Genomic DNA, 72,089 nt, shown 5'->3' on the forward strand with positions numbered 1-72,089 from the left:
AATAAAAACGTTACTCTTATCTACATTGCAGCGCCGATCTGCTGGTTGCAAAATCTGGTGACAGAGCCTCTTTAAGCAAGCAAAGGTTGAACTCAACACCAGCAATAAGGTGCCATTGGATGGTATTTTTCGGGCAGAGAAAGGGCATTTAGGGGGTCAGTGTCAGAGTGTGGTACATTGTGCCCACCAAACTAAATTATTCTGAGGGCTCACTCGTCAGCTATACAGAAAGTTATGTTCACTATTTGTTGCATAGTAAGCGACATGTCTCCCAACATCCCAAGTTTTGTGGGATTGTCCCTAAAAGGGATAGGCTTAAGCAAATGTGTCCCCCAAATCGCAGTTTTGTGGGTTTTCTTGGACAGATCAAGTTGGGGCTAGAAATATACTTATTATCCATCCTGGCGAATACGTATGGACTAGGCTTAGACAGACTTATGCTGTCTAGGTCTACCTCCTGATTGAGTTTTAGGAACTCGTGATGACAAATAACAAAAAGAATATATGCTACGGTAATGCAACAACCAGCCCAAAATTTTTTCCTGTGCTTATCTATCAACAGCCATTGTCTACAGTTTTTCTCTTGTAAGCCATTTTGTGATTCAGACTTCTGCTTTGAGATTCTGGGACAGGAAGTAGCTGTCTGGCAGCTACTTCCTGTCATCCATATTAATTTCTCTTCTACACGGTCACCCTGACAGACTGCGCTCACTATACAGAGATGTGTGATTATATTATCTACGTATGTAAAGTGTGCAACATGATCTGGTATCAGTGATCAAATCTATAACGGATGTGTCAGGGAGACTAGAGTCATCAAAACTATATCCTTCATGGTTACTAGGCTTTTTTAACAAGATGAAATGCTAAGAAGTGTAGTTCATTAATGTGGTGGAGGACATTTCTAGCACCTCCTTTTGCTCTTGGTTCACTATAATATAGTTATAACTTGGAAATATCTGCATGAATAGAAAGGTAGGACATGGAATAAAAAAATAAAAAAAAGAATATGTAGTAGTTTTATTGAACACCCTAAAATAAATACCCACAATAGTGTTTATTCAAATCTATAGAAAAAGAATGTGAAGAGATTGTCCAGAATAAAAACAAAAGATCTGATTTATTATTATTTCCATAGGCTGTGTCTGGCATTGCAGCTCTATTCAAGTTAGAACTAAGCTGCAATATCAGACACAAACCATGAAGAAGACAGTTTATGCAAATGAAATATTCTTTATCCTAATCTCATACCCCTTTAACCTTTTGCAATTTTTTTAATTTTCAATAATATATTTCTATTTATGTAGATTTAAGACATATAAATACAGACTCTATAATGTTGGTAGCCTTGACTGAATTAATAAAAGTGACATGTAGCCCCAGGCAGGCATTGTATTATTCTCACTGTTAGGTTCAGATAAGGATAATTCTAGGAGAAGCCATAAGCCGTCAAATGTAAATACAATTATAATTTTATTAATGACCTATTAAAACAATGAGAAAAATACTTATAGATTTGTAATCATAGTAGACAACTTTACTCCATGACCTAGTTTAAGCAGAGATTACGAATCTATCATGGGAGAACGATTCCTCATTATTTAGATGTCTGCTCTCCTGTGATGCACTCGCTCTCGGTGCTGGTATCTGTGACATTTGAGGACAGTTTCTTGCATATCAGGTAACAAAAAGGCATTATACCAATATTGGTAGCAGGTGCTCCGTTTTGATGACAGAACAGATTACCATATAAAGGGGCATGGGCAGGAGCGTAACTAGGAAAGACTGGGCCCCATAGCAAACTCTTGACTTGTCCCCCCCCAGGTGCCACAAGCAGCCCCCTTATAGATAGTGCCCCCTGTAGAGTGTGCCATACAGCCCCCCTGTAGACAGTTCTGTACAGCCCCGCCTATAGACAGTGTCACACCCCACTTGTACATAGCGCCCCACACCTACTCCTTGTAGATAGTGCCATACAGCCCCCCTGTAGATATCGCCATAAAGCCCCCCTGTATATAGCGCTATACAGCTCCCACTGTATATAGTGCCACACTGTCCCCCTCCGTTGTATATAGTGCACACAGCCCCCTTAGTAGATAGTGCCACACACAAACCCCTGTAGATTGTGCCACACACAGACCCCTGTAGATAGAGCCACAGCCCTCCCCCTTGTAAATATTGCCATACAGCCCACCTAGTAGAAAGTGACACACATCCACCCTTAGTAGTGCCACACAGCTCACCCATGTGTATAGTGCCACACAGCTCCCCCTTGTGTATAATGCCACACAGCTCCCCTTTGTGTATAGTGCCACACAGCTCCCCCTTGTGTATAGTGCTACACAGCTTCCCCTTGTGTATAGTGCCACACAGCTCCCCCTTGTGTATAGTGCCACAAGGCAATGGCACATCCGAGAAAGTTGTATCAGCCAGGGGGATGTCAATCAAACATGGAAAGGTGGCAGGACTATGTGACTCTTCAGGAAAGCGGCACCGCCCCAATACCCTTTAATGAGTAATTAGCATATAGTGTGCGCCGTTTTAAAAGTAGATTTGAAAGATTTTGCTGCATCTGAAAAAAACATACATTTTGAAATATTGTCATGTATTACCGCATGTTGGCGGTTCAAGGGGTTAAAACTACCAGACACGTTCCCATTAAATACACAATGAATTGAGATAAATTCCATCTGCCCTACAATTTTGTTATTATAAATATACTCTATATATTTACAGCTCCAGAACCAAGCTCATACATATATACAGTACCACAACCAAGCTCAGTACATAAATACAGCACTAGAACCAAGCTCTGACATATACGACTCCAGAACCAAGCCCAGTACATATATACATCCCCAGAACGGAGCTCAGTACATATATACAGCAACAGAACCGAGCTCAGTATATAAATACAGCACCAGAACCAAGCTCAGTACATAAATACAGCACTAGAACAAAACTCATTACATATATATAGTTCCAGAATCAAGCTCAATGCATATATACACCATCATAACCAAGCTCAGCACATATGTACAATACCAGAAGAAAGCTCAGTACATAAATACAGTGCCAGAACAAAGCTCAGTACAAATATACAACACCAGAAGAAATACAGCTCAATTTAGTGCAACCCCTGCCTTATAGGTTTGTACGGTGTAAATATACAGTTACCAGCATGGCCAGAACAATACTAAGGATATGCTGGGAGATGGTGTTTCACAAAAAAAATCATACCACCCATCATCTCACTGCAGATCATACAGAGACTACAGTGCTGACTAGAAGCAGAATAAACATTTACATTAAGTGACTCACCGGTGATGTCTCAGATTCTAGTTCTTTTCTTCCTCCTCCGGTCCAGACCTCTATGATGGATTTCTTCCGGCCACAACCCATTTCTGCTGTTTTCCGCTCAGATGTCTTCACTTCTCACTTTTAAAACATTTCTGCACTTATAAACGAAGTAAAAATTCTCAACACCTCTAAATATAATAAAGCGCCATACACTGCACCACTAACTCTAATAGCGCCATACACTGTGTCCCACACACACACACACACACACTGTGCCCCCTGTAGATAGTGCCCCCATAGCCCCCTGTAGATAGTGACCCCCATAGAGCCCCTGTAGATAGTGCCCTACATAGAAGCCCCTGTAGATAGTGCCCCACATACAGCCCTCTGTAGATAGTGCCCACATATGGACTCCAGAGCTGCAAGTCAATAATGCTAACCACTGAGCCACCTTGCTGCCCTACATATAGCTTCCCCTATAGATAGTGCTCCACATATAGCCAACCTCTGTAGATAGTGCTCTACATATAGCCCCCCTGTAGCTAGTGCCCCACAGATAACCCACCCCTGTAGTGTCCCACATATAGCCCACCCCTATAGATAGTGCCCTACAAATAGCTCCCCTATAGATAGTGCTCTACATGTAGCCAACCCCTGTATAGTGTCCCACATATAGCTCCCCCTGTATATAGTGCCCCACATCCCCACATATAGACCCCCCTGTAGAAAGTGCCCCACATATAGATCCTCCTGTATATAGTCCCTCACATATAGACCCCCTGTATATAGTGGCCCACATCCCCACATATAGACCCCCCCTGTATATAGTGCCCGACATCCCCACATATAGAGCCCCCTGTATATAGTGCCCCAAATCCACACATATATCCCCCCTGTAGATAGCGCCCCACATCCCCACATATAGACCCCCCTGTATATAGTGCCCCACATCCCCATATATAGACCCCCCTGTATATAGTGCCCCACATCCCCACACATAGAGCCCCCTGTATATAGTGCCCCACATCCCCACATATAGATCCCAGCTGTAGATAGTGCCCCACATATAAACCCCCTGTATATAGTGGCCCACATCCCCACATATAGACCCCCCTGTATATAGTTCCCCGCATCCCCACATATATACCACCCTGTAGATAGTGCCCCACATCCCCACATATAGACCCCCCTATTTATAGTGCCCCACATCCCCACATATAGAGCCCCCTGTATATAGTGCCCCACATCCCCACATATAGATCCCCGCTGTAGATAGTGCCCCACATATAGACCCCCCTGTATATAGTGGCCCACATTCCCACTTATAGACCCCCCTGTATATAGTGTCCCGCATCCCCACATATATACCCCCCCTGTAGATAGTGCCCCACATCCCCATATATAGAACCCCCTGTATACAGTGGCCCAAATCCCCACATGTAGACCCCCCTGTAGATAAAGCCACTCACAGTTTTATTAGAAAAAAACTAAAAACTTTACATACTCATATGATCCCGTTCCCGCGCCGTCCGGTGGCAATGCAGATCTGCTTTCTTCTGAGCAGGTCTGCTGGAGCTGAATGACGCGTCGTTCAACTGCACTGATTGGCAGGGCAGAATGACTTGCCCCGTCAATCAGCGCCTTTCAAGCACGGAACTGGCGGAATAACGTAATCGCGCCGCTAGCGTCGTTGAAAGGCGCTGATTGGCGGGGCAGGTTATTTAATAACCTGCCCCACCAATCAGCGTCATTGTAAGGTGCTGAATGGTCGGGCAAACATCATGCCCTGCCATTCGGCGCTAATGCATGTATTTGTACCTGCGTGCTATAGACACAGGTACAATTACTGCGAGAGGGGGTGGCTGTCGCTAACACTGGGGCCCCCTCCAATGCTAACACTGGGGCCCCCTCCATGTCACCCGGCCCCCTCATGCCTGGGGGCATCGCTAGCATTGGAGGGGGCCAGGCGACAGGGTTATTGATAACTGTTGATCATTGCTTCTCAAACTCTTAAGGTGGGCCTCACCAGTGAGGTGCCCCCAGTTGCGGATGAGCCACAGCTGGGGAGGCAGTTTTCACATTACTGATCATATTTGACGCAGGCCTGTCTCTGGCTGCAGCAATCTCTGGTTTAGCAACAATCCTGATATCTTATTTCCACAGCACTGTCCTGCAAACCAGACCAGAAAAGGGACAGATGTATGCCAAACTGCATTAGAAGGGGTATGTCTCTGCAATTTTTGGGGCATTTTGGGTAGAACAGGGCTAGGGCTTTAAATTTTGGGATTTAATTGTTGGTAAGTATGCCATAGTTACATAGTACATAGTTAGTACGGTTGAAAAAAGACACATGTCCATCAAGTTCAACCAAGGTGTCACGATGCGGGTGTGGACCCACTGGGCCGTACCGCGTAGTGGGATGGCAGCTGGCCAAACAGGTAAGTACAGAGTTCAAATAGTTCAGCGAGGGTACCTGAGGCAATCGTAGGCAGTAACGAGGCAGGCACGTCCAGGACGAGGCGGCAGGAAGACGTCAGGAGAGGCGTAGCAAATCAAGCGAGACTGTAGCACAGCACGGCAACAGCACGGCACTAGAACTGGGTAGCACGAAAACAGAATACGGGATACAGGAACAAGGTACACTGGGAAACTGGAAGACATTGGGAGACCATTAGCACGACAAACTATGGGTAACAAACAACGCTCTGGCGCGCCCGCCGGAGACACTAGAAGTCCGGAAGTGAGTGCCGGCGCCTCACAGGAGAACGACGCTGCAGAGAGGTAAGATGTCAATGGCCACGGCCGTCGAGGCTTACGGCAGAACGACGGACCGTGGCCATAGACGTTACACAAGGTATATTTTTCCATTACCTGAACTTATTTACTTCTCATAGTGCTCTCGACAGAATAGAGAACAAATATAAGTTATGAGCCTGTTGTGTTACTTGTTTTTCCCCTGTAAGAAGAAAGTGGTACTCCAACTCTAGCTCTATTCTGTGACGTTGTAGAGACGCATCAGAAGATAACGTCTGTGTGGGCAGGGCACAGGCCATGGACTATCAAAGAGAGAGTTGCAACTAAGTTGCAAATAAGTTGTGACCAAGTCCTTTCGGTGCTGGTTGGGTAGAACCTTAAAGTGGAATTTTTGCAGTTCACCTTTGGAATTGCTATTCATTTTATTGGTGCTGTACCACAAAGTTGCAGAAAGGTGTCATTGAAATGAATGATTCCAAACCAAAGTGCTGTGAGAGAGAATCAGTTGCTTTAATGTGCGCCTTAGTATAGGGAATGTTTACTTCTCACATGCCTTTATAAAAAGCTAGAAGAAATTGAAATTCCGCAGTAAAGGGGGTTTTACACTGACCGATTATCGTGCAGACGAGCGTCCGTATAACGCTCGCTGCCGGTAATTTCCCTGTGTAAACAGGGTAGCGATCAGCAGATGAATGAGCTCTATCATCTTCTGATCGTATCATTTTAAAAAAGTGAAATATCATCGTTGTCAGCAGCACATCTCCCTGTGTAAACAGGGAGACGCACTGCCGACATGGTGATAATGTATGGGGACGATCGATCAGAGTAACGACCGCTCGTCCCCATCCATAGCTCCGTGTGACAGGAGAAAACGAGCGCCGATCAACGATGTCTCGTTGATCGGCGTTCACTGCACCGGCCAATTGTTGGTCGATGTAAAAGGCCCTTAACATCACAGATAAAAAATACAAAAGAAAACCGAAAAACAGCAGCAGCAAAATCAGAATAAGTAATAGCATTACTATTGTAGTGATGAGGGCTGCTATACTACAAACATAAAAGAATAGTAAAATAGATGATCTAACATTTACCATGTGGTACATGGGGAGTGCAAGAAGCAGTTAGAAGCACTAGCTGAGTGTCTGCCATTGTGATTCAGCAAATCCGCTAAATTCTCAAGGATTTTGCCTCTTCTAATGCAACCCACATACTGAGCACATACATATCAGAGGTTGGCATTCATTGTATGGAGTCGGCTATTTTGGTACTGCTGAAATTTATTTTTGGTCATTAATAATTGTGATCCACCACCACAGGACCCCATGTGATGTTTTGTGTGACTTACTAGCTCTATTCACTGATTGTGAGTAATGAGTACATTTTTATTAAATAACTCAAATTAAAATCATGGGTACAATCACCACCATGACAAAAGCCCAACATGCTCAATTATTGAAAATATATATATAATAATCCATTTACTGATTCAATTGCGATATGGGTCAGATATTAGAGCGGATATATAGCGTAGGTGACAGCGTCATTGACATTTTACCCTGACACTGGGGTTCTCATGAGTGGTAACTGGAGACTCTGGTGTTGTTGTGGGTGCTATCCGCTGTAACACCAATGTTTAAACGTCTTTGATCCCATATATCATATAAGTATATTCATTCAGTAGGGTTCGCAATTGAATCAGTAAATGGATTATTATATATATATATATTTTCAATAATTTAGCACGGTGGACTTTTGTCACGGTGGTGATTGTACCCCTGATTTTAGAGAGTTATTTAATAAAAATTTACAAATTTTACTCAGTCACAATCAGTGAATTGTCTATTTATAAAAATTGTGGGAGCACAAGTGATATCATATACAACAGTGAAAGACTTACTAGCTCTATAATCTTTAAATTAGTCCTCGTGCAGGAAGTAACCACCCGCGACGACGTCTAGTTACTGAGTGTTGCGGCTAGGGGTTAATTGAAGAGTCTACTATCAGGGCTAGATTTAATTTGAGGTGCTGTGGATATTGACAGCGGAGATGGATGGGCAGCTCTTTTCTTGCACGGTACACATGCCAAACCTAGTTCATTTAATTCGCAAAAAGTCAGGATAAAATATGTAGGGCTATTATAAGTTCAATGGTTTTCAACGTCTGATGACCATATGAAAAGTGATCCTCCAGGATGTCCTGCCTTTTCTAAGAATAGACAGGCTTCCCAATGACGTGACCTTGATTCTGTGACTGTCTCCATCAATCTAGTTGGAGATCATCTTCCATTATTTCACTTTATCCTTTTTGTGTAACTTGGTCTTCTCATAATACTGTATAAAAAGAATAAGATAAAACTCAATTCTTGACACTTGTGCTTCAAGTGCAAGGTTAAAGAGAATGTGTCATTAGAAAATGACCTATTGTTTAAATCTATCAGAAATTTTATGTGAAACATATTTTTATGAATTTTTGGTGACTTTATTTTTTAATATTCTTATGTCATTATCTATATTAAAAGAAAATCCTGAAATCTTGCAGTTTTTACTCTGGCCACTGAGCCTCACAATAGAGTGACCCTTCCTGCTCTGTAGAGATCACTTCTCAAGATCATCTCATTAATCACAGGCAGGATTACCCTGACCGGTAACATCTCCTTATAGATAACACAGGATCCAACATTAACAATAGGTGATGGACACAGTTCCACTCCTATCCCTTCCTGCATGATGACCTCTACACAGGTCACAGAGCAGATCATATGGTACATGGGGCTGATGTAAAGCATTTCTCTAAATTCTGCTAACAGAAGCCCAGGCATGTACAGAAAATAAAACCAGAAAAAAAGATTATAGTTCAGTATCTGGTTAATAAGTAATAAAAAAATTAATAAATAAATAGGGGACACATTCTCTTTTAAAGTGGTATTCCCATCTCGGACATTTATGGCATATCCACCAGGATATGCTATAAATGTCCAATATATGCGGGTTCCACCTCTGGTATCCACACCGATATATAGTACAGGGCCTGCTGACCCACATTCTACCTTATGCCGCTGTAGCTGGACTCCGGCCACTGAGTTACGAGGTCGTCGAGTTTTCCAGAAACCACTGAGCGTGTTTTGCTACGCTACGCAGCACAGCGAGCTACACTGTTTCCATAGCTCCAGAGGTCAGGAATACTCCTTTAAGTTCTACTTTGTCAAGAATATGTTATGACTCACAGTCCAATAAGTTCTCCAGGAAAAAAGCCAAAAGGATTGAGCATTTCACCTGTAGCATCCATTTTCCTGAAGAACATGGTTTAAAAGGAATAGTAGGAGTAGTAGAATAGCCAAGTAATAAACAATGCAATACTTAAACAACATATAGCATAGTTATGTCCAGAAGGTACAGGAAGTTGCAATGCTAGGAGAGGGTGTCAGCAACGCAATATCAAGAGTCAGAAGTGAAGTCAGATATAGCCGAGTCACAGAATCGGTCACAAGGTCAGACCAGAAGGTCATAAACTGAACATCTAAAACAAGAACTGATTCATAAAGGTATTTCTACATTTTGATTGGTCACAACACATATGGCACTCTATGTCTTGGACCAGCTTACCCTAAAGTCCAGGACATAGGGCAAAGAGTTGTGGAGGTGCCAGGCCTTAGAAGCACTTACAAGTCCATATAATGGTAAGTGTTATAGGATCTGCTTGTTTTCCTTCCCATTATTTTCAAGATTTGCTAACACTGAAGCTCCAAGGCATCAATACTCGTACCGCCCCACCTATTGACTTCTAGATTCTCTGTTATATATAAATGACACAATTAGACAGCGCTATTGTGAACCAAATGTTTATACATAGCCTCATGTCTACAGTGACAGCCTGACTATCCTCCAACATCTCCCATCTACAGGGATCGGACAAGTTGAATGCACATTCGGATGGCACCAATGTTATTTCTATGGCCAGCTTTGTGTCATGTACCACCCCCTCTGGTACTAGGCATTACACAGTGTATTAGCTTTGCCTAGAGCAGGAGTCTCAAACTCGGCCAGGTAAGTGGGCCACATATAGAAAAAATGTGAAGTTGACGGGCCGCATTACTTTCAAATTTGATACGTTACAAAATTATTGTTAATGAATTAGTTATTTGAACTACTATAACACTATATTACTATATTACTACATTACTATAACAATACTACATTACTATAATAATACTACGTTACTATAACACTACATTATTGTAATAATAGTGCTAGGTTTAAACTTACCGGAAATTTGCGAGATTTCTCCACGTGCTTATTTCAACAATCCAGTTTTACAGTTTAAGTGTCGCTAAATGCAGTCCGGCGGGTCAGTTGGCAGCGTTTGGCAGACACACAAATGTCACAATTAGGCAGACACTTTTTAGATCGTGCCACAGAGCCCTCTATAGATACTGCCACAGTGCCTTCTGTAGATACTGGCACAGTGCCCTCTGTAGATACTGCCACAGTTCCCTCTGTAGATGCTGCCACAGTGCCCTCTGTAGATGCTGTCACAGTGCCCTGTGTAGATGATTCCAGTGCCCTCTGTAGATAATGCCCCAGTGCCCTCTGTAGATAATGCCACAGTGCCCTCTGTAGATAATGCCACAGTACTCTCTGTAGATAATGCCACAGTGCCCTCTGTAGATCATGCTACACACCCCTAGATAATGCCACAGTGCCCTCTGTAGATTATGCCACAGTGCACTCTATGAATGCTGCCACAGTGCCCTCTGTAGATGCTGCCACAGAGTCCTCTGTAGATAATGCCACAGTGCCCTTTGTAGATGCTGCCACAGTGCCCTCTGTAGATGCTGCCACAGTGCCCTCTGTAGATACTGCCAAACTGCCCTCTGTAGATACTGATACAGTACCTTCTGTAGATAATGCCCCAGTGTCCTCTGTAGATAATGCCACCGTGCGCTCTGTAGAAAATGCCACCGTGCCCTCTGTAGATGCTGCCACATTTCCCTCTGTAGATGCTGCCACAGTGCCTTCTGTAGATAATGCCACACACTCCCCTTGTAGATAGTGCCACACACACCCCCAGTAAATAGCTCCATGGGGCTTCCTCTAGTAGTGGAATCCCCAGCCAGAGCGTCGCCGACGCTTTGGCCAGGGATTCCTCTGCTGGAGGAGCCCCTGATGTCACTGTTCATACACAATATAGGCTCTGCTCCGGAACTCTGGGGAAGCAACTGACATCAGTGTCCATATATGGACAGTGATATCAGGGGCTTGCCCAGAGCTGGAGTCCCGGAGCAGAGCTGCTTCTAGCACCATGCCTGGGATTCCAGCTCTGCTCCTGACATCACTGTTTATATATGGACAGCGATGTCAGGGGATTCCACAGAGTCCCGGAGCAGAACCTACACTAGCGCTCTGCCCGGGACTCAGGCTCTGGGGAAGCCCCAGAGATCGCGTGTCCATTCATGGACAGCGATGTCAGGGAATTCCACAGAGTCCCGGAGCAGAGCAGATACTAGCACTCTGCTTGGGATTCTGCTCTGGGGAAGACCCTGACATCGCGTGTCCATTCATGGACAGCGATGTCTGGGATTTCACAGCGTACTGGAGCAGAGCCGATACTAGCAGCTCTGTGTCCCACGGGCCACAGATGACAGCCTCAGGGGCCGCATGCGACCCGTGGGCTGCGTGCTTGAGACCCCTGGCCTAGAGTATACCTTTAACTCTCCAATGTGCATTGTCATAATAGTTTTTCCTAAGCCTAGTATATCAAAATACATAGACATAATGCTGATATAAAATCATTAAACTTTAGCATTTTAACCCTTTCCCGCCGCAGCCATTTTTTGGATTTTCACTTTCGCTTTTTCCTTCCCACATTCTAAAAGCTATAACTTTTTGATTTTTTCATCAATATTGCCATATGAGGGCTTGTTTTTTGCAGGACGAGTTGTATATTTTCACGGCACCATTTATTGTACTATATAATGTAGTGGGAAACAGGAAAAAAATATTTGTGGGATGGAATAGGAAAAAAACAACAATTTCTAAATTTTTTGGGGAGTTTTGTTTTTACGGTGTTCACCGTGCGGTAAAAATGGCATGTTAACTTTATTCTGCGGGTCAATACAATTACAGTGTTAACAAATTTATATTATTTTTTTTAATGTTTTACTACTTTTAGAATGAAAAAACTGATTGTTAAAAATAAAATTTGAGCTTTAGCGCCATATTCTGAGAGCCATAACTTTTTTTTATTTCTCTGTCAATTGAGCGGTTATGAGGGCTTATTTTTTGCGGGGCAAGCTATAGTTGCTATTGGTACCATTTTGGGTACTTGAGTCTCTTTGGTCAATTTTTATTACATTTTTTGTGGGAGATGATGTGACCAAAAAACAGCGATTCTGGCGTTTATCATTTTTAATTTTTTACGGTGTTCACCGTGCGGACTACATAATGATATATTTTAATAGTTCAGACTTTTACGGACGCGTTGATACCAGTTATGTTCATTTTTTTACATTGTGCTTGAGGGAAAATGTTTTTTTTTTAACTTTTTTTCACTTGTCCCCCTAGGGGACTTGAACCGATCGTTGGATCGCTTGCACGATACATTACAATACTAATGTATTGCAGTTTATTGTGACATTGACAGTCTTTTATGAAACCCTGCCGGAGGGCTTCATAGGAGTACAAAGATGGAAGACCTGGGGGCCTTCAGCAGGCTGCCATTCCAAGCAACGGCACCCCCCAATCGTGTCGCTGGGGGGCCGTTGGAACATTATAGGGAGCCTCCCCCCTGTTTCTAGTCATTTAAATGCTGCAGTCACTATTGACCACAACATTTAACGGGTTAAATGAGCGCTACATATTCCCCCACCCGACGAGCGCCGTATATACTGTGGTAGTCATCCTTGTCTTTTAACATGTGAGCAATCATATTTATTGTTGTCTTGTGATGTATCAATAAAAATTTAAAATTACAATGTTTCATAATAGTTCGGTTTTTACTCAAATTTTTAGTTGTTCTAATATATTGTATGAGTCACCGCTAGTGTTACTAGTAGTCATGGACATCCACTTTTTTTCATGCCCTCCCACCATATATAATATACTATTTCGAAGCAATTTATTTTGTATGACTTTAAAGGGGTATCTAGGTTGTCCTCCGTATTGGTTGTGTGCCGTATATATATGGCGGATGCGGGAAGGGGTTAAACATGGCATTAACAATATACTGTAATAATAGCCTAGAGGTAAACACCCCGTTCAGTAGGTCCCCCTCGGCCACCAAAACAGCTCTGACCTGAAGATCTATGAACAACCTACAGATGATTGATCAGATTGAGATCTGAGGAATTTGGAGGACAAGTCAATGTCTTGAACTCTTTGTCATGTCCCGCAAACCATTCCTGAAAATTTTTGCAGTGGTCTAGAACAATGCTTAGGTAGGTGGTACGTGTCAATGTAACATCCACATAAATACCAGGATACCAGGTTGGCCAGAGCATGGCACTACCTCTGCAGGCTTACCTTCTTCTCATAGTGAATCCTGGTGCCATCTCTTCCCCAGGTAAGCGACGCACACGCACATGTGTTGTCCACTTGATGTGCAATAAAAACCGTCATTCATCAGACCAGGCCACCTTCTTACATTTGTTCCATGGTTCATTTATCACTTGCCCATTGTAGGCGCTTTCAGCAGTGGACAGGGGTCAGCATGGGCACTAGGGTTGGTTTGCGGTTACGCCGCGCATACATAGCAAGCTACGATGCAATGTGTGTACTGACATCTTTCAATCTTAGCCAGGAGTAACACAGGCTAGTCTTCACTCCCCATGCGCATCAATGATCCTTGAGCGCCCATGACTCAGTCGCCGGGTTTCAGGTTGTCCTTCCTTGGACCACTTTTGGTAGCACCACAGGCACCACCGTAACCAGATAATCAATATTATTCACTTCACCTGTCAGTGGTTTTAAGCTAGGTTCTGACATCATAGTTTAAAATGTGTTTTTTGCCGTGAGTTGGGACAAGACCATGCAATTTTGCCTTGATTTTTTATAAAATCTACAACTTGTGAACCCAGCCTTAATGTTCTGGTTAAACCGTGTATATTGACAAGTGTAAATGTTCTAGTAAATTCCCAAATTCTACACGCAAAAACACACACCATGAGCGGCAGTGGAATCAGTGAATGGAATAATTAATTACCATAGTTACCAGCGACTGCAAACACCAAATAATATGTGATAATTGTGAATTGTTGATCCCAATGAATACAAGTATTGTGAGAGGAGAGAAAACACGTTCATAATAGATCAGTATGGAGTCATTCTGTATTATGCAGAGGATGAGAATCCAAGGCTTTCCCAATCCTTAAAGGGGTATTCCAGTAATAGCAAGTGAAGGAATATTGCTAGTACATGCCGACACTTGCTGATCAGGGGGTGTCTGACTCCTGGGCAACCCATAGAATTAAGGGGTCACGATGCTATGTAGAGAACTGTGGTTCCTTCTTTATTTTCCCCCGCACAGTACCACTACTGGAAATAAATTGTACTTCTCTGCAAAGTGGCTGGACAATAGCAGTTCCCTGCGATTGGACCACCAACGGTCACCAAGTGATGGCATATGTTAGTAAAATCTATTACTTGCATACCCCTTTAATGCATAAACTATGATTGTTATATTTAAATGAAAGCTTCATCCATACTACAGAGTTTCATAAATAACAATCCCCTATTGTAATGTTATTACTGAAAATATTCCCTTTAGTTGCAGCAGCATTGCCATAATACCATTCAGGCCTGCAGAGAATATTACATGCCCCATGGTTTCCTGGAAGATCGGTCAACAGAATTCAAAGGTCTACAGACAGAGGGTAACTTATCTCCGATCCCAACAGTTGTGTCAGGAGCCTGGCTGTGTATAACAGCCGTGGTCTTGCTGCTGATTCCGTGGGCACAGTGACAATGGCCACACAATAAGAGCGATGTTAGGGTATGTTCACCACACGCAGTGTTTTCAGGCGTATTTTGGGGCATTTACACCTCGAAAAACGCCTGAAAAAACGGAAGCTAAACGCCTGAAAAAACATCTGCCCATTGAAATCAATGGGAAAAACAGCATTTAGTTCATATGGGGCGTCTTTTTACGCCGTTGTTTTAAAATACGTAAACAGGCGCTCCGTAAAAAGTAGTGGTATGTCACTTCTCGAGGCGTTTTTTGGAGCTGATTTTCCATTGAACTCTATGAAAAGCGTCTCAAAAAATGCCTCAAAAGAAGCTCCAAATTAAAAGAAGCTTCATTTTCAGCTTCAAAAACACCTGAAAATCAAGAGCTGTTCTCCCTTGAAACCAGCTCTGTATTTTCAGACGTTTTTTGCCAAGCGTGTGAACATACCCTAAGGGTATGTTCACACGCACTAATTACGGACGTAATTCGGCCGTTTTTGCCCCGAATTACGTCCGAAAATAGCGCCTCAATAGCGCTGACAAACATCTGCCCATTGAAAGCAATGGGCAGACGTTTGTCTGTTCACACGAGGCGTAATTTACGCGCCGCTGTCAAATGACGGCGCGTAAATAGACGCCCGCGTTAAAGAAGTGACCTGTCACTTCTTTGGCCGTAATTGGAGCCGTTATTCATTGACTCCAATGAATAGCAGCGCCAATTACGTCCGTAATGGACGCGGCATTCAAGCGCCTGCACATGCCGTTACGGCTGAAAGTACGGGGATGTTTTCAGGCTGAAACATCCCCGTAATTTCAGCCGTTACGGATGCTCTCGTGTGAACATACCCCAATAGTACAGCACTAGTCCTCTGACTCCTTTCTGCACAGTACTATTATGGTGCTGGTCATTAAGGAAGCGTTTGCACAGCCAGGTATTAAAATGAGGGGGCAATTACTTTTTCACACAGGGCTAGTTAGTGTTGAATAACTTTTTTCCCTTTAGTAAATTAATTGATCATTTTAAAACTGTATTTGGTGTTTACTCAGGTTGTCTTTGTCTTTTATTAAATTTTATGCAATTAACTGTCCACCGGACAATCACAGTTGCCGGAAAAGGCACAGGAGAGGCTGCAGACTGTGCCATGTGCAGTAGCATGCATGTCACAGGCAGTGTACAAACTTCAGCTCACTGCAGTGTTTGGCAGAGATGACTGGTTGTCAAATCTTATATCATCCAAAGGAAACAGCTGGAAGGAGATTCAGTGACAACAACATAACAAGTTAAAGCGACACTAAACCTTCAGTCTATCTTAGAATATGTTCACATCACAATTGAAGTCTACGTTTGACAAACACGCTGGTAAAATCGTTGGCATATACGGTAAACTTATCCATAATGCTCCATTCACCCTGCAGATGACAAAAGACAGTCCTTTTGGTCTCCGTCGGGCCAGTATACGTTGGTATACCTTTTTGTTACGGTATGAAATATACAACGGTATAGAGTAAAAAAACGTATTCCACGTAATGTAAATTATATTTACAATGGAAGCCCATTAGCGACAGGTCCCACTGTAGTTTTATGTATGCCGAAAAATTTCTGCTCATGTGATAATGTTTTTATATCCAGTTCTGGAAACCACAAGAAACATTTCCATGCATATGTGAATTATATTAGCCACTCTTTCTATAATCTGCAGTTTTATTAGCTGCTGACTTTACATTTAGTGTTCCTTTAACAGAATAAAGTAGTAAGCATGAGCAGCTCTGGAGGTGATCGATGGAAGAGCGGCAAGCATCAGAAATTATACCGTTGCTGCCCTAATGATTATATAGATTCATTCATGAAAAGGAACATTCCACAGAAATGCCAGTATCGCAGGTTGTCCAGATGTTGGAGGAGTCACAAATTCAGAATTAGCCCCATGTCAGAGAAAGTATCTGGGTCACTTTAAGACATGATCAAGAATCCACAGGGAAATGGCTGCAGTGTGTATGTTGAAGTGATCCTTTAGTACCTGTGTTAACATACTATAAGTATTGCACATGTTTAAAGGGATTATCTGAAAAACCCATGCTCACAGTGAGCGACACAGATCCACTGTATAAGTCTTTCCTGTAGCACCAATTGAAATCAATGCTTCCATTATTTTTTATGAAACCCTTCAGAGCGGAGTGTCATGTTGTTGGAAAAATTATTCTCACATGGTATATACCACAATCCTGGAGGTAGGCATAGGGATGTATGTCGCTGTGACTTTTCGACTAGCGCTTGGCTCCAGTGGTAAAATGAGGGGCAGCGGTAGTTTAAGAACCTGCTGCTGCTTGTAGTAGACATTAGTACAGTCCAAGTGAATGGAACAGGTGGGCACAGCTGGTGACATCACTCCCCAGCCTTTGCTCCATTCTGAAGCCGGGAGCCGGAAAAAAGGGAGAGGTTTATTTTTTACTTTTTTGGGCCCCTATCAATGCTTAGTATACCCCAAGGGGGAGCATAATGACTGGACAATCGAATTAAAGGTCTAAATTTCTCTTGGACACTAAGTTTTTGCCAGTAAAAACAAAAATGCAAAACTAGAAGACTAGAAACACGTTGCCATGCCATTACCCGGAATTTTCTCCCTTTTCTTGGTGTCAGTCCTACAGTCCTTGATTAGCAGGACATCTTGCTACTCTCTGTTATATATCTTAGATGATTCCACCAAGACAGGAAGTCAGTCAAAGGTGGAACATTATTTTCTTGCTATTAGATGATAGATAAATTGTTTTGCAAGTGGAACTACTCTGTTGCAAATATTTTCTCTAAATCACAATTGCCCGCTTCGTTCTTCATTCACCCGAGTACCTTCTTTGCATCATTATTTGTCTTTAAAACAATACTTACACTATTAACCAGAGCAGACACCTGGTAACAAAGAGCGTTCTGGCAGATCCAACACTAGCATGTATTACATGGTCGCCCATTCATTTGAACGTCCAGCAGGCAATCCCACATTTGTATGACCAGGCGCCTCTACCCCCGTCAATAGCAACTGATCACTGCAGCTTTCTGAAGCCAGTACCGCGGCAATCAGCTGGTCAATCTCATAACGGCTACAACCTAAAAGGTGGTCCTGATGAGACAACCCCTTTAATAGAAAGTACTAAGTTCACACATACCGGATTTGTGGATGGAAAATCTGCAGCGGAATACAGTAGCAGCAAAATGGTTGAGATTTTAACAAATCTCTACTACATACTGAACAGATTTTCCATGCGGAAATTGACCTGATGTGCAGCATGTCCATTCATGTTGCAGAATGAGCGCGCATTTGTTGCAAATTTGCAATCAATTGCTACGACTAAGGCTGGGTTCACACGACCTATTTTCAGACGTAAACGAGGCGTATTATGCCTCGTTTTACGTCTGAAAATAAGGCTACAATACGTCGGCAAACATCTGCCCATTCATTTGAATGGGTTTGCCGACGTACTGTGCAGGCGACCAGTAATTTACGCATCGTCGTTTGACAGCTGTGAAACGACGACGCGTAAAAATACAGCCTCGTCAAAAGAAGTGCAGGACACTTATATACATTATATGCAGGACACTTATATACATTATATGCAGGACACTTATATACATTATATGCAGGACACTTCTTTCAGACGTAATTTGAGCCGTTCTTCATTGAACTCAATGAAGCACAGCTCAAAATTTACGGCTGTCAGAGAAGCCTCGCAAAAAGCGAGGAGGAGCATTTACGTCTGAAACGAGGCAGCTGTTTTCTCCTGAAAACAGTCTGTCATTTCAGACGTAAAAGCCTGCTACCGTGTGCACATACCCTTAGGGTATGTGCACACGATAGCAGGCATTTACGTATGAAAAGACAGACTGTTTCAGGAGAAAACAGCTGCCTCGTTTCAGACGTAAAATCTGCTCCTCGTATTATGCGAGGCGTCTTTGACGCTCGTAAATCTTGAGCTGCTCTTCATTGAGTTCAATGAAGAACGGCTCAAATTACGCTGCAAAGAAGTGTCCTGCATATAATGTATATAAGTGTCCTGCACTTCTTTGCCGAGGCAGTCAATTTACGCGTCGTCGTTTGACAGCTGTCAAACGACGACGCGTAAATGACAGGTCGTCTGCACAGTACGTCGGCAAACCCATTCAAATGAATGGGCAGATGTTTGCCGACGTATTGTAGCCCTATTTTCAGACGTAAAACGAGGCATAATACGCCTCGTTTACGTCTGAAAATAGGTCGTGTGAACCCAGCCTTACCTGCGGATCTACAGGAAAATTCACAAGTATTGATTTTATATGATTACATTTTCAGGAAATCTGCAGGAAAATTCGCATCAGTGTGTTTTGTGCAAATTTCTAAATACTTTTTATTAAAAATTATTTTTACTTTTTCAGATACAGCTGCTTTGTATCCTGTATAAAAAGCAGCTGTATCTTGCACTGAATTCTAAATCCATCAGATTAGCGGTACTGACGGGTCCTGTGTCTGACACGCAGGATCCACCTGTTATCGATCACATCTAAGTTATGAACTTAGATGTGATCGGTAACAGATTGATCCTGCAGAGACACGCAGAAGCCGCTGTCACTGAACCCGTCAGTGCGGATTACCTGACAGATTCAGGTTTCAGTGCAAGATACAGCTGCTCTGTATACAGGATACAAAGCAGCTGTATCTGAGAACGTAAAAATTATTTTTAATAAAAAGTATTTAGAAAGTTGCAGAAAACACACTGATTGACAACAAATCAGAGATCACCTATTTTTTTGTCAATTTCATTGGAAAATTGAAGCATGGACTTTGGACAAGTTTAATACATGAGGTCATATAACTTATGTTTATTACTATACGTCCCATTCGGTCCAGTGTATGGGGGGGGGGTGACATCGCCTATTGTCTCACAATGCATTGACGTTTTGACCCCATTATCATTAAATCCAGAATTGTAGAATCAACACTTTGAGACCTATTTATTTTTTTTGTCATTATAACGTGCACAGACTGATCTTTCATTAAACGCTGATAAGTCTGTTAATGTGCGGATAACCGCGTTAATCCATTGACAGACAGAGGATTAAAACAACAGAGACAATGTTTTCAATCACAAAATGCTTGATCCAAGGGAACAATGAAAGGGACTGTCTATCGTAATGCGGGCATATCTCCCACCCCCCTCCCACACAAGGTCGGACAGACCCATAGCATGGACACACATACAAACATATATACAAATACAGCAGAACAGAGGTTGTCAATGTAGCAGATTGGAGTTTGTTATTTGATAAACACATGATAAAATGTATCTGGTATTAGAAATGAAGAAGAATTATGTTGAACATTACTAGTGTTGTAGTTGGAAAACGGGTACAGGAATGCCAGATGTAGCAGAGCTTGTAATATTATGATGCGTTATCCGCACAGAAGCCAATTTTAAACCCCAGCCAGGGCTGGTTTAATGTAAGGCGGTGAAAGACACATGGATAATCTGATACGATCTGGTTGTGCCAACATTTTTTGGGGACATATGGCGATATCAGACGATAAAAGAGAATAGTAGAGTGTTCACATTTCTGAAAGGTCAATAGGAAAACGGAATTTTCCTATGATATGGAGGTATGCTGGATTGTGATCACTATCACCTGTTATCCTGGTAATTCCCTTAATGGCCTCTAGAGGGCATTAAGTAAGATTTGTAAATCACGCTTCTTTTGTTAGGCAGGGGGATAACCATGAAACGCAATGCATTGTGGGCAGGATTCTCTCCAGTGAATTAACCCCCCTGTCTCCTTATGGTTTGCTATTGTTAATGCCGTCACAAAACAAATTTAATCAGTGATTACAGAGATCATGCTGTTTTTAACAAAAAGTAATCTTTAATGAAACACCTGTCTATTATATACGGTGCCTGTACAGGTTATATTATACAACAGCCTCAGTCCATCACAGTCATCTGTTATTGATATGCAATGACATTAGTCCACGACTTGCAAATTAGACACAAATAGAAAATAGAAAAATAGCAACATATATTAAATTGTGTTTATTTCTCAGGCCCTTTTTGGAAGCCTGTTCTCTTAATGCTTTGCGATGCCTCCGAGGAAAGTCACCTTTGTGCATATATACACAGAAACAAACTCACACCCGTAGATATACACATATGTACAGAATACAGACAAAAGAAGGGATTTGGTCCATACATGTGCTGTACAGGTAGAAAGGATTTGCAGCTCTATATTTCAGAGTATAAAAAACAATAGATCTGTTTTATATTTTGTACAGTGCTGGTCTGCGTCTCCCCCACATAGGGAACGAGCATCCAATAGAACTCTCTTTACTCAGTGCTGTGTATCTACAGTGAATGGCTATCTATGACAATGGGCATTGGACTTGGCATAGTCTAAAATGAAGCAAACCAAGCAACATGGCTCAATGAGAGGTCTTATTAACCATTTCAACCATAGACCTATTGTACCCGCGTTTAACTGTCCGTATTCCGGATGTAACACCTGGCTCTACTATACTGACCCCGGACTAAACTTACCGCACCATAGATCTTAATGTTGCTGGAAATACAGTTAAATAGACCCACCCGGGGGTTTGCATAAAGATCCAGAATACGGGCAGTTAAACACGGGTCCAATATGCCTATCTGAATGAGGCCTTAGTCTTGGATTGAATAGTCACATTTTCTATGTAGCTCCTTATTCTATGGGGCCGCTGATGGTACTATGGAAAATGTATTAAGACTGGCCTTTCATATTTCCGTCATAATAAAAAACGCTGGAGTAAAATGCGCCTAATTTATTAAGAGGCGGGCACCTTTTATTAAATTAGGTGCATCTCTTGCCATCTGTGCGTCTGAAGGGAAAATCTATGCCCGGTGTACATTTCCGCTATAATTTCAGCCAGTTTCCTGGTGTAGATAATAGGAAATTTGTCGAAAGGTGACAGTCCCCACCCCTTTTACTAAGTCCCACCCACTGTCCAGAAAAAACTTGATGTAAAAATGCAAAAGTCGCAATTTTTTTGTGGAAAAACTCAGTAATTTACAACTTTTCTATTTCTGGCGTAGCGTGCTTTAATAAATCCCCCCCCCCCCCACAGTGTTTATGATGTGTTAGGCAGGAAGCATTTTACGGACTATAATGAGGGTAGCCTTTTGTGCTGATCTCCTCCTCATCAGAAAGCTGCCACCCGTGGAGAGCTTGTAGACGCAGGATAGACCGCTCCTTGGAAAGCTACGTTGGCAACATTCCCAAGAATCTATTTGGAAAAGCTTCATAACAAACACTTAAAGGGGTTGTCTACTCTGGGCACCCGTCTACTAAGCACCCACACACACTAGAACAGCACCAAAAGATGGAGCCACACATTTTTCATAGGGTTTAGTGGTAGATTGTTTACTGAATGTTACTCCAGATAGGACAAGCCCTTCACCCATTCTACCAGGCACCTTCAATGCACTAGGGAATAACACCTCTAGTGCCTCAAATCTACCCCCTTTAATAAGCATTGTGTGAACTCAAACACCACTACAATACAATACAAGGGGTGGGGACATCTTAACAAAGAGATGACCGTCTTAAGAGGGCCAATCCATCTAAGTATTAAAGATAACTGGTATGTTATTTGTTGGATCAAATTCTATCTCGATTCCAGCTTTCATTAATATTTCAAGCATTTTACCACCCTAGGATACAAAAACAGTTTTGTCAATGGTTAGAACTTACCTAGGACATAGCTTAGCTTGTAGGAACATAAGAATGATGTCTCTAAGAATACATACACACAATAAACTGTACTGACCATTGGAATTGGTGATTCCCTATATCATAGAAGCGTATGAGCCTGAGGGCAAGCGTCCTACTGCCGTCAGAGCCTAAAGGCCTCTTTGTATACATTCTTCGAAACTTACAAAAACCTTCATCATTTATGATCATCATTTTTTGGCAAAACGATTCAGCTCTTGCCATTAAGCTGAACTTTGCATCCCTGACTGTTCAAAAGAACCTAGTAATGAAATGAAATCCATGAGGGTTAAGCAGAATGAATAAAGACGTATTAGCGATTCATCATCTTCCAAGGTCTATTATGTTTTGAAATGTCTCTGACACATCAATAGCATTACAAACCTTCTGGATGCCAAGAGGTTTACCACAAATATACACATGTAAAAAGAAAAAAGTGAGAATTTTTTTTCTTGTATAGTGGGTAAAATTTGACCTGGATTGTATGGCAAGTTGTTGTATTGTCTTTTAGATGCCCGCTTGCCTGTAAGACAGTAGCGGCTCACAGCAAATTGAGTTATCCGCAAGAGGTCAAGTTATTTCCTAGCTGGTTCATGTAATGCTGTTTTACCTGAAGGTCCAGTTATGACCTTATTACTGGCCCGTCTTACTAGTACTTTTGAGACTGGGATTTTTGTTCTTGGAAGTTCACTTTTTACTGGTGCAGCTGATGGTGTGCTACTACCAGTGTCCGCTGGCTGGCTGGGGGAATGAACTGGCAGGTGTTTAATGCTGATGGGTATTTTTGAGTCCTTTGTAAAATTTGCCTTGACAGGGCATGTGATGGTTACAGGAGAGAGGGGCTTGGTGTGTGCCTGGCATGGTCTTTTCTCTTCCGCATGCGCTCTGGCTGTGTTTTCCTCCGGTTCTGTATATAGGTCATACAGTGCATCTCCACTGCAGCTGTCTCTGGATAGCGCTTTCTTTCCCGTACTCTTAGCGGGCTCTTCCTCTGGGCCTGGTGTTGGTGAATCCCAATAACCTTCATCACTATTACGTACAGAGTCTCTCTGCTCCTTCCCTCGACTTTTCACATCCCCTTTGTCATTACAATTAGTAGCAAGTTGTTTTAGCTTAGATGGCTTTGCTACAGTCGTATCACACGTGCTCTCTGTATGTTTTTCCTCCCTTGAGGACTGTCTCATAGTACTCACTTTTCCCACCTCTTTGTTTACGTCCTCCGTTGGCGGTATCATCCCCAAAAATTCTTGGATGTCATTGTCGTCTACCTGATCTGGACTTGCCATCTCCTCTCCACCTCCCTGATACACAATAATATTTGGGGTCTTTTTGAAAATGGCTTTCTTGCCATTTCCATGGATAAGCCTTGCACCGGTACCGCTGCCTCCGTTATCGTCGTGGTCGGCAATAATATCACCACATCCTGTAAGAGAGTCAAAGCTTTTCAGTGATGTAACATCAGCCAACATCAAACATATACGATCAAAAGATTGTTCAGAGGGTGGATCAACAGTAGCAGGGTCGGGGACTGCAATTTCTTGCCCACTATCACACTCAGGTTCAACAAAGGAAATATTGTTTAGTGTAAGTTCACCTGTTATGTTCTCATCCTTCTTTTCCTGTAGGGTCTCCACTGCTGGTTCTGGAAGCTGGTCCGTGGACTCTGTGTGCGGGCTACCTGCAGCATCCCCATCTTGGGGCTTGATAGGTTGTTGTGATGAGCACGGAGATTCTTCTGTTGCTGTAAATTGATTGTCCTCAAGTGAGATGGTGACTTCCCCACTCGGCTCCTCACAGGGCCAGTCAACTGTGAGAGTCTCTGCAGGTACTTCTGGTTCACACAAAGGTTTTTGTATTTCCTCCTTGATGCATTCTAAGCTTGCTGTCAAGGAACCGGACAAAATAAGGCCAGGTTGATTTTCTATAGCCCCTTCTTTATCGTCCTTGAAATTCTTGTCTTTTCTATTCCACCGTATACTGTTAAACAAGCCCTTTAGTCCCTTCTTTTGTCTGCCGCCAGCTCTCTGTTCTGCATTCTCCCCTTTCACGTTCTCTAATTTCCCATTCTTCTTAAGCAAAGAAAAGAAACTGTGTGATTTAGATACGGGGCTGCTGGGCGAAACATCTGTCTTTATTGTGACTGCCTGTCTGTTGGCGTCAGTGCTTGTTGTATCAGCAGCAGCAGCTTCCGATGGACACTGCTCGTCTTTCTTGCTGTTCTCCAGCACGGCGTCAGCTAATCCATCCAGGGTCTTGCTCCGTACCATGCCCATCTTGCCTGTGGTCTTTCCATCTCCCTTGTTTTTCACACCAAATATCGTTGGCATAGCACTGCCCGATTTCCTTTTCCCGAATAATTTAAAAGCGGTTTTATTAATCTTTCCTGATGGCTGCTCAGCTGCTGGGGATTCAGCACAATCACAATGCAAGTCCATGTTTGCCGTCTCCCTGATCCTGCCTCCTTCCTCCTGCAGACCCCCACAGATGCCTGATGCTGAATTTCTCACTGGCAGCTTCTCCGCTGCTCCTGTTCATCTCTATGGCAACCAAGGGGGGGATAAGCAGCTTTCGTCAGTAATGGGCCAGTGCCAGTTCGCTGTCATCCATTCTAAATCAATCTGCAAACTGCAACCAAATACAAGACTCCCCCTTTATCTAAAAGGTTTATGTAACTTGTCCATGGTGCAAATTACATGCCAGGTATACCCTCGTGAGGTGAAGCCTCAGATTGTTGATACTACTTAGTCTGCAGCCGCCATTTTATATACAAAAATAAATGTATCCTACAAGACGATGTGGTTATGCAGATCCAGATTTAACCCTCCTTGTGCCAGAACAGTGAAACATACTATTTATGTTCTCTGCGTCACGGATAGAAGGAGTAAAATTCAATTTCTTACTGGATATTAAGTCCGACAGCGAAATAAAAAAAATGTATGGCTTGCAATCTATGAGCAATGTAGATGTTGATTCCCTGGATGTTTTGACAGGGAAATGATATGGACATGCGCAGTAAGGAGATAAACAAAACACTTAAAGCCATCAGAAGACAATGCTCCAGTGCACTTTACACAAGAGAATTGGATTTAAAACAAATAAATCTTTATCCTTGTGGTAGCGAATTAAAGTGCAAAAATAAAATGCAAAAACATTTTGTAATACATTTTAAATAACTGAAAATGTGACATTGAAAATTAGAATAAAATCGTCACACTGATTAGCAAATTAATAAAAATGAGAGCAAATTTACAAGAGATCACTAAAATATGCCATATTTACTGATACAAGGGCAGGTTAAAAACACCAGCTCCCAGGACCACGCAGACAAGGCACAATGCTTATCCTAGGGATGGGCCATCAATGTCTTTACAGAGGATGATTATCGGGCAGATGAGAGTTCATAGAACGCTCGTTGCCGATAATTTCCCTGTGTAAACAGGGGAATGATCAGCAGATGAACAAGCAAACGCTCAATCATCTGCTGGTCATATCGTTTAAAAAAAAGTGATATATTATCGTTGTTGGCAGCTCTTTTCATGTGTAAACAAGGAGACACGCTGCCGACATGATGATAATGTATGGGGACGAGCGATCAGAGTAACGACCACTCATCCCCCATCCATAGCTCTGTGTGACAGGAGCAAACGAGCGTCGATCAACGATGTCTCAATAATCAGCGCTTGCTGCACTGGCCAAGTGTCGGCCGGTGTAAAAGGGCCTTTAGTCACGGAAAACTCCTTTAACCTGTTCGCGTCACAGTTATTTTTCTTTTTTTCCTTTGGAATATTTTCTATGGAGTAGAGTAAAAAAACTATATATGTTTCCTCCATTGTTTTTGGGTTTAATTTTTACAGCGTTCACCGTGCGGTAAAAACTATATATTAACTTTATTCTGCGGTCAATATGATTACAGCGATATCATATTTTCGGTAAGTGAATACAGGGTGGATATGCTGTGTAAAAGTATACAATGTATCCATCCTGGAAGCCACAGGGAACTCCCCGCCCGAAAAACTGCACCAAGTTGTGGTGCGTTTTTTCGGGCGAAATTTTCGCTGCGGAAATATTGCTAGAAAAAACCCAGTTAACAATTACCCCATTCTCCGTTGTCATGGCGACGCGTCCCTCTGTTTTGAGTACAGACCGGCCTCCTGGGATGACACTGCAGTCCATGTGACTGCTACAGCCTTTGATTGGCTGCAGCAGTCACATGGGATGAAACATCATCCCAAAAGGGCCACGCTGCACTCAGAACAGAGGATCACATTGCTATGGCAACGCCCAGGGGTAGGTATGAACTCTTTTATATATTTTTTCCTGATTTGCAATTTTTGCAGCAAAATGGCAGCTTTCCACCACAAAAGTCGCAACATTTGCCTATTTGTTGTGGGTTTTACCTCCCCATTGGATTCAATGTGGAAAACCTGCAACAAAAGAGCAGTGATTCAAAAAACACAGGTCAATTTATGAACGATTTCTCGGCAGATGTTTTCCGCTGTGTCTTTGGCAGTGTCTGGCTTGTTTTTTTGCGGTGCGAGCTGAAGTTTTTTGTTGGCTAATTGGATCTTTTATGCTGCCAAGAAATGGTCGCTTGTTGACAGCTGCTGACAAGATGCAAAATGTATGGGGAGAAATGATCGTACTAACATTTTTTCATTCCCATACATTCCGATCATTGCTCTATTGAAATGGAGCAAACAAGCACTGATCCACATGTTGCTATTGGCGTTCGTCGCTCGTTGCCGGGCAAAAATCTGCCTGTGTAAAATCACCTTTTGGTTTCAAAAGAGTGCAATATTGGCATCTGTGTTATGGCCCCAAATCCCGGTTCAACCACGAGTCGAATGACCAGAACTAACAGCATCATAAATCCCAAGAAATCAAGAATTAGTTGGTCCGGATTTGTGTTTGTAATAATATCTCATCTTAAAATGGCCCAAGTTGCGCCAAATGACACATCTGTATAAGTGTGACATCATCTGTGTGACATGCATAGACATAAATATCCAGCACATGAATCTGTCACCGGCTCTAAAAGCCGATTACTCCTCTAATGTACGCCACGGACCGCATGCATGCATTTGATTCAATGCAATTTAATACGTATCATGTGTGCACATTATCAACATGCACTGAACATAGGACTTGACCATAACTGGATGAGAAACCCTCACTGGGCTGTTCATATTATTTTATAAAACTATTATTTTATATAACCTAAGGGTTAATGACTATTAGGGCCGTATGTATAAAATAATTTCGTAAAAACAGTGATGTTATCAGCAGAAAACTAAAACTAAAATCTGCAGACGTTTAGGAAATTAATGAAGTTAATGAATTAAAAAAAGCTTCTGATTGGCTTCCATGGACACAAGACTCAATGATCCGTTATGTATGGGGACGAGCATTTCCTTCATGTCGGCCGTTTACACAAGGAGATGTGCTGCCGATAACAATAATATTTCTTGCTGCATAGACGATACGATCAGCCGATGAACGAGTGTTTGCTCGTGCATTGGCTGATCGTTGCCCTGTTTAAACAAGCGGGAACAAGCGTTCATTTGACCGCTCATTTGCCTGATCATTGGTCCGTGTAGAGCAGAGCCATATACACAGTGGTTGTTTAACTCCCTAGTACGGGGCCTCCATGTGCGGCTGTACAGGCTCCGCCGGGCACCATATCTACGAAGATATTATTCCCTAGAAGCATCGAAAAATACTACTCTATGCACAGAGTCTGACAGTAAAAAAATATCTATACGGAGATAAAGTAAAAGCTTTATAGACTGCTATGGCAATCTTATTACAGCGCCACAAAAAAAATTAAAAAATAACGGAGCCGTAATATGGCTGTGTGCGTAAGCCCTTGAGGGTCTCCCAGGAGCATTTAAACCCTTTTGAGGGCATAGCAAATCTTCCTACAGCCATAACTTTTTCTTTTTTTTATATGAACGTAACTGTATGAGGCCTAGTTTTTTATTGGATAATTTGTAGTGTTTTGTGGCACATATGTAGAGGCATTTAATTTATAGAAAAATTATTTTTGGTGGATAATACAGAAAAAAAAGTTCTGGTTATTATGGTTGTGTGGCTACCAACAACCCTAACAACAGGCTATCTGGAAATTTGCCCTAACCCAGTATCGCTATAGACCAGAAAGGATTTTCAGCCTCTGAAGATAAGCAATAAATGTTTCCATTTACTGACAACAAGCAGAGGTCTTAAAATAAAACTACTACTAATTCCTGACAAAGTGTACGAGGCAGTTACACAAAGATGGCTACATCAGTGTATTAAAGAGCAGGTGTGATGTGACATGATGTAGGCTCATGAGGAGATGACTGTCTCAGGAGTAGCCTGTTCCAGTCACAATGTCCACCTTCTAACATAGACATCAGAATTCTTACACAACATCCTGCTGATCACCCAGAATGAAGCTGCCATCATATGACAGCTGCTCTCTCCGATAACAAGGAAAGAATAATAATAATAATAATAATAATAATCTTTATTTATATAGCGCCAACATATTACGCAGCACTTTACAATGTAGAGGGAACATGAAAACAATATCGGACATTACATAGTGACAAAGTTAATTTACAATTCAAACCTGGGGAGTGAGGACCCTGCTCGCAAGAGCTTACAATCTATGAGGACATAAGGGAGACACAAAGTGTAATAGTGTTTGTTCTGTACAATGGTCCGGCCATTTTTATACACATGCGGTGGTAACATAAAGCTGCATGAGCCGGTCACCAGCCAGTATCCGTGTATGACGGACATGAAGAGAAGGAGTGTGAGGGAATCTTATTCTGATGACTAATCTAAATGGAGGGCCATGAAAAGGAGTCAGATTAGGGAATTTTATAGGCCTGTCTAAATAGATGTGTTTTCAGGGCACGTTTAAAACTGTGGATATTGGGAATTAATCTGATTGTCTGGGGTAGCACATTCCAGAGGACGGGTGCAGCACGAGAGAAATCCTGGAGACGGTAGTGGGAGGTTCGGATTATGGAGGATTTTAATCTAAGGTCGTTGGCAGAACGTAGAGCCCGAGTAGGGTGGTAGACAGAGATGAGGGAGGAGATGTAAGGAGGTGCAGCACTGTGGAGAGCTTTGTGGGTGAGAGTAATAAGTTTGAATTTTATTCGGAAGGGGATGGGCAACCAGTGCAGTGACTGGCACAGATTAGAGGCGTTGGTGTAGCGGTTGGTCATAAAGATGAGCCTGGCTGCTGCATTGAGGATAGATTGGAGAGGGGAGAGTTTAGTGAGGGGAAGACCGACTAGTATTGAGTTACAGTAGTCAAGACGAGAGTGAATCAGAGCAACAATGAGAGTTTTGGCAGTTTCCTCCGTAAGAAAAGAGCGGATTCTGGAGATGTTTTTTAGGTGAAAATGACAGGAGCGTGAAAGTGATTGTATGTGAGGAGTAAAGGAAAGATCTGAGTCAAAAATAACCCCGAGACAGCGGGCGTGCTGCTTAGGAGTTATGATAGTGCCACACACAGAGATAGAGACATCAGGTTTAGGGAGGTTAGTAGATGGTTGGAACACAAGGAGCTCAGTTTTAGAAAGATTCAGTTTCAGATAGAGAGAGGACATGATGTTAGAGACAGCGGACAGACAATCACTGGTGTTCTGTATTAGAGCAGGGGTGATGTCACGGGAAGAGGTATATAATTGGGTGTCATCAGCGTAGAGATGGTACTGGAAGCCAAATCTGCTGATGGTTTGTCCAATAGGAGCTGTGTAGAGAGAAAAGAGGAGTGGACCTAGGACTGATCCCTGAGGAACCCCGATATCAAGGGGAAGAGGAGAAGAAGTGGAACCAGCAAATGACACACTGAATGAGCGGTCAGAGAGATAGGAGGAAAACCAAGAGAGAGCCGCGTCCTTGAGGCCAATAGAGTGGAGCATGTTAAGTAGGAGTTTGTGGTCTACAGTGTCAAAGGCTGCAGAGAGATCCAAAAGAATCAGGAGAGAGGATTTACCGTCCGATTTAGCCGCCAAGAGATCATTTGAGACTTTAGTAAGGGCAGTTTCTGTGGAGTGTAGAGTGCGGAAACCAGATTGTAAGGGGTCAAGAATGGAGTTAGCAGAGAGATAGCGGATAAGGCGAGAGTAGACCAAGCGTTCCAGGAGTTTGGAGATGAAGGGCAGATTAGAGACTGGTCGGTAGTTGGCAGCGCTGGATGGGTCAAGTGTTGGTTTTTTCAATAATGGGTTTATAATGGCATGTTTAAAAGCGGAGGGAAAGATACCAGAGGAAAGAGAGAGGTTAAATATTTTAGTGAGGTGACTAGTGACAGCTGGGGAGAGGGACTGGAGGAGGTGTGAGGGGACAGGATCACTAGGGCAGGTAGTAGGACGAGAAGAAGAGAGGAGCCTCGAGACTTCTTCTTCAGTTATTGGGTCAAATGCTGAGAGTGAAGAAGAGGGAGTGTGGGGGGGAAGGGGATCTTCAGTTATTGGGTCAAATGCTGAGAGTGAAGAAGAGGGAGTGTGGGGGGGAAGGGGATCTTCAGTTATTGGGTCAAATGCTGAGAGTGAAGAAGAGGGAGTGTGGGGGGGAAGGGGATCTTCAGTTATTGGGTCAAATGCTGAGAGTGAAGAAGAGGGAGTGTGGGGGGGAAGGGGATCGATGTTACTAGGGGACTGGGAGAGAATATCATGCCGGATGTTGTCAATTTTAACTTTAAAATAATTGGCCAGGTCTTCAGCACTGAGATCTGTGATTGGTGTCTGCACTTTAGGACTAAGGAGGGAGTGAAAAGTATCAAAGAGGCGTTTTGGATTATTAGATAGTGTGGAGATGAGAGAAGTGAAGTAGACTTGTTTGGCGCGGTGAAGGGCAGAGTTGTAAGTTTTGAGCATAAATTTGTAATGGAGGAAATCTGCATCCAAATGCGATTTTCTCCACAGTCGTTCGGCACATCTCAAGCACCGCTGAAGAAAGCGGGATTGAGGCGTGTGCCAGGGTTGTCGTCGTCTTTGTCGGGTGGTTCGGAGTGTAGTGGGGGCTGCTTCATCCAATGCATTTTTGAGAGTGTTGTTATAAAGTTTGGCAGCCAGATTGGGACAGGAGAGGGAAGAGATAGGGGACAATGAGGACTGTAGACTGTCTATGAATTTCACAGTGTTAATGGCATGTAGATTTCTGTATGTCTGATACGTAGGGATGACCTGAGGAGGCAGAGAATATTTGATAGTAAAGCAGAGAAGATTGTGGTCAGAAAGCGAGAGAGGAGAGTTAATAGTCAGAAACTGAGCAGAGCCGGAAGAAGACCAGGTCAAGTGAATGCCCGTCTTCATGTGTAGGAGAGTTAGTAAGTTGTGACAGACCGAGGGACGAGGTTAAAGATAGAAACTGGGAGGCAGATGAGGAGATTGGGTTATCAATGGGGATGTTGAAGTCACCCATGATGAGAGTGGGTGTTTCAGAGGATAGAAATTGTGGAAGCCAGGCAGCAAAATGGTCCAGGAATTGGCGGGGGGAGCCCGGTGGGCGGTAGACAACTGCCACTCGGAGGGGAAAAGGGTGAAAGAGTCTGAGGGTGTGGACTTCAAAAGAGGGAAATGTGAGTGAGGGGACCGGGGGAATGACCTGGAAAGTGCAGTGTGGGGAAAGAAGTATACCTACTCCTCCACCCTGCCTGTTCTCAGGTCTGGGGGCATGAGAGAACTGGAGACCACCATAAGATAGAGCAGCAGGGGAAGCAGTGTCAGACAGGTGTAGCCATGTTTCTGTAAGAGCCAGAAGGTTGAGAGAGTTAGAAAGGAATAAGTCATGAATAAAGGTGAGTTTGTTGCACACGGACCGAGAGTTCCAGAGAGCACAGTTAAAAGAGACAGGAGAAGACCTACAAGGAATGGCAAGAAGATTTGCAGGGTTTCTATGTGTGGCAGGTAAGTGGTTGAGCTTGGCAGAAGAAAAGGGGGGCCCAGGGTTGGGAGAGATGTCCCCTGCAGCTAATAGCAGGAGAATGGAGAGTGACAGCAGATGGTTCTGTGATTTATGAGAGCGTTTTTTATGTTGGGCAGTGGGATGAGATGGGTTAAGTTGACTGAGGAAAGTGAATAGTGAATGGGAGCTGTACATGGGTGAGGCCAGGATAGAAGGACTGATGCGGACTGTGTTTGGGCAAGTCTTAAATGGGCGATAGGATTGAAAACCAAGAGCAGCTATAATGATGAGAGCGGTGGCAAACATGTTTGTTTACAGATAGTTAGAAATCTAATATTGAGAGCGTGGGCTAGTTTGTCTGGTTTGGTAATGCAGCTTACCTGTCACTGACCCTGTCCAACTGCCATGTATAACTGCCAGGACACTTTGACAGTATGACACTTAGACAGAGATGACTTCTGCCGTCCTGCCCCCCTGCACGAGTGCCTTCCCCATATGCTACATCTAAATTTATAGGGGAGTAGGTGCTCAGATCTAGGCCTAATTAAGCTCGTTCAGCTATTAATCAAATCAACTAGACACATGAGGTGAAAAAGCTATGCAGAGATAAACAAACAAACTAGCAGGTCTGGATGCTCATAAAACTTAACGACGATCAAACACTTTGACAAAACTTTGAGATAACATTAGACTATATAGCAAGACAGGAAAGCAGAGTACCATAAAATAAAAGTTTCAGCTTTTTGAAATGCAGCTACAGCAGGGATGAGGTTCATGCAGGAATTAAATGGATTATATACCTGTATGAAGAGAAGAGAGGAGAGATGGATGTTAGATCTGTGCCATGTATAACTGCCAGGACACTTTGACAGTATGACACTTAGACAGAGATGACTTCTGCCGTCGTGCCCCCCCTATGTCACATGACAACCGCTCCTGATCACAAGAGATGGATCAGAAGTTATATATTCCCTCTTTTATTTTCCGCTACTAATCACCTTCTGCTAACAGGGGAGGCGAGCAACTAAGTGACCACTAAACAAGTCCAAGTGACGACCAATGCACCCCTGGCTACCAAGGATTAGGGCACTAAATCAGTGGGCACCAGGAGACTGGACACTATAGATTAATGTTTACAATACTAATATCCACTACAACCATAGTTTTCGCATAACGCTGGCTATAAAAAAAAACAGTAGTTCTATGTTATCACTCAAAAACAGAATTTAATAAATACCAGCGTTAGAAGATACCCATGGAGGTACCAAAGTTTATTCAAAGTAGAGCAAGATGGAAGTGCTAAAATATCCAGGAAGCTGTTCTATTAGAGAGGAGGTCAGATCAGGCAAGCTCAATAGGTTATTCTTGTGTTTGCTAAATCCACATCTCAATTAGGCTTAGTAGCCTTATTACTCATTGCAATTAGTCATTTATATATCCCATTACAAGACATCCGACGATTATTCCAATACTCACCATTGATACATTGCATCTTTTTTAATTAGGACTACAGAATCTGTCATTTGTGGTTATTATCTGGGGTTTTATAACTAAGGGATGATATTTTCCCTTATTGAATTGTGTCACAAAATAATATTAATAGCCAATTAAGTGAAAAGACAGCTCCACCTTTGGAGTCAATATGGAAGCTAAGTGAATGGCTGTTGTAACAGCCCCCCTGCTCCTTCCATTACTATCCCCCATAAATGGTACCAATATTCTGTTGATTGTACCTGGAGAGTAATTGTGGGGATCTGAATCTACAGTTCTCCTCTACCGTACATAATGCATTTCCCTGAAAAGTCGTAATAAACCATGTCCCATCAATGTGCATAGGATGTGGGTATTTACCCCTAAAAATAATTACATTAATATGGATGTTTTCTTTGTCTTATATGTTCCTGGTGGAATCACCATTTTCTATGAACTGAACCTAAAACAAAGTCTGATGTGCACTTTGTGGTTACAGACAGGATTCTAGACGTGAGTGAACCCACAGTGTCACTATTAGATTTGGTTTTGGGCTAAACAGGGGGGTAGAGTCTAAGACATTTTGTGATTTTCATCTTAAAAACGCCCCTCACAATGGTATGGACTGAACAAGGTATAACAAGGTTCCGGGTGGGCGTAGCTAAAGCCTCATTGTCCCCGGTGCATAAGTTCTTCTTGGCCCCCAAACTTCTCTTCATGGCCGACGGCCCACAGCTTTCAGCTACATCGCTGGGTCTCCTAAGTGACCCAACAATACAGCACTAGCAGCCGGGGGCGTCACTAAGTTCTTGAAACTTCAGGGGCAACAGCCCTAATATATATGTGTCCGCCCCAAAAAAATGTATGTGTGTGTGTGTATATATATATATATATATATATATATATATATATATATATATGAGACAGCATATCTATTAGGGTATGTTCACACGGCCTATTTTCTGCAGTTTTGCGGGCTGTAAACGCCCGAAAAACGGCCGAAATATCGGAAGCAGAACGCCTCCAAACATCTGCCCATTGATTTCGATGGTTAAAACGGCGTTCTCTTCTGACAGGCTGTTTTTTTACATGGCTGTTATGAAAAACGGCCGTGAAAAAGAAGTGCATGTCACTTCTTGGGACGTTTTTGGAGCTGTTTTTCATAAACTCTATTGAAAACAGATCCAAAAACGGCCGTAAAAACACGCAGAAAATAGCGAGGGACTTAAAAAACGTCTGAAAATCATGAGCTGTTTTCCCTTGAAAACTGCTCCGTTTTTTCAGACGTTTTTGAGTTTGTATGTGAACATATCCTAACACTACGACCCTATAGCTATGGATAGGATTAGAAACAGTGGCTCAGCAGACAGTATCACATCAGATAGGCTTAGATATAGGGTTCAGATCGCCGACATTGCGGCACCAGCTCTGGACCCGGGAAAGGTATAATAGTTTTGCTTTTTTATGCGTTACTAATTTTTTTTTGTGCGTTTGTTTTTTTTTACAGGTTGGGACTACATCAGATTCGAGGACTACTTCGATGCGTTTTTTATTCTCAATAAAATGGTTAACACAGGTTGTGTGAGGGTTTTAATTTCAATAAAATATTTTTTCTATGTCTCTGTATTTTTTTATACTTTGCTACTACTGCCTTAGTAATGGCCGCTGACTGATTAACAGCGTCCATTAATAAGACGAGGCTTAATGTTAGCCGGTGAAGAGGCTAGCACTAACCCCCATTATTACCCCAGTACCCACTGCCACCAGGGGTAGCAGAACAACGAAAATGGCGGAAGTGCAGGAGACAATGACGCCTGACGGAAACCCATTGACTTTAATGGGTTCCGTTGGCGTGTCCATGACTTTACCTGAAACAATAGCGCAGCATGCTGCGCTATTGTTTCCGGCAGAATCTGTGATGGAGGCCCCTAACGGAGCCTCCAACGCAGATGTAAATTAGGCTCAGGAGCCTATGGGTGACGGATGCAACTGTATGTCATCCATCACATGTATACGTTAAACATATGCTACAGGGAGCTCCCGACATCTCTGTCTATATATTGGCAGTATACTTGTAGGAAAAAATAGTGGGATTTTCGGAGGCGCTGCTAGTAACACAACTCTACTATGTGCAGGAGGTATAAATGAAAGCCTTTTTATTTATTTTTTTAAACAAAAAACAAAACAGAGCTTGGAAAGCATAAATTGCTAAAACACGATACAATTATATAAAATAGATCCGACCAGTTTCGGGACTGGACTAGTCCCTTCGACAGGGAAAATATCATCAGTAGATACATGGCTCATGTGTGATAATGTCTGCTGGACGATGTATCTAAGCCTACCACATGGTAGGCTTAGATACAGGGCCCCAGCAGACAGTACATAGCGTTGTGACGTCACAATGCTAAAGATGTCCGGACCAGCGTTCCGCTCAGGAACGAGGAGGGTAAGTATACTGTTACTATAGTAACAGGGGCCCGTGTAGTTTATTACATAAACCCCAGTTACTATAGTAACTGAATAGACATGGTTGGGGTGCCGCAGGGGTCGCAATTGCGGCCGCTTCGACACCTATAGCTGCGCCACTGCAAGGTCGGTTGACGGTTTCCACATAATAAACAATTGTGAGGTAGAAGCGTGGTTGTACAAGTCGGAGCTCAGGGTTGTGAGAGTTCAAGCAATCAGGGAACACAGATACAAGTCAGGGCAGGTGGCGATCAGAAAGCGAAGTTAGAAGACAGTCTGGGTCAATCCAAATATAGCAAGTGAAAACCACATATTTACACTCAGTCAGGAACCTCAGAATTGATCAGACATGGTTGATCAGACATGGTGAAGATGGCAGGAACAGGTTTAAAAAAACTGGAGATGCTCAACCGTAAGCGGAGCAAAAAATACAAGGTGCGCTTTGACCTTTTAAGAGGGTGGGCACAGAGCACGCGCTTCCCTGCAATGACCGAGATGCAGCCAGGAATAGCAACAGGGCCAGTATCAGAGCATTGGGGGACGGAGAGAGGCATTGTCCATGGCGACCGGGTAAGTAGCCAATCCATCACAAGAACCAAGAAAACTGGGACATCTCCTGGCAAAAATGTCTAAGAATATAAGAAAAGAAAGTAGCAAATAGTAGTAAATTGTATAAAATAACAAACCAAACATTGCTCACCCATTAAATCCAGCGCCAACGCGCCAATGGTTCCTCCACTCTGTGTTTACTTTTCTTTGTTGGATGTTCTGCTGTTCACATGACCGCTGTAGCCAATTACTGGCCTCAACAGACACATGCCGTACATGAAGCCAGTGATTGGTGGAAGTGATCACGTGGATGTACGGCATGTCATCACTGAATGAAAAGTAAACGAAAACGGGCGGGGACCACCGAGCAATAAGCGCTGGAGCTGTGGAGGATTTAACAGGTGAGTAATGAGTTTGGTTTGGTATTTTATAACATTTCCTGCAGCTACTTTCCTTTCCTATACTCTCGGACAACCCCTTTTAAATCTGGTCATATCCTAGGAACATAAAGAGCTTTATGGCGTATTCATATTCATCTATTATTTTCTCTTGGAGTAGTATATCTTCCATTCATTGCTTATATCAAAGCTAAGCCTGGCCTCCGTTTTGTTTTCTCCCTCATAAGCAGATCTCTAATTGAATGACTTTTATTACTTAGAGAATAAAACCCTTTGAATGATTATCTATAATAACCTATATAAAGTTGTAGTATATATATGCAGAGAACAGCACAAAGATAAGTCCTTAGGATGGTGTGAACATTGCTCTATGATGAAATAAAAGCACTGCAGAGTCTCAGCCCGCCGGATCCATTATTTGCATCTCTTAATTAATTTTTCTAATTTGTTTTGCCAGCCTGGTCTGCTGCCTTATTATAGAGTCTATTACCTATTTACTTCCTCTGACTTGGCTATTACCGCATTGATTTCTTATATCTTTCATCAACAGGAAATTATGTTACGCATTGTGCATTAATACTATTATTTTATATGTTGTAGAATGAAATGTATGACTATTCCAATATTATAACTGTGCTGACTGGTTACATCAATTCTACATACACCAAAAAATGCCGGACTCCCCCTTACTAAGTCTCATATGCCTGACTACTTGTATTGCAATTACTTGATGTTCTTCTTTTTCTCATTACTGGTTTAGTAGTCGGTACTTGATAATTATTCTTGTTGTAATATAAATCCCTTCCACCTGTACTGACTTCCTGCTGAGCTTGTGATGGGCTTGTGTTTACATGCAGCAGCCAATCTGAAGAGGTAGAGCATCAGTGGGGAGGGAGAGAGCAGCAGCCTGAACCAATGATGAGACAGGATGTGAATTTCAGACTACCTCAGACTCCCAGTAGGCACTGTAGCTGAGATGTAGTCACAGGTTACAGCTCTGCCTTAATGGAGATGAGCTAAAAAGAACAGTGAGCACTGAGGACAATAAATTGCAGGTAAGGAGCACCTACAGGTACTGACTTACATATCAGTTTTAAACTCATGAATGGACAGTTGCTTTAAACCCTTGAGGGCCCGGTCAATTTTGTCTTTGAGGACAAGAACTATTTTTTTTATTTTGCCCCTTTTTCGTTTTTTACGCCATACACCGCTGATTATAAATTGTTATACATTTATTGTACAGGTGGTTATGGCTGTGAAGATACCAAATATGTTTATATTATTTTATGCCTTGGGATTTATATTTATTAAAGTTTTTTGTTTTAGTGAGTTTTTTTTAATACCATTTTTTTATTATCTTAAAGGCTATGTAAACCTTTGAGCATATATTTTTTTCAATAAAACAACATATTAGAGGATTTAAAACAACGTTTTGATTGGTTTCTATTATTTCTTTTTTTTTACTTTTTAAGATACAGCTTCTATGTATCCTGGATACATAGAAGCTGTATCTTGGGCTCAAACCCAAATCCGTCAGGTCAGTGGGACTAACGGCTTTGGTGACAATGAGACATGCAGGATCCAGCTGTTATCAATCACAACTAAGTTCATGACTTAGATCTGATCAATAACAGGTGGATCCTGTGTGTCAGAGACACGCAGGACCCGCTGTCACCAAAAGCCATCAGTCCCGCTGACTTGATGGATTTAGATTTGAGCACAAGATACAGCTTCTATGCATCCAGGATACATAGAAGCTGTATCTCAAAAAGTAAAACATATATAATATGTATGATATAATAAATATTATACATATATAATATATATAATAAAAAACAATTAAAAACTTGTTTTAAATCCTCTAATATGTTTTAAAAAAAAATGCTGAAAGGTTTACATAGCCTTTAAGGGGATTTCTTACTTAGATATTTTTAACGATAAATTACTAACAGGGAATATGGTCAGACAGCCCTGGGGTCCTTCAAAGGACCCTGGGCTTTCTGCCCCTACAAGGTAGGGCCTAGATCGAATCACAGCAATTCTCTGTGACAAGGGTCCCCCTTAGTCTTTCCCTTTATATGCCGCAATCAGCATTAATCGCGGCATATAAAGGGTTAAACGGTTAAGAGGTTTCTTAACCGTTAGAGCGGGTCTGTGGCTATGTTATAGCCATTGCCCCACTCCTGATAGCACGGGCACAGTAGAAGTGCCTATACGATCAGCATGACGACTGTACTTGTCACAATACGGCTACTGCCTGCCAATCATGACGAGTGTATTTGTCATGGTCGGTGGGCGGTTAAGGATAATGCTGTTTACAAAAAAAACACCAGTAGCTTCGCCACTGTAGTCAGAAACAAAAGAAACCACTGTGTATGTCACCAATCTCTGGGGGTAAAGAAAAGATAAGGCAAAAATTAGGCAGCACTCGGCAGAAATAAGTGAAAAAATAGGGGTACTTTATTACCCTAAGTGCAACATTTCACTCAGGCCACTGAAGCCTTTTGTCAAGCCTTTCTGCGGAGTGTTGCCTAAGAGAGAGAAATGGATGGATGGGTGGATGGATGGACGGATGGATAGATTGTTAACTCATGCTCAAAACATAAATTTAAGCAATTCTGTTGCATTAAATACAATTTAGAAGTAACTTGAATCTGAGCTTTTAATGGCCAGTTCACACAGAGTTTTTTTGACGCAGAAACCGCGTCGGAAAACAGGCCAAAAAACGGCCAAAGATGTCTCCCATTGATTTCAATGGGAGACGGAGGCGTTTTTTTCCAGCTAGCGGAAAAACCGGCTCGTGGGAAAAAGAAGGGACATGTCCTATCTTTGGGCGTTTACGCCTCTGACCTCCCATTGATATCAATGGGAGGCCAGAGAAAGTGTATTTCGCTGCGTTTTATGCCTGCGGCGCTCAATTCCAAACGGAATTTTGAGGCAGATTTTCCCCCTGCAAAAAACTCAGTGTGAACCCAGCCTAATGGTTTTCATGCAGATTTGTGAATATTTATAGCTGTATTTTGATATTGGATCAGTATGTATTTGGAATTTGCCATTAGATCTAGTCTTTAAAATAGTAGACAAGGAATGTGAAGACTATAAACATCCTGAGGAGAGCACTTAGTGTGACTAAATAATGCATACATACATGTCATTGCAGTGTGCTTTACGTGATATTCTGATCTGATCGCGGCTGTGTCGTTATTCAATCCCTTCATGCTGTGGAATAAAAACTGGAGTTGTAGAATAAAACACACTTTGCTTTCTCCCTAAACACTTGAATCCCAAATTGTGGGACATATTAAGACCCACCCCCACCCTACCCATGAACGCCCCCAAAACAGATACATTTTTATAAGCCACACGCCCAGCAGAGAAGTCAGATATTAAAAACAGCCTTCACATGTTTCTGGAAGCCCTCAGGCGTATTAGCCGCTGGGCTCATGACTGTGCGGCACAGCGGGGGTTAAAAGGGGGCTAACAGGCAGGACAGGGCGGGTAGAGCAGGGAGCAGCGTAGCGTGTGTAAGGAATCGTAATGGCATAAGGACCCGCCCCTATGGGCGTTCCGGAGGCGGGCTGTGGTCGGGGGACCCTCCCTGCATGGCGAAGGTTTCTTAAGGCAGCGGAGGGCGGCCATCTTCCTCTTCTGGCCGTTTGCGTGTCCACGGTGGTGAGTAACCTTACCTCGGGAACATGAACCGGCAAGAGTTAGAGGAACTTATCCGCTTTCGCCTGCATAATGAGGGTTCGGTATGGCTGCAGTCTCTGTTAGACGAGACTGGGGCACCCGAACTTCCTGGAAGCAGTCAGCTCCCCGCGAGGCTTTCTGGGCGTCGCTCTAGGCCGCCGGTGCGGTTGTCTCCCTCCGGTACCCAGCGAGTTCGGGCAGAGGCCCCTAATCGGGTGGCGCAGGCACAGTTAGGTCCCGCGCAGCAGCTATCGCAAGACCGGCAGGAGGACGTGATCCCCCCGTCTCCAGGCCCGGCTACTTCCACTGGACTAGGAAGGGCTCGGCCTAGGGCAGCAGTACGGCCACCGCTGGGGTGTACACAGGCTAATCCGGCAGCGACTCTCCTTCCAACAGGTCGTGGGATGGGAACTAGAAGCAGCACCAGAGGGTCAGTCCCGCAGCACATCCCACCGAGCGCTGCTACGGGAGGGTGGCATGAAACGTCACCCCCCCCCCATTGGATGTGGCGTACAGCGATTCAGTAGGTGACAGTGAGGAGGATTTCTTTCACTGCGGACAGGATCCGCCAGGAGTGACGCAACCGGCACCACTACCGCCGCCTCTTCCCACGACTGCTGTGGATGCACTGGTCGTTCCTACTGCCGGGGGTCCTAGTCTTGCGGCTACGGATGTTATTGAGCGGGCGTCGTCAGTCAGCTCAAGGGGCACCAACAGGACTCGGCGATCCCGCTCCCGGCGGTCTTCCAGACGCCGCTCCTCCAGGCGTAGCAGGCGGCGATCGCGACGTAGACGCACTCCTTCATCCTCAAGTTCTGGATCATCGAGCTCTTGCACTGGGTCGTCCCATCACGGCAGGCGCCGCAGCCATGACGGGCGTCGCCATAGCACACGGGCGTCCGGTCGCCGAAGGTCCGCGAGCGCAAGGATGGGAGAGGTGCCAGTAGCATCCTCTGCACCTGCTCCTCCCCCACCGCCGCCTTCAACGGCTCTGGTCCCAGCGCCAGCTTCTGGACGCAGTGAGTATGATTGCCTTCGGGCTTGGGGTTCGGGGGCCACATCTGATGTTGAAATTTTGAATGTATTACGATCCCTGTTGGCGGGTGGGGTGACTGCCCTCCCCACCCCGGCACCGCTGGAGGTACCAAAAACGCTAGTGGAAGCGTCTACGTCTATGACCGGCCCTTCCTTACCCGCCTTCAGGGATACGTATTTTTGCGGGATTCCCCCCCTGGGAGCTCATTTATCGGATGATACCCGGAAAAAAATAGCGCGTAATGAGTACGTGGATATTTGGTCCTTGGTGTCTGTGGATTCGGCTACCGTCGACAGGGAACGTCGTTTTGAAAGAGGGGTCCCGACCAAGCCCAAAGTAGCGAGAACTTTTAATAATTGGGTACAGGCGTTTGCGGTGTTAGGATGTGTAGTTTCCCAGAGTAACCCGGAAAAATCATTCCAACTTTTTGTGTATTTAGATACGGTTTTTAGTGCTTATAAGTCTCATGGGGGTACGGCCTGGTGGCGTTATGATGAGGAGTTTCGCAGGCGCATGTCACAAAAACCGGAGGTGGGTTGGGACACTAAGGCAACGGATGTGTGGCTCAGACTTATGATGTCGCAACGCCCCTTTCAGCCCGGGGCCCCTTCCCCGCCAGCATTTCCAGCCGCGGGGGCTGGGGCCTTCAACAGTAAGCGCAACGGGTCCTGCTGGCTTTTCAATGAGGGACACTGTAAATTTTACGCTTCCTGCAAATTCAAGCACGAATGCTCATCCTGTGGCGCCGCCCACCCAGCCGTGCGGTGCAGTCGGCGCAGTGCCCAAGGCCCCCGTCCCAATAGTACGGGTAGGATCGAGGACCCCAGTTCGCGTGTTAGAGATGTTGCCATGGCTAGACCGGTACCCCAAGATGGGGGAAGCCGCCTTGCTTAGGACGGATTTTTCATTCGGTTTCTTTATCCCTTTCGTTTTCAACCCGGCGCCCCTTTTTTCGGGAAATTTAAAATCGGCGTCTGAGTTCCCGGAGGTCGTCAGGGCCAAGGTGGACAAAGAGGTGGAGTTGGGCCGGATGGCTGGCCCCTTCTCGGTCTTACCGTTCCCTAACTTACGGGTGTCCCCTTTAGGCATAGTTCCCAAGAAGGAGCCGGGAAAATTTCGTTTAATACACCACTTGTCATACCCCAAGGGGCGTTCGGTGAACGACGGTATAGATAAGGACCTGGCGGCGGTCGCCTATGTATCTTTTGATAGGGCAGTTGAATTAGTATGCCAGGCGGGCCAGGGTGCTCTCATGGCTAAATCCGATGTGGAATCCGCGTTCAGATTGCTGCCGGTCCACCCTGATTGTTATCACTTACTCGGCTGCCAGTTGCAAGGGCAAGTGTTTTATGATATGTGCCTACCTATGGGATGCTCCATTTCATGTTATTATTTCGAGGTTTTTAGTTCTTTCCTAGAGTGGGTTCTGAGAGACGTTACGGGTTGTAAGTACACTACACACTACTTAGACGATTTTCTTTTCGTAGGCCCCGCCAGTTCGACACGTTGCCAATCGTTGCTTGATTCGTTTCGCAGTATAGCGGGGCGATTCGGCGTTCCCCTTTCGGAGGAAAAAACTGAGGGACCTACTACGGTTTTGTCTTTTCTGGGAATCGAGATTGATTCGGTGCAGATGGTGTTCCGTTTGCCAGCGGACAAGGTCTCACCTGTCCACGGCCATAGCGGCCAAAAAGTTGCAGCTAAGGCAGGTTCAGTCATTATTGGGTTTGTTGGTGTTTGCAAGCAGGGTCATGCCCATGGGCCGTATTTTCTCGCGTCGATTGTCGTTAGCCACGGTTGGGGCTCGGTCCCCTACACACCATGTGCGCATTACTGCAGGGCTGAGGAGTGACTTACAGGTGTGGGTTAATTTCATAGCTGATTATAACGGGCGTACGTGCTGGCGTACCCCCCCGGTATCCAGCCACGAGATTCAGTTGTTTACTGACGCCGCTGGGGGTGCTGGTTTTGGCGTTATTCTCGGTTCATCTTGGTGTGCTTCTCCTTGGCCTCCAGTGTGGCGTGATCGGGGCTGGTGCAGGAATTTGACGCTCCTCGAATTATTTCCTATCATAGTTGCGGTTGAGCTGTGGGGAGGGAGAATGTCTAATTCGTCAGTGGTATTCTGGTCAGATAATGCTAGTGTTGTTCATGCTGTAAATCACTTAACCTCTTCTTCTCCCCCGGTGGTTGTGTTGCTCAGGCGTCTTGTTTTAAGATGCCTCCAACACAACATCAATTTCAGGTCCAGGCATATTCCCGGTGTTTGTAATAAGGTTGCTGATGATTTGTCGCGTTTTAATTGGCAGGTGTTCCGTTCACTTTGCCCGCAGGTGGACTCGGCAGGCGCCACCTGCCCGGACTCGTTGTGGAAGATGATGGACTTCAGTTGACCCCCCTTGTGAGAGCATCGCTCGCACCATCCACTTGGGCGGCATATGGTCCTCGTCCGGTTATTTGGATTATCGGCCATTCCTATGTTTTTTGGGCTGAACGGCGGGCTTCTATACGGCCAGGAGGTCTTTCGTTGGGAATCCTGGGAGCTGATGTGCACTGGAGAGGAGTTCGGGGACTAAGATGGCTGGAGGTCTTACCGGAAGTGGTGGCGATTAGTAGGCAGCGGGCGGCTCCTACTGTGTTGGTGATACATGTTGGAGGGAATGACCTGTGTTCGGTGCGGTTGGGCGAGCTGATAGCGTTGATTCAGTCTGATTTAGAAAGGTTTACGTCATTCTTCTCCCAGTTGGTTTTAGTTTGGTCTGAGGTGATTCCGCGGGCGGAATGGGCGGGAGCACGTGACCTTAACGCTATCGAAAGGGGGAGGCGCCTGTTGAACACCAGGGTCTCGAGGTATGTCAGAGCTGGTGGGGGGGGTGGTTATTCGGCATAGGCAGTTGGAAGGGGATAATAGATGTTTGCTGTTGCCGGATGGGGTGCACCTCACGGATATTGGGCTGGACATCTTTTTGTCCGGTATCCAGGATGGCATGGAGGAGGCTTTGTTCAGGTTGACCGGGGGTCGTGGGGGAGGAGGGGTGCACAGTTGAGAATGCGCATCCTCCTCGTGGCGTTATTTTGTTATAAGAAAAGTGACCTACATGCCCATGAAACGGTTAATAAGTTATGTGGAAATTGGATAATAAAGAAATAATAAATAAAGCTGTGGCCGACCCTCGAGTCAACCCACGTTAAAAGGAAATTGGTGTCGGTCTAATTATTTAAGGGTTATAGATAAAACCCCTCCCCCCTGGCCTTTGCGGGATGGTGGCATGCGCACAGCCACTGAATATTATGCCTTTCCCGACATTTCACATACAGTTACATCCTAGCCGGGAAGGGAAGATATGGAGCGGACTCACGGACTGCATGTTACAGCCGACACCTCACTGCAACAGCCAGGATCAAACATAACCCCTATACCGGCTATTCAAAAGCTCACTATTAACCAGGGCAGGGGCGTAGCTAGGGGGTAGGCGGGGCATGTGTTCCAGGCACAACTATGATATAGGGAAAGGAGGGGTGCCACAGAGCAGCCGTATCAAAACAGCTGATCGCTGTTGACAGGCGGCCTGTGTGCCGGACGGCTTCCGCAGCGATCAGCGTTAGGAGGAGCCAGGAAGTCATGCGGCGGCATTTTGACTGGGGTCAGTGCCAGCCCAGAGTCAACCAGTCCAGTCAGCTGACCTCGCGGAGGTCAGGTGACTCAGGTCAGGTGACTGGACAGGTCAACTCCCGGGCCGGCAAAGACCCCAGTCAGAATGCCGCCGCATGACCTCCTAGCTCCGCTTAACGGTGAGTCACATCAGGCAGTGTGGAGAGTGGTAGCTATGGCGGCAGTGTGACACTAAGTACAAGGGGGAGGGGGGTTGTGTGGCACTAGGTACAAGGGGGAGGGGGCAGTGTGGCACTAAGTACAAGGGTCAGTGTGGCACTAAGTACAAGGGGAGCAGTGTGGCACTATGTACAATGGGGGTGTGGCACTAAGTACAAGGGTGTATAACACTAAGTCCAAGGGGGACATGGCACTAAGTAAAAGGGGGTGTGGCACTAAGTACAAGGGAGGGCTGTACGCAATATCATCTGCAAGGGGGGCTGTGTGTGGCGCTATCTACAACAGGGGCATGTGTGCCGTTAACTACAAGAGAGGGGCTGTGTGTGGCACTATCTACAAGGGGGGGCTGTGTGTGGTGCTATCTACAGGGGCTTTGTGTGGCACTATCTACAGGGGGCAGTGTGTGGACCTATCTACAAGGGGGGGCTGTGTGTGGCGCTATCTACATGGGGCTGTGTGGCGTTATATACAAGAGAGGGGCTGTGTGTGGCGCTATCTACAAGAGTGCTGTGTGTGGCGCTATCTAAAAGGGGGCTGTGTGTGGCGCTATCTACAAGTGGGCTGTGTGTGACCACTTTAATTCATTTTCTTTTAATTTATTGTTATGTTAAACTACCTTATTGAACTATATTGCTTGTAAAATGTGGAAATGGTTTTATGCTCGAGTTACATAAAAGAAATGGTGAAAAAAATTAAACCTCATTGATTGGTAGAGAAAGCAAACATGTCGAGGGGGAAGGAGATGTCGGAAAAGAAGTTGGGGGGGCGCCAATCTGAATCTTTGCCCTGGGTACAGGAGAACCTAGCTACGCCTCTGGACCAGGGCATCTAAGCCATTAGAAATAGGGGGTGGCTACCTCTGACAGTCCATTGCAGCCCACTGCTACACGATCACAGAGTGCAGATGGTTGTCTTGGCAGTCTGGGTGTCTGAAGACCCCCAGGTCTGCCGTCTATGTGCTTCTATTAAAGTCCTGCTAAAGCAAGCGTTAAGGGTATGTTCACACGTACACGTCCGATACGCCTGAAATTACGGAGCTGTTTTCAAGAGAAAACAGCTCCGGCATTTCAGACGTAATGGCATGTGCAGGCGCTTTTCGCTGCGTCAATTACGGACGTAATTGGAGCTGTTTTTCTATGGTGTCAATGGAAAACGCCTTCGATTACGTCTCAAGAAGTGACAGGCACTTCTTTGACGCGGACGTCTTTTTTACGCGCCGTCTTTTGACAGCGGCGCGTAAAAAAAATGACAGTCGGCACAGAACATCGTAAAGCCCATTCAAATGAATGGGCAGATGCTTGCCGACGCTTTGGTGCTGTATTTTCGGACGTAATTCCCGAATTATGTCCGTAAATAGGGTGTGTGAACCCAGCCTTATAGGTGTTGGTAAAAAACACTATATATCATTTGATCAAGTCCTCTAGAGGGATTAATAAAAAATAAAAATAAAAACTTTATTACATACAAAAAATATAAAAAGTTGAAAAAAAAAGTATTTTCCCATTTTCCCCATAAGTAATGTAAAAAAAAATTATAAATAACCATAATTGGTATCGCTGCATTTGTAAAATTTGGAACTCTAATGCCTCATGCACGCGACCATTTTGCCACTTGGGTCGTTTTTGACGGCATCCGAGTGGCAACCGATAGTCTTCATGGACCCATTCACTTTAGCGGGTGAATCGGGTCCGTGAAAAATGGTCCGAGTCTCCGATCCGAGGAAAGATAGAACATGCCCTATCTTTCCTCGGATCACTGACGGGACTCGGACGGCACACTCGGTCGTGTGCATTAGGCGTTACAATATTACATTATTTAACCCGCACGGTGATTTCTGTAAAAGGAACAGGCAGAATTGCTACGTTTTACTCACCTCGCCTCCCTCAAATAGTGGAATAAAAACTATTTAAAAAGTCATATCTACCTCAAAATGGTACCAATAAAAACTGCAGCTCATCCTGCAAAAAACAAATCCTCAACAGTTCAATCGACAGACAAATAAATAGATGTGGGTCTCAGAATACGGTGACACAAAACATTTTTTTTTTTTAACAATTAGTATTTTCTTTAAATGGTAACTAAACTTTCAAAACACTTCTGGCATATCATAGTGACATGTTAGAAGTTTAGATCTGTGGGGTCTGATCACTAAGACCCCCACCCATCGTTAAAACGAAGTGGCAGAAGCTATCGGGGGAGCACTGAGCCGCTTCGTTTCTGTCCGTGTTTCTAGGAAAGTCGAGCAATTGGTGTACGGGCTCATAGACTTTCTAGTGTGCCTGTACACCACTATGTAAGTATTGCAGTATACACCTGATTGGGTTGAGGTTGATCAACACTGTCTGATTGACCTCCTTTTATGTCTGTCAATCCTAAACTCTGACCTCACATGATGTCATTAATGACTTCTATGGGAGAGTTCTCTGGGCATGCTCTGTAACATTTGCAGATGTCCTTGTGCAGGGAGGGGGAGGAGGGGAGCTGTGTCCATCACGTATGATCAATGGTGGATTCTGTGTTATCTGCCTCCAGCTGTATAAGAGACGTGATACCTTTCATTGTAATTCACGGCTGAGAAATTATATCTACAGAGCAAGATGTGTCAGCGTATTGTGAAGCTTGGTAGCAAGTGGATACACTGCAATATTTCAGGAATGATTTTAATATAAATAGTGACATGGAAAATGAAAATATATATATATTTAACATAAAAACCTGGTTTAAACAATAGGTCATTTTCTGACGATACATTACCTTTAGTAACATGTTGCACTATTTAGCAGGGTCCCCGGACAATAAGACAATCACACAGTGCCCGCCTGCTGAGATTCCCCAGCGATCAGCTGTAGTCTGTGGGAAAATCTAGCAGTTAGGGTATGTTCACACGCCCCATTTACGGACGTAATTCAGGCTTTTTAGGTCTCGAATTACGTCCGAAAAAACTTCTCCAAACCGTCTGCAAACATCTGCCCATTGAATTCAATGGGTCTTACGGTGTTCTGTGCAGGCGGGCTTTAAAAAGACGCCCGCCTCAAAGAAGTGCATGTCACTTCTTGGGACGTAATTGGAGCCGTTTTTCATTTACTCCAATGAAAACCAGCTCCAATTACGTCCGTAAAAGACGCCGCGAAAAACGCATGCACTTGTCAAAACGTTTGAAATTCAGGAGCTGTTTTCGCCGGAAAACAGCTCCGTAATTTCAGACGTAATTGCCGTTGCCGTGTGAACATACCCTAAGTGTTTAATTTTCCTGCAGTGCCACCACTGGTGAAATTAAGTATCACATAGTGCCCATTCAAATCAATCAGCTGTCTGTGTAATGCAGGACAGAACAAGTCCTCCAGAGACGCTCTTTGTAACTGCTCTCGCCTCTAAAAAATGAAGCAACTTTCTAATAAACATTACAGAATCGTGTGATGTGATCAGATGAGATAAAAATCGTACTGTTTGGTCTTGCACATGATCATCACATTTTGAAAAAAAGGGACTGCAGGCAAAGAAAATACCCTGATACCCATTGTAACATACGGTGGTGGCTCTTATAAATATAGATGGCACAAAGAAGCCCATTAAATACCAGAAAATTTTAGCCAAAAATCTGCCTGGAGCTTGGGCATGAGTGGATCTTTTAGCAACACAATGACCCCAACACACACATCAAATCCACATAGAAATGGTTGAAGGAACACAAAATCAAAGTTTTGTTTTGGCATCTGAGTCTTCAGATATGAATCCAATTAAAAACTTGTGGTGTGGCTTGTAGGCTCAGTCCACAAGTGACAACCCTCTGCATGGAGGAGTGTTCCAAGAACCAAAGGATATGCCATAAATATCCTATAGATGCAAGTCCCAGCTGCAGGCCCTGCACCTATCTTGGGTATATATACTTGTGTGCAGTTCAGAATAGATAGACAGACTGACAGACAGATAGATATCCGCTGCAGTTGATCATCCCTTGGCAGCATGAACTAACACAATGAGGGCGCCCCTCCCACCTATGTATACCATTGTACATATGCGTATGTTAATAATTTAGTTATTGTAACATCCACGGCCGCGGACCGTCATTCCGATTTACCCCTTGATGGCCGTGGCCATGAACTTGTGAGTGCTGGCCGGCATCTCCTTCCTAGGAGACGCCAGCACTCACTTCCGCTCCACTCTGCTGTGTGCCGTAGAGTGCGCTCGCACCCGGCCTTAAAGGGCCAACGTGCATACATGAAAAAACATCACCAATTAGCCCATAATCACACTGGACTATAAAAAGGGCTCTGTCCTTTCACTCTTTGCCTGAGCGTTGTTGTTTATACCCATGTTAGCCTTAGCAAATGGTCCCTTAGTGTTATCCTGTTCCCGTTGTTCCCGTGCCCTGTTACCTGTATCCCTTGCTGTATTTGTTCCTTGCCTTAGAGTGTTGTCGTGTTGTGCCATCTGTTATGCCTGCCACGCCTGATATCATTCACCACGTGTGGCGTCATCTGCCTTCAAGTTCAAGTGCCTAAGCCTCTGCTACTGTCTGGACTATCAAAGGTACTTTTGTACTAGGACTGTTGTTTGGCCAGCTGTTACTCCGCTACGGCGGTGCGGCCTAGTGGGTCCACATACCCACGGATCGTGACAGTACGCTCAGGACATGGACCCCGCTGGTCAACCCAAGACCATGACAACGTCACAAGTCATGCAGGCAGACATGCGAGACAGTTCCGCACCCTGGTGGCAGAGCTGACCTGGAACAACGAGGCCTTGGCGGCTGCATTCTGGCAGGAACTTTCTTCTGAAATTAAAGACGAGCTTGCCGCTCGCGATCTGCCACCTACCCTGGATGGACTTATTCTTCTAGCCACCCGGATTGACATGAGGATCCAGGAGCGATCCCAAGAGGTTAGTCGGGAGAGAAGATTCCCTAGACTGGCTCCTACTTTCCAACAATCCCTGTTGCCCTCACCAGTTGTTCCAGCAGAGGAGCCCATGCAGGTGGACTGGCTCAAATTGTCGGCCCATCAGAGACAACGCAGACGGGCTTCAGGACTTTGTCTGTATTGCGGCCCCGGAGGCCATGTTGTGCGTTTGTCTCCCCAGAAGCCCAAAAACTCCAGTGCTTAGGATTGGAGACAACCCTAGGCGGAATGGCGCTAAATAAAAAATTATCTTATAAACTGTCCATTCCCGTGACCATAGTGTCCAGCAAGAAGACGCATCGGGTCTCTGCCTATCTGGACTCAGGGCCCGCAGCAAACTTCATCCAACAAGACCTAGTGGATCATCTCCTGTTGCCCACAGTTCCTCTGGAGACGTCTTTGGCTGTTGCCTCAGGTAATGGACTTCCTCTGCCCGATCCAATCGTGTTTGAGACCAAGCCGCTGAAGCTCCAAGTTGGAGTCCTTCATACTGAACTGATTACATTGCCCAAAGACGTCAATCCTGTTCTACTGGGTCTGCCTTGGCTCCAGTTATATGCCCCAGTCCTGGACTGGAATTCCAGAGAAGTTCTAAAAATGGGGCTCCAAATGTCTCCACCGCTGTTACAGATCCATCCTGTCCCGCCGCCTCTGCCTCAGTTATTAGCAGAATTACCTCTTCATTTTTCTCAGTTTGCGGACGTCTTGAGCAAGAAGGAGGCTGAGATGCTTCCCCCACACCAGTCTTACGACTGTACGATTGAACTGGTTCTAAATGCTTCTCCTCCCCGTGGACGGTTATATCCTCTCTCCTTGCCAGAGACTCAGTCCATATCGGCCTATATCAAGAAGAATCGGGAGAGGAGTTTCATACGAAAATCCTCCTCCTTGGCCAAGGCCGGATTCTTCTCCGTTAAAAAAAATAGACAGATCTCTTCGACCTTGCTTTGACTACCATGGTCTCAACCAGATCACGGTTAAGAACAAATACCCGTTGCCACTAATTTGCAAACTATTTGACCGTATACGAGGAGCCAGGATTTTCTCTAACTAGACTTTCGTGGGGCTTACAATTTGATCCGAATCCGTCAAGGTGACGAGTGGAAGACGACATTCAACACTCGAGACTAGACTTGCATGGGGCTTACAATTTGATCCGAATCCTTCAAGGTGACGAGTGTAAGACGGGATTCAACACTCGAGATGAGCACTACGAATACCTGGTGATGCCCTTCGGTCTGTGTAATGCTCCCGCGGTCTTCCAGGAATTTGTCAATGATATCTTCAGAGATCTCCTCTATGTCTGTGTTGTGGTCTATCTCGATGATATTTTGATCTTCTCCCCAGATCTGACGGCTCATCTGAGGCATGTCCATCAAGTTTTGCTGCGATTAAGGGAGAATCGTCTGTATGCCAAGCTGTAGAAGTGAATTTAAAAAAAAAATTCTCTGCCCTTCCTGGGCTACATCATCTCAGATCAAGGCCTCAAGATGTATCCTGAGAAAGTAAAGTCTGTCCTGGAATGGCCAGAAACAGAAGACACTGTGGAGTCCCATATCATGGACCCGTCCTGCATTATTTCTGCTAATCCCCTGCAAGTTAGAGACATACCTCCGGGGAGGACTTTTGTGCGGTTAGCAGAAAAAAATAGAATCCTTCGCTGGGGACACAGCTCCAAACTGGCTGGGCATGTGGGTGTTCGTAAGACTCGAGATCTGATTGCTCGTAATTTCTGGTGGCCCACACTGCCCAGAGATATTGTGGACTTTGTCTCTTCCGGCACTGTGTGTGCTTCCAACAAAGTTGCTCACTCCAAGCCTGCCAGTCTGCTGCAACCTCTGCCTGTGCCCAACACTCCCTGGCAGCAGGATGCAATACGGTCTGGATGGTGGTGGATTGGTTCTCGAAGATGGCACATTTTATTTAGCTGACCAGCCCAACTTTTGCTCCTCGACTGGCTAATCTCTTCATCCAGCACATCTTCTGTCTGATCGGGGGGTTCAGTTCACCTCAAAATTCTGGAGAGCCCTCTGTAAACTCCTAGATGTGAAATTGGACTTTTCCTCAGCCTACCATCCCCAGTCCAATGGCCAAGTCGAGAGAATTAACCAAATCATGGAGAATTATCTTCGCCACTTCATCTCCATGCAGCCTGATAACTGGGTGCAGCTTCTTCCATGGGCCAAGTTCTCATACAACAACCACACAAGTAAGTCCACGGCTTCCACACCGTTCTTCATTGTCTATGGCCAACATCCATGAATCCCTCTTCCTGTTTCGGCTACATCCCAGGTACCTGCAGCTGACTCTGCATTTGGGGACTTTCTACAGATCTGGCAGCAAACCCGGTCCTCTATTCTTCTGGCAGTAAATATAACGGCACCGATATCTAAATAACGGAGGAAAATAGGAAAAAAATGTAAAGTGCCCCAGTGTTTGTGCAGCCCTGCCTATTACATGCTGCACTCAGCTACACATGTATGGGCAGGTGAAAGGTTCTCTTTAATTTTAATTGTTTTATTTTATCACAAGGCCTCAACATAACAAAATGTGAAAAAAGTGAAAGGGTCTGAAGACTTTCCGAATGCACTGTATGTATACAGTTCTTAATATATTATTCACAATAGGCTTGACCTGGGTTTGGGATTTTGGAAGGGTTTGCCTTTAAACACAAAAATTAAGCTGCGATAAAATGTGCCCAAGAAGTATGATTGTTACATAACATGTAACAAGTGTGAGATGCTGTGGAGTGTGGGAGGAAATGTATTCTCTATGTACAAATCTGCCCTTCATGCCCGTCCTCTCTGTACACTATATTCACTTGTACTGAGCAACATAAATCGTACTTGACACAAACCGTTTAGTTGCGCAATAACCTTGATGTTTCCATTCTCAATAAACACTACATGGCGATGTGACAAGCAGTATATGTGATAATGTTACTTGCCTTGAAGGAATATACTGGTGACATTGTCCTGTAGTCTATGAAGGGAGTGTAGATTGCAGTTTTGCACATTATGATACATCCTGTACTGCGCAAGATATCGCTACATGAAACAATAGAAATTACAAATGGGTAAAGATAGAAGAAATTGGATACATTCCCGATTCACCAGCTAGCCCCATTGTTTTGAATTAACTCCCGATTTACCAATGTGTTATCTAGTATCCATAAACACACACACACATTTGCAACAAAAATTGTGAATTCATAGGGTCAGTTTACACCGGTTTTTGGCGCTAATTTTGACTTCGAAAACGCATCGGAATCAGCCCCAAAAAATGGCCCAAATCGCACCTAGATGTCAATGGGAGGTAGAGGCGTTTTTCCCGGCGGCTTTTGGCCGCTTGAGGGAAAAAACTGTGTCGTGCTTTTCTTCCCACGGTTTCCCCCTCTGACCTCTGACCTCCCATTAAAATCAATGGGAGGCAGAAAAAACCTGTAGCACTAGTTTTTCAGCGCTTTTTGCTGCGCTTTGTGCCTGCGTTCATTGTATTCGATTCAACGGCCGTGGGCAAATAACGCCACTAAACACACATTAAAACAACGCTGGCAGTTACAAATGTGCCTCAAAATGTATTTTCTGCCTACAAAAAACTGAGTGTGAACTATCCCTTAGAGCGGCAGGTTTTCTACAAGGCTCTTTGTTTCAGGAACTCGCTGAGGTCACTGCAAACTGACCGGTAGGCAAGTATTTGTTTTGAGTTGACGTATTTCTTCCATTGCTTATATAGCGCTAACATATTCTGCAGCCCTGTACACACACTAGAGACAATTTCTAATAAACCTGTCAGAATATTTTTGGAGTGTGGGAGGAAACTGGGGAACCTGTAGAAAACACACAAAAACACAGGGAGAACATACAGACCTCATGCAGATGCTGTCCTTGGTGAAATCGTGTTTTGGCTGCAGGATTCTCTGGGCCTGTGAATTTGCCAGTAAAACTTTCCTGACCTATTTCAAAGCGGAGAATACAATGTTCATTATGTATAAATAATATTGAAGAACAAAATAGGAGAATTTGCCAATAAGGACCAATCCAGGCCTGGACCACAATGCAACCAAAGTAAAGAGAGTTTGTGTTTCCAATAGATACAGCAACAAAACCACAGTCTTAGGCCTCATTTACACGAGCGTAATATACGCGCGTGCGACACGCGTGCTTTTCACGCGTGTCGCACGCACCTATATTACTCTATGGGGCAGTGCAGACAATGCGTGAATTTTGCACAGCGCGAGTGCGTTGCGTAAAACTCACGACATGTTCTATAATCGTGCGTTTTTCACGCATCACGCACCCATTGAAGTCAATGGGTGCGTGAAAACCACGAAGGTCGCACGGAAGCACTTCCGTGCGAACTGCGTGATTCGCGCAAGAGCTGTCAAACTGAATGTAAACAGAAAAGCACCACGTGCTTTTCTGTTTACAAACATCCGAACGGAGTGTCTTAGAGATGAGCGAACCGAACTTCACCGGGTTCGACCGAACTCGTTTTGACCGAACCCGGCAGGAGACAGTCACTGTCCAGGGTGCTGAAAGAGTTAAACTGGTTCAGCACCCTGGACAGTGACTTCCGATCCCAATATACGTGAACGTGTAAAAAAAATAAAAAGTTCCTTACCGATAACTCCCGGCTTCTTTCTCCAGTCTGACCTCCCGGGATGACAATTCAGTCCAAGTGACAGCTGCAGCCAATCACAAGCTAAGCACAGGCTGCAGCGGTCACATGGACTGCCGCGTCATCCAGGGAGGTGGGGCCAGATGTCAAGAGAGGCGCGTCACCAAGGACGCGTCACCAAGGCAACGGCCGGGAAGTTCTCGGTAAGTACGAACCTCTTTTTTTTTTAAACACGTTACTCGATATGGTGATCGGAATTCACTGTCGAGAGTGCTGAAAGAGTTACTGCCGATCAGTTAACTCTTTCAGCACCCTGGACAGTGACTGACGTCGACTAGCCTCATCTCTATGATGGCGGCTGCGCGAAAATCACGCAGCCGCGCATCATACACTGATGACACACGGTGCTGTCAATTGCCTTTTTTTGTACGCACAACGCTGCGTTTTTTGCGTGCGCAAAATGCACACGCTCGTGTAAATCAGGCCTTAGGCCTTATTCACACGAGCAATAAATACCTCCATGTGATGGGCGTTAAAACAACGTCCGTCACACGGACTCATGTTTTTCAATGGGGCCAATCACAGCCGTTGTTTCAACGGATCGTGTGAAGGGTCCATTGAAAAATAGAACCTGTCCTATTATCTTCCGTTTTCACGGATCCCTCCATAGGCTCAAGTTATGGGGATCGGTGAAAACGGGACCTGCACGGGGCACCACGGATGTGAAAAATTTGACGTTTTTCATGTTTGAGTTTCCCCACACTTGTGTGAATCTAGCCTTATGCTCAATACTATGAAAACGATCTAGTCCTGAAGCATATGAGGGACCTAATATTAAGATTGATTTGTCTTTAGTCCCTAGGAAGAAGATGATCTGCTCAGTCTTCTTTGTGTTTAACCCTTAACATAAGGCAGAAGCTCCCTGCAAGTTACACAGAACTCTCCATGTGCTTATAATGATTCCTTATAGCCCAGAACAGCTGTACGAGAGTTGCAATAAGGCCTAGTTCAGCGTTGGAGGCTCCGTTACAGATCCGGACGAGAATACCAGAAACAATAGCGCGGCATGCTGCGCTATTGTTTCCCGTAAAAACCACAGTCAAACCACAGTCAAAGTCAATGGGTTCCGTCTGCCGCTAGTGGTGTCCGTGGTGCAGCGGAACCGGCACTTCCAGTTTTTGCTTTGTTCTGCTCCTATGACGGAGCAGAACAACGGAATTATGAACTCTGGTGTGTGCCCAGCCTAAGACAGTAAAGGCTGGTTTATTAACTTTTTGGGGGGGGGATTTTAAAAAAAAAAACTGAAATTCCGCCATTGTTCTATGCGTTTTAAATTGACGCCATTCACCGTGCTGCGTAAATAACATGTTACCTTTATTCTATGGGTCGGTACGATTACGGCGATACCACATATGTAGAGGTTTTTCATGTTTTACGACTTTTGCACAATAAAAACACTTTTGAACTAAAATTATTTGTTTTTGCATCGTCGCTTTCCAAGAGCCGTAATTTTTTTAATTTTCCATCAATGTAGTGATTTTTTGGGCTTGTTTTTTGCGGGACGAGACGTAGTTTTGATTTGTACTATTTTGGGGTGCATGGAACTTATTGATTCATTTTTATTATTACTTTTTTGGGGGGCAATGGAAAACAATTGAAATTTTGCCATTGTTTTTTGCGTTTTTTTTTACGGTGTTCACCTTGCGGTTTAAATTACATATTAACTTTATTAATGGAGTCATTACGGTCGCGTCGATACCATATATGTGTACTTTTATTTATTTTTTACACTTTTACCAAATAAAACCACTTTTTATGGAAAAAATAGTTTTTATTTATTTTCTTACTGTCATTTTTATTAATAATCTTTATTTCACATTAATTACTTATTTTTATAGTCCCACTAGGGGACTTTACTGTGCGATGTTCCGATCGCTGCTATAATGCTCTGGTATACTTCGTGTACCAGCGCATTATTGCCTGTCAGTGTAAATCTGACAGGCAATCTATTAGGACGTGCCTCTGGCGCGTCCTAATAGTCATATGTCCAGGGCAGACCTGGGGGTTTTATCAAGCCCCCGGCAGCCGTGACACCCCATCGGAGACCCGCGATTGCATTTGCGGGCCGCCGATGGGTGACAGGGGGAGCTCACTCCCTCTGTAAAAAAGTTAAATGCCGCGGTCACTATGGACGGCGGCGCTTAACGGGTTAAACGGCCGCGATCTAAGTAAACTTCGATCGCGGGTGTTGGAGCAGGAGCCCGGCTGTCTGATGAAACGCCCGTGCAGGACTTAGACTGGGCCACCGTGAAAAGGCGGCAGCCTAGCCTAAGGCCCCTTAGTGACCAACGTGAAAAGGCGTATTAGTGGTCACTAAGGGGTTAATAGGCCCTTCAACACAGGCCGGTGTTATACTAAATGGGGCCACTGATCGTTAATATGATCATTCAGTCCCCATCAGTTTGCATCATTGTTGGCAGCTAATCCCCGCTTTACACAGGAAGACGTGCTCCGGACAACAGCGATTTGATAGCCGGCAACGACGATTTTATAGCCACATCATAACGATGTGATCAGTCGACAAATGAGCGTGTGCTCGTTTGTCGACTAATCGCTGACCTGTTTACACGAGCCAGTAATCGTCCGAACTAGTCTTCTCAGGAACGCTCATTCTCAATTATTAGTCTGTGTAAATGGGCTTTAACACAATTGAAAGCTTAGTGCTCCTGTAAGGAGTATCAGACTAAGGCCCCATGCACACGACCGTGCCCGCAATCACGGCCCACGATTGCGGGCACGGCCGGCCGCCGACTGACAGCCGCATTTTCGGGCCGTGCTCACATACAAAGTATGGGAGCACGGCCCGCAAAATGCAAAAGAACGGACATGTTCCATAATTCCCGGAACATTTCCACGGCACGGACACCCTTCCGTAGTGCTATGGAAAGGTGTCCGCGTTCAATTAAAGTGAATGGGTCCGTTTTTGCGGACCGGAGGTTTTTTACGGTCGTGTGCATGGGGCCTTAATCAGAAAAGTAAAGACTATATAAAGGGCGTTGCTAACATCAATTACGCTCATGTAGCCAAATGTTTCTGGAGGTTCTCAGCGCTGGAGGTAAAGTAGAGATCATGCGGCAGATACATTTGTGGACTGCCTGTCAGTAAACCAATTGAGGAAAACGAGTCTGTTTCTACTGAGCCTAAAATGGCTGATAACTGGGAATTATGCATTCACTGTAATGTCACTGGCAGACAGGAGGCTCAGTTAGGACATGGCCATAACCAAGTTTTCACCTAATATGTTGTCTGCTGCATCTGCACAGATTCCCAGACCACGCTGCTGAAATGTTTTAGACACTTTTTGTGCCTCGTCCTACAAGGGGTGTGGTTTAGATAAAAAAAAGGACGTGGTCTAGTGGAAAGGGGCGTGGTTTAAATGCACTAAATTTAAAGACGACCTGTCCCCTCTCCTGACATCTCTGTATTAGTAAATAATTGTATGCCTCATAAAAAAAACTATTCTGGAATATCTTCTCTTAGAACTCTATGTTGTGCCATTCCTCTGTTATTCCTCATAGAAATCTATGAATAAACTAACAACTGGGTGGTATTAGTTGGGGGGGGTGTCCCTACAAAGACTGACACTGTCCAATTAGCGCTTACAGAGTGAGACTGCATAAGGACGGTAAAACCCTATTGTCAATTTATTCAGAAATTTCTAGAAGGAATAACAGAGGAATAGTTTAATTGTTATTTCATGGGGAATACAAGTATTTACTAAAACAGACATGTCAGGAGAGGTGACAGGTTCTCTTTAAAGCCAGCACGGAACAGGCATAAAGAAAGAGAAAAGTGTCTTACATGTCTAGCAAGATGCGCTAAATTCGGCCGATCATTTTCCTCTTTGCGCAAGCTACAGGAAGTCTTTTTTTTTTTTTTATAAAAAACTGACTCCCTTATTGGTCAGTTTACCCTGTTATGTTGCTGGTGGAATTGTTCGTACGAACGACCCCACAGACGGTGAACCGCCCGCATTCTGGCCGATCAAAGTCCTATGTGTATGGCCAGCTTAAATTGATGTGTGTCATTGGCCAATTGATCTGATTGAAATTTGTTTAATCTGCCAGAGAACTGATCTGATGTGTAAAAATATGTCTGACAATCACAATGATTGTAGCATGGAAACAGCATCTGAAAAACAACTCCATTATGTGAGCTAGAAAGCTTTTATTTTAATTTAATCATAATAAATGCAGAAGATAAGAATTGGTTCTCGAGCTTAATAGTTATAGTTATGACTATGTTATGTTTTGGTTTTTTTATTTACTTTTCTCCTTTTACCCCCCCCCCCCCCCCCAACTAAATTTTTGTACACATTTATTTCTGTGATTTTTTTTTATTCTTTTATTTTATCTTTATCATTATCTTTTATGCTTCTCATACCCCAGGGTCCTCTCTTTACTTTTTGTATCCCTTATTGAAAAATGTTAATAAAAACAATTTTGAAAAAAATTGGTCCTAACCTAACAAAATATCTGTGTGTGTAAACGGCCAACTCACACCAATTTCATCAGCTGCAAGATCGGTCTAAATGGTCAGAAACCTGTGTATCTAAACCCAACCTAAAGGCCCTTTTACATTGGCCAATGTTCGTCAAACCAGCATTCATACGAACACTCATTCCCGATCATTACCCTGCGTAAAAGTACACGGCATATACACCCTGATCCCCGCAGGGAATTCCGGGCAACAACCATACCAAATTGTGATGCAGTTTTTCTGCGTATTTTTTACGCAGAGTGTGGATGAGATTTGTTGAAATCTCATTCACTCTGCTGCTACTGTATTACCCTGCAGATTTTCTGCAAAGAAATCCGTTGCAGAAAATCTGCAGTGTTTACGCTACATGTGGACTTATCCTTAACCCCTTCCTGCAAAATGACAGGTCTGGTATGTCGGCATAACAAGCAGCTTCCCCCAATCCAACGTACCAGACCCGTCGTGAAGATGAAGTGGGCATAGGAGCTGTGCGCACTTCATCTTCAGCGAGTGACATAATATACAGTAATATACAGCTGACATCCCGCTGTAACGGCGGCGATGGCAGTTACTGCCGATCGCCGCTGTTTAACCCTTCAATCCGGCGGTCAATGGCATCCGCCGTATTGAAGTGGTTGACAGAGGGAGGGGGCTCCCTCTGAACCCCACCGTCCCTCTGCAACAGATCGCGGGTGGTGATGGTTGCTATGGCAACCAGGAAGTCTAGCAAGGGCTTCCTGGCTGCCAGGTACGGAAGCCTATTAGTTCCTGCCCAAGGCAGGACCTAGTAGGTTAACTGGAAAATGACAGTTGCAATACACTGCACTACATAAGTACATACATAAGTAGTGCAGTGTATTGTACTGGGGATCAGAAGATCAGATCTTCAAGTCCTCCAAGTAAGTGTAAAAAACAAAAAAAAAGGAAAAAAACAATGTTTAGGAAAAATAAATAAATAAAAGTTGTAAGTAATAAAACCAATAATCGCCCTGTTTCCCTGATAAAGTCCTTTTATAAATAAAAAAAATGAAAAAATAAAAAAAAACCTATACATAAATTGGTATCACCGCATTCGGAACGGCCTGAACTCTAAAAAAAAAAAAACACATTATTTTTACCGCACGGTGAAAACCATAAAAAAATGCAATAAAAAAAATGACAGAATTTCTTTTTTTGGTCAAAAAGATCAAAAGGTCGCAAATAACCCAAAATTGTACCTACAAAAACTAGTTTGTCACGCAAAAAACAAGCCCTCCCACAGCGATATCAGCTGAAAAATAAAAAAGTTATGGCTGTCAGTAAATGGTGACACTAAAACATAATTTTTGTTAGAAAGGAGGATTTTTATTGTGTGAAAGTAGTAAAACAGAAAAAACGATATAAATTTGGTGTCGCTGTAATCGTATCGACCCACAGAATGAAGTTAACATGTTGTTTATGCTGCACGATGAACGCTGTAAAAAAGAACAAACAAAACGGTGCTAGCATTGCTGTTTTTTAGTTTCCTCGCCCCCCAAAAAATTTAATGAATAGTGATAAAAAAAGAAAATAAAAATGTACCTCAAAATGGAACCAATAAAAATTACAGCTTGTTTCACAAAAAACAAGCCCTCACGCTGCTCCGTCAATGGAAAAATAACACGTTATGACTCAAAATGCAATGATGCAAAAATGACTAATTTTTTAGGTCCAGTAGTTTTTCCACTAAAAACCCCACATCATCATTTGCTGGACCCCACAGTTGGACCCCGTAGATGCAGCGGAGATGAGGAAACTTTAGGGCCTTGTGCGGCTTATATGGCTAGTGAAGAAGTCAAAGATTAGGTAATACTGGAGCGCAGATATTTTGTGTCAATACCCAAAAAACCGGTGTATAAAGGATTTTTTCAAAGCGTACCACACCAATCCATGGATTATTCATTCACCCCATTATTACATCATCCTATTATGCCCTGATGTACTCCGCCCAGCTTACATGTACCCTGATGTACCCCGCACAGATTACATATGCCCCCACATTATAAGCTGAAACACCAGCAAAACCACAAACAGAACAACTACCAAGCAAAATCTATGCTCCAAAAGCCAAATGGCGCTCCTTCCCTTCTGAGCCCTACAGCATGCCCAAACAGCAGTTTATGACCACATATGGGGTATTACTGAACTCTGGAGAACCCGCTTATCAATTTATGGTGTGTGTCTCCAGTGGCACAAGCTGGTCACAACCAGGGGCGTAACTGGGAAAGACTGGTCCCCATAGCAAACTTTTGACTGGGGCTCCCCCTCCCCTGGGTGTCACACAACCCCCTCTTGTAGATAGTGCCTTTTTTACAGCCCCCCCTGTATAGAACGCCATACAGCCCCCCTGTATATAACGCCATACAGACCCCTTTGTAAATAGCGCCATACAGCCCACCCTGTAGATAACGCCATACAGACCCCCTCTGTAGATAACGCCATACAGCCCACCCTGTAGATAACGCCATACAGACCCCTTTGTAAAGAGCGCCATACAGCCCCCCTGTAGATAACGCCATACAGCCCACCCTGTAGATAACGCCATACAGCCCCCCCTGTAGATAGCGCCATACAGCCCCCCCTGTAGGTAACGCCATACAGCCCCCCCTGTATATAACGCCATACAGAACCAACCCCCCTGTAGATAACGCTATACAACCCCCCCTGTAAGTAACGCCATACAGCCCCCCCTGTAGGTAACACCATACAGCCCCCCTGTAGGTAACGCCATTCATCCCAAACCCCCCAAAAAAATCAGACCTACAGTGTGTCCTACAAAAGACATGTATCCCCTATCCACAGGATAGGGGATACATGTGTGATCGCTGGCAGCGATAGGGAGAACGGGGGACCAAAAGTCCCCCGAAGTTCTCCATGACTAACCTCTGACTTCCGGAGTCTGCGCAGCTCAATAAAAATGAAAGGAGTGCTGGTCATGCATGCGCACAAGCGTGACCGGCGTTCCATTCATTTCTACGGAGCTGCCGACACAGACCCCGGAAGTCCGAGGTTTGTCATGGAGAACTTCAGGGGACTTTCGGTCCCCCGTTCTCCCTATCGCTGCCAGCGATCACACATGTATCCCCTATCCTGTGGATAGGGGATACATGTCTTATGTAGGAACAACCCCTTTAATGGCAGAGCGGCGAGATACCTCCCTGCTCTGCCGTAGTGTTCAGTGGCCCCGTAGCAGCCGCTACGGCTGCTATAGCGGTAGTTACGCCACTGGTCACAACATATTGGTTACAGATGTCAAATTGCAATTTTCAATCTGCAACATCCACTGTGCACTAATTTCTGCAAAACACTTGCAGGGTCAAAATGCTCATAATACCTCTAGATAAATTTCTTCAGGGATGTATTTTCCAAAATGGCGTAATTTTTCAGGGCTTTCCACTGTACTGGTACCTTAGCTCAATGCAACATGGTGTCCGAAAACGAATTTAGTAAAATCTCCACTCTAAAAACCAAATTGCGCTCCTTCCCTTTAGAGCCTTGCTGTGTGTCCAAATAGCAGTTTCTAACCACATGTGGGGTATTGCCGTACTCAGGAGAAATTGCTTTACAAATGTTATGCAGCTTTTTATCCTTTATCCCTTGTGAAAATTAAAAAATGTTACTTTTTAGTGGAAAAAATGTTGATATTAATTTTTACAGCCTAATTCCAATAAATTCTGCAAAAGACCTGTGGGGTTTAAATGCTTACTATACCCCTATATAGATTTATTAAGGTGTGTAGTTTTCCAAATGGGGTCACTTTATGGCGGCTCCTACTGTTTAGGTCCCGCAGGGGCTTTTTAAATGCGACATGGCACCTGAAAATCATTTAAGCTAAATTTGAGCTCCAAATGGTGCTCCTTCCCTTCTGAGCCGTGCCGTGGGTCCAAACAGCCGTTTATGACCACTTATGGGGTATTGCCGTAATTGGGAGAATTTTTTTTTCAAATGTTGGGGTGCTTTTTCTCCTTTGTTCCTTGTAAAAATTGAAAATGTCCACGTTTTATCAGAAAAAAAGTAGCTCTTCAATTTCACGGCCTAATTCCACTAAAGTCAGCAAAAAAATTGTGAGGTCAAAATGCTTACTATACCCCTCGATAAATTCCTTGAGGTGTGTAGTTTCCCAAATGGGGTCACTTTTGGGGGTTTTCCACGGTTTTGGTCCCACAGGGGCTTTGCAAATGCGACATGGCACCAAAAACCATTGCAGCAAAATTGAGCTCCAAAAGCCAAATGGTTCTCCTTCCGTTCTGAGACCTGCCATGTGTCCAAACAGCAGTTTATCACCACATATGGGGTATTACCTTAATCGGAAGAAATTGCTTTTCAAATGTTGGGGTGCTATTAGTCCTTTTTTGCCTGGTAAAAAGGTAACATTTCTAAGTTTTATTGGGAAAAAAAATTTAGTTTTTCATTTTCACAGCCTCATTCCTCTAAATTCAGCAAAAAACCTGTGAGGTCAAAATGCTCACTATACCCCTTGATACATTCCTTGAGGGGGTCACTTTTTTTTTTTTACTGCTTTGGTACCACAAGACCTCCTCAAATTGGACGTGGTGCCTAAAATATATTGTAATAAAAAGAAGGCCCCAAAATCCTCTAGGCTCTCCTTTGATTCTGAGGCCGGTTTCAGTCCATTAGTACACTAGGGCCACATGTGAGATATTTCTAAAAACTGCCAATTCTGGGCAATAAATATTGAGTTGCGTTTCTCCGGTAAAACCCTCTGTGTTACAGAAAAAAAGGATTAAATATGAATTTCTGCAAAAAAAATAAAATTTGTACATTTCACCCCTACATTGCTTTAACTCTTGTGAAACACCTAAAGGGTTAAGAAACGTTCTTAATGCTGTTTTGAATACTTTGAGGGGTGCAGTTTTTAAAATGGGGTGATTTATGGGGGTTTGTATTGTATGGACCCCTCAAAGCCACTTCACACCTGAACTGGTCACTGAAAATATAGCCCTTTGAAATTTTCTTAAATATGCGAGAAATCGCTGCTAAAGTTCTAAGCCTTGTAACGTCCTAGAAAAAGAAAAGAACGTTCAAAAAATGATGCAAACATAAAGTAGACATATGGGAAATGTAAACTAGTAACTATTTTGTGTAGTATTACGATCTGTTTTACAAGCAGATACATTTAAATTTAGAAAAGCACAAATTTTTGCACATTTTCTCTAAATTTTGGTGTTTTTTTACAAATAAATATTGAATTTATAGACCAAATTTTTTCACTAACAAAGTACAATATGTAACGAGAAAACAATCTCAGAATCGCTTGGATAGGTAAAAGCATTCTAAAGTTATTACCACATAAAATGACATGTCAGATTTTAAAAAAAATCGGCTTCGTCTTTAAGGCCAAAACAGGCTCAGTCCTGAAGGGGTTAAAGGGGCAAATGAGGGCAGAACCACCAACTGTCTAGTCAATCGGCACTCGTTTTAATGGCCTATATCTGGCTGCGTAAAAGGGACCTTAGACAGTATTTCTAAATCTACCCCATAATCTCTCAAGCAATGCCACATTCCCTGGAGATCTCTTCCCTTCAGATTGTGTTGGTAGAAGTAAAACCTATGCACACTTAGGCTGGGTTCACACGACCTATTTTCAGACGTAAACGAGGCGTATTATGCCTCGTTTTACGTCTGGAAATAGGGCTACAATACGTCGGCAAACATCTGCCCATTCATTTGAATGGGTTTGCCGACGTATTGTGCCGACGACCTGTCATTTACGCGTCGTCGTTTGACAGCTGTCAAACGACGACGCGTAAAAATACAGCCTCGTCAAAAGAAGTGCAGGACACTTCTTTGGACGTTTTTGGAGCTGTTTTCTCATAGACTCCAATGAAAACAGCTCCAAAAACGGACGTAAAAAACGCTGCAAAAACGCCGCGAAAAACGCGAGTTGCTCAAAAAACGTCTGAAAATCAGGGGCTGTTTTCCCTTGAAAACAGCTCTGTATTTTCAGACGTTTTTGGTCACTACGTGTGCACATACCCGTAGGGTATGTGCACACACACTAATTACGGACGTAATTCGGGCGTTTTTGCCCCGAATTACGTCCGAAAATAGTGCCTCAATAGCGCTGACAAACATCTGCCCATTGAAAGCAATGGGCTGACGTTTGTCTGTTCACACGAGGCGTAATTTACGCGCCGCTGTCAAATGACGGTGCGTAAATAGACGCCCGCGTCAAAGAAGTGACCTGTCACTTCTTTGGCCGGAATTGGAGCCGTTATTCATTGACTCCAATGAATAGCAGCGCCAATTACGTCCGTAATGGACGCGGCGTTCAAGCGCCTGCACATGCCGTTACGGCTGAAATTACGGGGATGTTTTCAGGCTGAAACATCCCCGTAATTTCAGCCGTAACGGACGCTCTAGTGTGTTCACACGCTGAGCCAAAAACGTCTGAAAATACGGAGCTGTTTTCAAGGGAAAACAGCACCTGATTTTCAGACGTTTTTTGAGCAACTCACGTTTTTCGCTGCGTTTTTCGCAGCGTTTTCGTGCCGTTTTTTCGGCCGTTTTTGGAGCTGTTTTCAATAGAGTCTATGAGAAAACGGCTCCAAAAACGTCCCAAGAAGTGTCCTGCACTTCTTTTGACGAGGCTGTAATTTTACGCATCGTCTTTTGACAGCTGTCAAACGACGACGCGTTAATTACAGGTCGTCTGCACAGTACGTCGGCAAACCCATTCAAATGAATGGGCAGATGTTTGCCGACGTATTGGAGCCCTATTTTCAGACCTAAAACGAGGCATAATACGCCTCGTTTACGGCTGAAATAGGTCGTGTGAACCCAGCCATAGGATTGTGCTCTGGGTTATTCCATTCTCTTCTCCTCTTCCCACTCCCCAGTCTTGATAGCTGTTCGGAGTGGCAGAATTTAACCCCTTCCCGACATTTGACGTAAATGTACGTCATGGAAAGCATTGACTTCCCACAAAATGCCGTACATTTACGTCAAATGTTTGGCACCGGCTCAGAAGCTGAGTCGGTGCCATCATCGTCGGATCTCAGCTGTATCTTACAGCTGACATCCGACTGTAACGGCGGGGACCGAAATTAGCTTAGATCCCCGCCATTAACCCCTTAAGTGCAGCGCTCAAACGCGATCGCTGCACTTAAGGTGTTTGCAGCTCATCGGAGCCCCAGCAATGAAATTGCCGGGGTTCCGGTGGCTGCAATGGCAACCGGAGGCCTAATACTGGCCTCCCGGTCTGCCTAGCACCGAAGCCGGTCAAGATTTGCCCGGCGGCGGAGCCTGATCGGCTTCCGTAGCTGCCGGCAAGATGGCGCCGAGTCAGGAGCTGATCCGGCGTCATCAGCGGTGGAAGTCAGCTGTACTGTACAGCTGACATCCACCTGTAACGGCAGGAACCGGAGCTAGCTCCGATCCCTGCCATTAACCCCTTCGATGCAGCAATCGAAAGCGATTGCTGCATCGTAGCGGTTACTAGCAGATCGCCAGCCCTGAGAGCCAATCGGGACTGGCGACTGCTGTTATGGCAACAGAAGGCACAATGGTCTCCTGCTCTGCCATTACGGAAGCCGATTTAGGCCCCGCCGGGAGGCGAAGCCTAATCGGCTTGCTGTCAGTGAATGACTGACAGATCTAATACATTGCACTACATAGGTAGTGCAATGTATTAGAAAAAAAAAAATATGACCGTTGGACCTTCAAGTCCCCTAGTGGGACTTGAAGAAAAGTGTAAAAAAAGTATAAAAAAGTGTAAAAAAAAGTGCAAAAAATAAAAGTTTGAAAACAATAAAAGTTTCAAGTAATCAAATAAAACACAATCCCCCTTTTACTCTTATCAAGTCCTTTATTATTGAAAAATAATAATAAACCATATGTATTTGGTATTGGCACGACCGTAACGACCTGAGGTATCAAAATATTATATTATTTATTGCACGTGGTGAACAGCGTAAAAAAAAAAACGTAAAAAACTTTACCAGAGTTTCTGTTTTTGGTTACTTTGCCCTACAAATATTAGAATAAAAAGTGATCAAAAAGTCGCATGTATCCAAAAATGGTAACTATAAAAACTATAGCTCGTCCCGCAAAAAACAAGCCCTCATACACCTCCGTCGACAAAAAAATTAAAAAGTTATGGTTCTCACAACTTGGCGACAGAAAAAATACATTCTTTTTACAAAAGTAATTTTATTGTGCAAAAAGTTGTAAAACATAAAAAAGTGCTATAAATTAGGTATCGCCGGAATCGTACTGGCCCACAGAGTAAAGTTAACATGTAATTTATAACGCATGGTGAACGCTGTATAAAAAAACCGAAAAAAGCTGTGCCAGAATTGCGTTTTTTTGTTTACGTGGCATCCCAAAAAATAGGATAAAAGGTGATCAAAAAGTCACATGTACCCCAAAATGGTACCAATAATAACTACAGCTCGTCCCGCAACAAACCAGCCCTCATACCGCTACGTCTATGAAAAATAAAATTAGTTATGGCTCCAATAAGTCAGGAAATAAAAAAATATGCAGTTGTGCCCGAGGGGAACATTTCTTCTGTTTCAAGAGGCGATTTATCAAGGACCTAAAATTAGGGAACCAGGAAGGGGAGAGCCCAAACATATCCGCTGGAAGCGACGGTGCCCGTATTATACCAGGACAACACTTTCCCAGCAAAATGCCCCAAACTACAAAAGGTGCGGAGTGTGGACCAAAAGGGGGATAAGAAATGACACCATTTATCAGTGCGACACTGGCCTGTGCGGAAAGGATTGCTTCACAGCGTAACACACATCTATGGATTATTTTATTTTTTTATACCAACTGACTATGCCCATTATATACTCCGCCCCGCTTACATGTACCCCCACATTATGAAACACCAGCAATACTCAAACAAATATAGTACCAAGCAAAATCCGCTCTCCAAAAGCCAAATGGTGCACCCTCGGCTCTAAACCCTACAGCGTCCCCAAACAGCAGTTTCCTTCAACATATATGGCATCGTCATACCCGGGAGAACCCTTTTAACAATTTTTGGGGTGTGTGTCTCCAGCGTCATAAGCTGGGCATGACATATTTGCCACTGAATGGCATATCTAGGGAAAAATATAAATTTTTAATTTGCACCATCCGCAGCGCATTCATTTATGGAAAAGACCTGTGTGGTGAAAATGCTCACTACACCCCTTAATAAATGCCTTGAGGGGTGCAGTTTCCATAGTGGGGGGTCACTTATCAGGGGTTTCTTTTTATTATTTCCCATCTGAGCCTCTGCAGTTGTGAACCAATACTTTGTAAATCGCCAAATTAGGCCTCCACTCCGCATGGTACTCTTCACTTCTGAGCCCTGTCATATGTCCAGACAAAAGATTAGGGCCACATGTAGGGTGTTTCTAAAACCGGGAAACACCGCATAATAATTAGAGAGCTGTCTTGTTATGGTGGCACAAGCCAGGCACCACATATTGGCATATCTATGGAAGAAAATGCCATTTTCACTCTGCAACATCGAGTGAACACTAATTTCTACAAAACACCTGCAGGGTTAAAATGCTTACTACACCCCTTGGTAAATGCATTGAGGGGTGTAGTTTCCAAAATGGGGTCACTTCTGGGGGGTTTCCACTGTTTTGGGCCCACAGGCGCCCAGAAACCAATCCAGCAACATCTGCACTCCAAATGGCGGTCCTTCCCTTCTGAGCCCTGCCGTTTGCCCAAACAGCAGTTTATGACCACATATGGGGTATTGCCGTACTCGGGAGAAATTGCTTTACAAATGTTGGGTTCTTTTTTTCCTTTATTTGTTGAGAAAATGAAAAAATTTCGCTAAAGCTACGTCTTATTGAAGAAAAAGGACTGTTTTTATTTTCACTGCCTAATTCTAATAAATTCTATGAAACATCTGTGGGGTCAAAATGCTCACTACACCCCTAGATGAATTCCTCAAGAGGTGTAGTTTCCTAAATGGAGTCCCTTTTTGGGCGTTTTCATTGTTTTGTCCCCTCAGGGGCTTTGCAAATGTGACCTGGCCTCCGCAAACCATTCCTGCTAAATGTGATCTCAAAAAGCCAAATAGTGCTCTTTCCCTTCTAAGCCCTGCCGTGTGTCCAAACAGCCGTTTATTACCACATGTGGGGTATTGTTTTACTCGGGAGAAATTGCTTTACAAATTTTGTGGTGCTTTTTCTCCTTCAGTCCTTCTGGAAATGAGAAAAAATTAGCTAAACCTAGATTTTTTTTGAAAAAATGTAGATTATTATTTTCAGGGCCTACTTCCAATAATTTCTGCAAAAAAACTGTGGGGTCAAATCGCTCACTATACCCCTAGATAATTTCCTAAATGGGTGTAGTCTCCAAAATGGGGTCACTTGTGGGGGGTTTCCACTGTTTTGTCCCCTCAGGGGCTTTGTAAATGTGACAAGGCCTCTGCAAACCATTCCTGCTAAATGTGAACTCCAAAAGCCAAATAGCGCTCTTTTCCTTCTCAGCCATGCCGTGTCTCCAAACAACTGTTTATTACCACATGTGGGGTATTGTTTTACTCGGGAGAAATTGCTTTACAAATTTTGCGGTGCTTTTTCTCCTTTAGTCCTTGTGGAAATGAGAAAAAAAATCGCTAAACCTACATTTTCTTTGAAGAAATGTTGATTTTAATTTTCACGGCCTACTTCCAATAATTTCTGTAAAAAACCTGTGCGGTCAAAATGCTCACTACACCCCTAGATAATTTCCTTGAGGTGTCTAGTTTCCCAGATGGGGTCACTTTTGGGGGATTTTTACTGTTTTGGCACTGCAAGAGCCCTTCAAACCTGACATGGTGCCTAAAATATATTCTAACAAAAATAAGGCCCCAAAATCCACTAGTTGCTCCTTTGCTTCTGAGGCCGGTGCGTCAGTCCAGTAGCACGCTACGGCCACATGTGGGATATTTCCTAAAACTGCAGAACCTGGGCAACAAATATTGAGTTGCATTTCTCTGGTAAAACCTTCTGTGTTATAAAAAAAATTGTATTAAAAATTTATTTCTGCAGAAAAATATGAAATTTGTAAATTTCACCTCTACTTTGCTTTAATTCCTGTGAAATGTGTAAAGGGTTAAGACATTTTCTAAATGCTGTTTTGAATACTTTGAGGGGTGAAGTTTTTAAAATGGGGTGACTTTTTGGGGGTTTCTAATATATAAGGCCCTCAAAGCCACTTCACAACTGAACTGGCCCCTGTAAAAATGGCCTTTTGAAATTTTCTTTAAAATGTGAGAAATTGCTGCTAAAGTTCTAAGCCTTGTGATGTCATAGAAAAATAAAAGGATGTTCAAAAAACTATGCCAATCTAAAGTAGACATATGGGTGATGTTAATTAGCAACAATTTTGTGTGGTATAACTGCCTGTCTTACAAGCAGATACATTTAAATTGAGAAAAATGCTAATTTTTGCAATTTTTCGCTAATTTTTGGTGTTTTTCACAATTAAATACTGAACATATCGAGCAAATTTTGCCAGTAACAAAGTCCAATGTGTCACGAAAAAACAATCTCAGAATCGCTTGGATAGGTGAAAGCATTCCGGAGTTATTACCACATAAAGTGACACATGTCAGATTTGAAAAATGAGGCTCTGTCAGGAAGGTCAAAAGTGGCTAAAGAGGGAAGGGGTTAAAGGCTGGGTTCACACGACCTATTTTCAGACGTAAACATGCCTCGTTTTACGTCTGAAAATAGGGCTCCAATACGTCGGCAAACATCTGCCCATTCATTTGAATGGGTTTGCTGACGTACTGTGCAGACGACCTGTAATTTACGCGTCGTCGTTTGACAGCTGTCAAACGACGACACGTAAATGGACTGCCTCGGCAAAGAAGTGCAGGACACTTCTTTGCCACGTAATTTGAGCTGTTCTTCATTGAACTCAATGAAGCACAGCTCAAGATTTACGAG

The 72,089-nt window shown here is 43.9% G+C and overlaps 1 protein-coding gene across 1 annotated transcript; it reads right to left on the reverse strand.

Annotated features, from left to right (window-relative positions):
- Positions 1 to 20,852: 20,852 nt before the first annotated feature.
- Positions 20,853 to 25,486, reverse strand: AMER2 (APC membrane recruitment protein 2). The gene is made up of 2 exons (XM_075851653.1): positions 24,344 to 25,486; positions 20,853 to 24,172 (listed from the first exon to the last, which is right to left on the reverse strand). The coding sequence occupies exons 1-2, from the start codon at positions 25,182 to 25,184 to the stop codon at positions 23,325 to 23,327; spliced, it is 1,689 nt and encodes a 562-aa protein (XP_075707768.1). The 5' UTR covers positions 25,185 to 25,486; the 3' UTR covers positions 20,853 to 23,324.
- Between the last annotated feature and the right edge of the window lie 46,603 nt (positions 25,487 to 72,089).

Source organism: Rhinoderma darwinii, chromosome 2, assembly GCF_050947455.1.
Source record: "Rhinoderma darwinii isolate aRhiDar2 chromosome 2, aRhiDar2.hap1, whole genome shotgun sequence".
In the NCBI taxonomy this organism is placed as follows: Eukaryota; Metazoa; Chordata; class Amphibia; order Anura; family Rhinodermatidae; genus Rhinoderma; species Rhinoderma darwinii.

What these genes read in the sequence shown, in the direction of transcription:
- AMER2 (XM_075851653.1), bottom strand. Translation starts at nt 25,184, where the DNA reads ATGGACTTGCATTGTGATTGTGCTGAATCCCCAGCAGCTGAGCAGCCA. An exon ending in GAAGGATGAGAACATAACAG is followed by an intron (nt 24,173 to 24,343) that starts GTGAACTTACAC and finishes ACTCTCTTACAG; the next exon opens with GATGTGGTGATATTATTGCC.